This window comes from Bombina bombina, chromosome 9 (assembly GCF_027579735.1).
Source record: "Bombina bombina isolate aBomBom1 chromosome 9, aBomBom1.pri, whole genome shotgun sequence".
NCBI classification, from domain to species: Eukaryota; Metazoa; Chordata; class Amphibia; order Anura; family Bombinatoridae; genus Bombina; species Bombina bombina.
Window position 1 is genome coordinate 40,785,035 of NC_069507.1, and position 72,089 is coordinate 40,857,123.

The 72,089-nt window shown below is 37.7% G+C and overlaps 2 protein-coding genes across 2 annotated transcripts; both read left to right on the forward strand.

The window, feature by feature from the left end:
• Positions 1-32,968: 32,968 nt before the first annotated feature.
• LOC128639481 (uncharacterized) lies at positions 32,969-36,795 on the forward strand. Its single transcript, XM_053691622.1, has 3 exons — positions 32,969-33,075; positions 35,784-35,846; positions 36,449-36,795. The coding sequence occupies exons 1-3, from the start codon at positions 33,018-33,020 to the stop codon at positions 36,625-36,627; spliced, it is 300 nt and encodes a 99-aa protein (XP_053547597.1). The 5' UTR covers positions 32,969-33,017; the 3' UTR covers positions 36,628-36,795.
• Positions 36,796-64,734: 27,939 nt separating this feature from the next.
• Positions 64,735-68,805, forward strand: LOC128640370 (uncharacterized). The gene is made up of 3 exons (XM_053692866.1): positions 64,735-64,849; positions 67,893-67,955; positions 68,549-68,805. The coding sequence occupies exons 1-3, from the start codon at positions 64,792-64,794 to the stop codon at positions 68,803-68,805; spliced, it is 378 nt and encodes a 125-aa protein (XP_053548841.1). The 5' UTR covers positions 64,735-64,791.
• Positions 68,806-72,089: the final 3,284 nt, after the last annotated feature.

Consider the following 72,089-nt stretch of genomic DNA (forward strand, 5'->3'; position numbering starts at 1 on the left):
CCCTCACTATCCTAACAATAAAAAATTTATTAATCCCTAAACCACCGCTCCCGGACCCCGCCGCCACCTAATAAAGTTATTAACCCCTAAACCGCTGCTCCTGGACCCCGCTGCCAGCTATATTAAATCTATAACCCCCTAATGTGAGCCCCTACCCCGCCGCCATCTACCTTACCTACCCCCTAAAGTGAGCCCCTTACACCGCCGCCATCTACCTTACCTACCCCCTAAAGTGAGCCCCTTATACCGCCGCCATCTACCTTACCTACCCCTAAAGTGAGCTCCTACCCCGCCGCCATCTATTTTAAAATTATTAACCCCTAATTTAATCCCCCTACACCGCCGCTACCTATATTAAACACATTAACCCCTAATCAAATCCCCCTACACCTCCGCCACCTATATTAAACACATTAACCCCTAATCTAATCCCCCTATACCGCCGCCAGCTATATTAAATAGATTAACCCCTAATCTAATCCCCCTACACCGCCGCCAGCTATATTAACTATATTAACCCTAATTATATTAGGGTTAATATAGTTAATATAGTTATTATATTATATATATTAACTATATTAACCCTAATTATATTAGGGTTAATATAGTTAATATCGTTATTATATTATATATATATTAAGTATAATAACCCTATCTAACTCTAACATCCCTAACTAAATTCTTATTAAAATAAATCTAATTAATATTAATATTATTAATTAAGATATTCCTACTTAAATCTAAATACTTACCTAATTAATAATTACATTGTAGCTATTTTAGGGTTTATATTTATTTTACAGGTAACTTGGTATTTATTTTAACTAGGTACAATAGCTATTAAATAGTTAATAACGATTTAATAGCTACCTAGTTAAAATAATTACCAATTTACCTGTAAAATAAATCCTAACCTAAGTTACAAATACACCTACACTATCAATAAATTAAATAAACTACAAATATGTAAACTAAAATACAATTAAATAAACTAAACTAAATTACAAAAAAAACAAACACTAAATTACAAAAAATAAAAAAAGATTACAAGATTTTTAAGCTAATTACACCTATTCTAAGCCCCCTAATAAAATAATAAAGCCCCCCAAAATAAAAAAAAATTCCCTACCTATTCTAAATTTAAAAAGTTAACAGCTCTTTTACCTTACCAGCCCTTAAAAGGGCCTTTTGCGGGGCATGCCCCAAAGAAAACAGCTCTTTTGCCTGTAAAAAAAACACAATACCACCCCCCAACATTACAACCCACCACCCACATACCCCTATTCTAAACCCACCCAAACCCCCCTTAAAAAAACCTAACACTACCCCCCTGAAGATCTCCCTACCTTGTCTTCACCCAGCCGGGCAGAACTCTTCATCCGATCCGGGCGATGTCTTCAATCAAGCGGTAGAGAAGTCTTCTTCCATCCGAGCGATGTCTTCAAGCAAGCGGCAGAGAAGTCTTCTTCCATCCGGGCGATGTCTTCAAGCAAGCGGCAGAGAAGTCTTCTTCCATCCGGGCGATGTCTTCAAGCAAGCGGCAGAGAAGTCTTCTTCCATCCGGCGATGTCTTCAAGCAAAGCGGCATCTTCAATCTTCTTTGTTCGCTCCTCCGCCTCGGAGCATCCATCCGGCACGACGACTGAACGAGGAATGAGGTACCTTTAAATGACGTCATCCAAGATGGCGTCCGTCGAATTCCGATTGGCTGATAGGATTCTATCAGCCAATCGGAATTAAGGTAGAAAAATCTGATTGGCTGATTGAATCAGCCAATCAGATTCAAGTTCAATCCGATTGGCTGATTGAATCAGCCAATCAGATTCAAGTTCAATCCGATTGGCTGATTGGCTGATTGATTGCCCGGATCGGATGAAGAGTTCTGCCCGGCTGGGTGAATACAAGGTAGGGAGATCTTCAGGGGGTAGTGTTAGGTTTTTTAAGGGGGTTTTGGGTGGGTTTAGAATAGGGGTATGTGGGTGGTGGGTTGTAATGTTGGGGAGTGGTATTGTGTTTTTTTTTACAGGCAAAAGAGCTGTTTTCTTTGGGGCATGCCCCGCAAAAGGCCCTTTTAAGGGCTGGTAAGGTAAAAGAGCTGTTAACTTTTTAAATTTAGAATAGGTAGGGAAATTTTTTTTATTTTGGGGGGCTTTATTATTTTATTAGGGGACTTAGAATAGGTGTAATTAGCTTAAAAATCTTGTAATCTTTTTTTATTTTTTGTAATTTAGTGTTTGTTTTTTGTAATTTAGTTTATTTAATTGTATTTTAGTTTACATATTTGTACTAGTTTATTTAATTTATTGATAGTGTAGTGTTAGGTGTATTTGTAACTTAGGTTAGGATTTATATTACAGGTAAATTGGTAATTATTTTAACTAGGTAGCTATTAAATAGTTATTAACTATTTAATAGCTATTGTACCTAGTTAAAATAAATACCAAGTTACCTGTAAAATAAATATAAACCCTAAAATAGCTACAATGTAATTATTAATTACATTGTAGCTATCTTAGGGTTTATTTTATAGGTAAGTATTTAGATTTAAATAGGAATATTTTAATTAATAATATTAATATTAATTAGATTTATTTTAATAAGAATTTAGTTAGGGATGTTAGAGTTAGATAGGGTTATTATACTTAATATATATATAATATAATAACGATATTAACTATATTAACCCTAATATAATTAGGGTTAATATAGTTAATATAGATAATATAATAACTATATTAACTATATTAACCCTAATATAATTAGGGTTAATATAGTTAATATAGCTGGCGGTGGTGTAGGGGGATTAGATTAGGGGTTAATCTATTTAATATAGCTGGCGGCGGTGTAGGGGGATTAGATTAGGGGTTAATTAATTTAATATAGCTGGCGGCGGGGTAGGGGGATTAAATTAGGGGTTAATGTAATTAATATAGCTGGCGGCGGAGTAGGGGGATTAAATTAGGGGTTAATAATTTTAATATAGCTGGCGGCGGGGTAGGAGCTCACATTAGGGGGTAGTTAATGTAGGTGGCGGCGGTGTAAGGGGCTCACATTAGGGGGTAGATAATGTAGATGGCGGCGGTGTAAGGGGCTCACATTAGGGGGTAGGTAATGTAGATGGCGGCGGTGTAAGGGGCTCACATTAGGGGGTAGGTAATGTAGATGCGGCGGTGTAGGGGGATCACATTAGGGGGTTATACTTTAATGTAGGTGGTGGCGGGGTCCTGGAGCGGCGGTTTAGGGGTTAAATAATTTATTAGGGATTGCGGCGGGGGATCGCGGTTGACAGGTAGATAGACATTGCGCATGCGTTAGGTGTTAGGTTTTATTTGGCAGGTAGTTTAGGGAGTTACGGGGCTCTAATAGACAGCGTAAGGCTTACTATGGCTGCATTTTGTGACGAGGTGAAAATGGAGTCCTTACGCTGTATATTGGATACCAAACTGTGCGGGTTTGGGATACCTGCCTATGGCCCAAAAAACTACGGGTGAAGGCAGAAATATACGAGCGTAACTTCTAGGTTATGCCGTATATAGAATACCAAACCCGCGCAAAATTCGGCGTCGCCGGCTTTTGCGGGCGACGCTGCATATCGGATCGGGCCCATAGGTGTTAGTTTTTTTTCTAACACTCTCTCTCCATTGATGTCTATGGGGGAAAGCATGCATGAGCACGTATTCTCAGCCCTTGGTTTTTGTGTGGTATGGAGCTTAACGCAACCATATCGCATGCACAAGGAGGCTTTTCAGAAACTAGTAATGGCAGCGCTATGAGGTGTGAAATAAGGCAACTTTTGTTGCGTTCATTTTGCACCCTGTTAAGCGCAAAACTTGTAATCTCGGTGAGTTTAATTAATACTGAAAATTCACTTAAACTATCTACATCAGGAATAGCCAACTGACCAGCAGTATAAAAAATGTGGACATTGTTAGGAAATATATTGTTATTTGTGTTTTTTTTAATAACCATACAATTTACATGTGGCCCTTAAGGTTCCTAAAATATTGATCTGTGAAACTCATATGTGAGGAAGTTGGCCATCCCTGATCTAAATGATGACTTTTCCACATGCAAACATTGTAAAGAGGTTTATGAATCATGTGGTGGGGGACCAATGTGTATATGTTATGCCATGGCACACAAGCTAGATCTCCCTGTAGTACTGAAAAAGAGAACCAGGCACACAATAATGCAGTATAATAAGAACAGTGTTTATTATAAACGTATTCCCTTAACATAGTTCAGTAATCAGCTTTTAAAGCAAGGCAGTGATTAAACTATAATCTCATTACTTATCTTCGGGTTTTGACTAAGGCATTAATGTCTGCGTACAAGAGTAGACAAGCAGAGGAGTGCAGTTACAGTCAGTGTCATCATTAGGTGGGACACACGGAACAAATTTCACAGATGCTAATGTCCGAGACCTTTCTCTAAGATGTTACCCAAATGTCTCCTACCCCCCTCTAGCAATTCTAATAAGTATAGTTTAGCCGGTGTGTCTAATTTTATTTAGAAATGTATAAATATACAAATCTCAGCGCTCCCTGAAAACAGGAGAATATTTTATATATATATTCTTATATTTAGTAGTTAATCAAAAATCATTAATACTAAATATGATAGATCTAAACAGGAAATCAACGTCATATAACCTTAATTTTTAAAAATCTTAAAACATGTTTGCCTCTTAAAAACAATAATAGTAAAAGTAGTGAGAACCATACATTATTTCACTATTTAGTTACCATACGTGTAAAGAGTCCAACTACTGATGGATAGCTAATTCCAAAATGATTCTCAGTTCAAAGTAGGCAACAGTCCTTTTTCTCCTTTGATCGGTTGCTGCTCAGTGTGTAATCCGGGTATCCTGGACCCGGCAGACGAAACAAGCTGAAAAACACAATGAACAAACAGCGCCCACCGACTCAAGGTAACTCTAAAAACAATTTATTTGTGCGCATAAAAACAAAGATTTACACTTACAAGATTGCAGTGTTTACATAACCTTTCATAAAAGTGACAGCGGTTGTCCGATATTTCCCATAAGCTGACTCAGAGTATGAAGTCTTGGATCTCCGTCTGTATTTGTAGCTCTTAGTTACAGCTACTCTCTCTCAGCAGCGGTCTTTGTAACCAAATCTCGGCAGCTCATATAGCTGGATCCTGACCTTTTTTTCCCAGCTGGTACTCGGTAACCTGAAAGCCGCCACTATTTTTAACCCTCAACGTACCCTACGCGTTTCATTTGCAACGAGCAAACTTCTTCAGGGGTGTTAGACTTTTTGCTTTGCTATAGTTTGTTAAAAAGTGTCAGAATTTAAAGTCCTTAGACCGGATATGACCTGTCAGAAAGACCGGCTCTCATACAGGTATATAATCTTACTAGGTCCTAGTGCTCCATTGTTCCACCTTATCAACTCTTGTTACAACATTTCCCTAAATATCCAACAACAAACAATATATATCTTATAAAAGAATAAACATATGCTTACATTACCCGATGGATATATTGTTATTATTTAGTTAAATGTCAAATATAGAAGACACTTCTATACTCTGATTATTTAAAATGATGTTAATGGCACACCGGTATATAAAATATATCATTGAGGACACAATTGATTTTGCATTCTATTACATTTTTTACTCCCTACAATTTCAGACTCAGAATGAAATATTACCTGTCAAGTAATCTAACCTGCTTACTTTTAAATTAACTCATTCAAAATAGAAAATTATTATTTTAATATTGCTCTTCTGTCATTTATGAGAAGGCAGCCAGATCTAAATCGATGTTTAGTCCCATTGGATGGAGACTTTTAAGTTCAGTAATCCAAAAAGTCTCCTTCCTCCTTAATTTGGTGAGACGATTTGTTCCCTCCACCTTATGGGGGACCCAATCTATCACTTTAATTTTTAAACCTTCCGGCTTACTTGAGTGAGAGTCCCTAAAATGGTCTACTACACTATGCTTCACAGTACCTTTTGTGATATTATTAGTGTGTTCCCAAAACCTTGTTTTTATTTTTCTTTTGGTTCTTCCTAAATAGGTTTTATTACAAGGGCAAATAATTGGTAGACCACATAAGTTGACTCACACGTACACCTATATTTCATATTGTAGCTTATGTCACCCATTGCATTTAAGAAAGAATCATATTGCACAACATACGGACACATGCTACAATCATTTTTTCTACTTTTAAACATACCCTGTTTAGGGGTTAGCCAATTTGATTTTGGAGCTGTTACCTGAACATCCTTTAATTTTGATGGTGCTAGAAAGTGTTTTAAATCCTTGTTCTTTCTAAACACCATTTTAGGCTTTTCTCCCAATAATGGGTTTAAAATTGGATCCTGTTTTAAAATGTTCCTACGGATCTGATTTGATCCCTCAAAATATGTTGTAATGAAAAATGGTTCATTTTCAGAAACTATGTTCTTTTGTAGTGGCATGTTGTTTCTTTCAGATTTTGGGACTAATAGTTGTTTGCGAGGTATTGAATCTGTTTTATTTCTCGCTTTCACAAGCCATTCCTCTTTATAACCCTTATCCCTAAACTTGTTTGACAGGATATCAGCTTCTTTTACATAGTCACACTCTTCTGTGCAATTTCTTTTTAGGCGTTGGTATTGCCCTAGTGGTACATTTTGAATCCACCTCATTAAATGACCACTGTTTGCACTCAGAAAATTGTTTCTGTCTGTTTCTTTCCTGAAATTTCTTACACTTATTCTATTTAGATTTTCAATATAAAGAGTAAGATCTAAAAAATTGATACTATCTTCAGATATTACATTAGTAAATTTCAGATTAAATGTATTATTATTTAGATGTTCAACAAATTCTAAAGCTCCCTGAGTGTCCCCCTCCCAGATAAACAATAGATCGTCTATAAATCTATAATATTTTTTTATATGTCTCAAATAAGGATTATTAGACCATATATGTTGTTCCTCAAATTCCCCCATATAGATGTTAGAATATGAGGGGGCCATGGTAGTACCCATGGCCGTTCCCTCTATTTGCTTATAAAATTGGTTCTCAAATAGGAAACAATTGTGGTCTAGAATAAACTGAATTCCTTTTAGGATGAATGCAATATGCTTCTCCATCATATTACTCTTTGCTCAGTGTGAGGCTACAGCTTTAATACCTTTTTAATGGGGGATTGAGGTATACAATGCTGAAACATCACAAGAAATCCACAAGGACCCAGGACCCCACGGGGTACCCTCAAATTTATTTATAACATCCATTGTGTCTCTAACATAAGTTTTAATATTCTTCACAATGGGTTGTAAAAAACCATCAATATATTTAGAAAGATGGTCTGTCACAGAATCCCATCATCTCAGGAATTGATTCTGTGACAGACCATCTTTCTAAATATATTGATACTGAAATATATATACTGATCAGAACAACCAATAGAATGCGAGGTCAATCCGATTGGCTGATTGGATCAGCCAATCGGATTGAACTTCATTTAAAGGAACCGTCATTCGCCGTTTAGTCGTTGGGATCTATGGATGCTCCGCGTCGGATGTCTTCAAGATAGAGCCGCTCCTCGTCGAATGGAAGATGCCGCCTGGATGAAGACTTCTGCCCATCTGGAGGACCTCTTCTGGCCTGATTGGATGAAGACTTCGGACCGTCTGGAGGACCTCTTCTTGTCGGATTGGATGAAGACTTCGGCCCGGTTGGGTGAAGACGGCTCAAGGTAGGGTGATTTTCAGGGGGTTAGTGTTAGGTTTTATTAAGGGGGGATTGGGTGGGTTTTAGAGTAGGGTTAGGTGTGTGGGTGGTGGGTTTTAATGTTGGGGGAGTTGTATTCCTTTTTTTACAGGTAAAAGAGCTGATTACTTTGGGGAAATGCCCTGCAAAAGGCCCTTTTAAGGGCTATTTGTAATTTAGTCTAGGGTAGGGAATTTTATTATTTTTGGGGGATTTTTTATTTTATTAGGGGGCTTAGATTAGGTGTAATTAGTTTAAAATTCCTGTAATTTATTTTTTATTTTCTGTAATTTAGTGTTTGGTTATTTTTGTAATTTGGTTAATTTTATTTAATTGTAGGTAATTATATTTAATTAATTTAATTTATTTAATTGTAGTGTAGTGTTAGGTGTAATTGTAACTTAGGTTAGGATTTATTTTACAGGTAATTTTGTATTTATTTTAGCTAGCTAGTTATTAAATAGTTAATAACTATTTAATAACTATTGTACCTAGTTAAAATAAATACAAACTTGCCTGTAAAATAAAAATAAATCCTAAAACAGCTACAATGTAACTATTAGTTATATTGTAGCTATCTTAGGGTTTATTTTATAGGTAAGTATTTAGTTTTAAATAGGAATAATTTAGTTAATAATAGTAATATTTATTTAGATGTATTTAAATGATATTTAAGTTAGGGGGGTGTTAGGGTTAGGGTTAGACTTAGGTTTAGGGGTTAATAAGTTTAATATAGTTGTGGCGGTGTAGAGGGGGGCAGATTAGGGGTTAAACATTTTATTTAGTTGGGGCGGGGTCCGGGAGCGGCGGTTTAGGGGTTAAACATTTTATTAGAGTGGCGACGGGGTCCGGGAGCGGCGGTTTAGGGGTTAATAAGTATAATGTAGGTGGCGGCGGTGTAGGGGGGCAGATTAGGGGTGTTTAGACTCGGGGTACATGTTAGGGTGTTATGTGCAGATATTTCCCATAGGAATTAATGGGATATCGGGCAGCAGCGAACATTAGCTTTCGCTGCTTTCAGACTCCCATTGATTCCTATGGGATCCGCCACCTCCAGGGCGGCGGATTGAAAACCAGGTACAAACTTATTTAGAGATAAAGGGTTGGGGGGAGTAGATTTGTGAAAATTTTGCCAGATTTTACCTGAATTGACGTTTTACATATAATATTCAGATATTGAGATTATTGATTCTGCAAAGAAGCAAAACCTGGAGTGGATTACTCACTAGGAAACCTAACAACAACTAGACAAACTAGTTGTAACTGAGAGTACAACAAAGTTATAAAGAGAGAGTAAATCCACTAGTGTCTAATAACACTATCACATCTACTAATATCATAAGGTTTTCCAAAGAAAATAGTGTTGAAAAATTGGTTCCCATTCATTCATACATTATAGTTTATTAGGCTAAGGAACTCACACTCATACAAGTAGCAAAAGCTGTGAATTAAAACCACTTGAACTCTGTGATTAGCATAATAGCCTTAAAGTTAATATGTCACTATTAGATATCCTCAATCCAAAAGATTTAAAGTTAACTAAGCCCTTACAATCCGAGGGCTGTTTTACTTTTACATATGCAATAAACGATATGAGGATATAGTATTAGCTATTTGGTACTTAATATATCACAAGAGTAAGCAAAGTTAAAAACGGACGATAGGAGAGACAAAGCTGCCCCTATCGGACCCCTGACGCGCGTTTCACGAACGCTTCCTCTGAGGAAGCATTCGTGAAACGCGCGTCAGGGGTCCGATAGGGGCAGCTTTGTCTCTCCTATCGTCCGTTTTTAACTTTGCTTACTCTTGTGATATATTAAGTACCAAATAGCTAATACTATATCCTCATATCGTTTATTGCATATGTAAAAGTAAAACAGCCCTCGGATTGTAAGGGCTTAGTTAACTTTAAATCTTTTGGATTGAGGATATCTAATAGTGACATATTAACTTTAAGGCTATTATGCTAATCACAGAGTTCAAGTGGTTTTAATTCACAGCTTTTGCTACTTGTATGAGTGTGAGTTCCTTAGCCTAATAAACTATAATGTATGAATGAATGGGAACCAATTTTTCAACACTATTTTCTTTGGAAAACCTTATGATATTAGTAGATGTGATAGTGTTATTAGACACTAGTGGATTTACTCTCTCTTTATAACTTTGTTGTACTCTCAGTTACAACTAGTTTGTCTAGTTGTTGAAAACCAGGTACGCTGGGCCGGAATAATGGCGAGCGTACCTGGTTGTTCTTTGATAACTTCCAAAAGTAGTCAGATTATGCCGACCTTGCGTTCGGAACATCTGTAGTGACGTAAGCATCGATCTGTGTCGGACTGAGTCCGGCGGATTATAGGTTACGTCACTATATTCTACTTTTGCCGGTCTGTAGGGCTTGATAACTACAGCGAATCAGCCTCACCACAAATATGCTGCGGACTTCCAGAGTATTTGCGGTTGACGGCTTGATAACTAGAGGCCAGTGTGTGTGTGTATACACCAAAGCAGGCACAAACACAGGAATTATCCAAAATAGCCTTTATGGAATCCAAAAAACAAAACAAGGGCTATTTTGGATAATTCCTGGGTTTGTGCTTGCTTTGGGGTATCTCTGATTGCTAGAGCCACGCGGGAGAATTATCTGGATTCTATATACTTTGATGCAAGCAGAGCACCGGGTGGTTGGATAGATGGTGTGTGCCGTTCCCTACATTCTTTATATATATATATATGTATATATATATATATATATATATATATATATATATATATATATATATACATAACAATATTAATTGTGAAGGAGGGTGGAAGTCTTGGTGAGTTTCCACACTTTTTTTTGTAGGACTTGACCAGTGGCGTCGCTACAGGGGGGCGAGGGGGGCATTTTGAGTGAGTCGTGTGATCGATGAGAATGAATGACTGTCTGAGGGTAATTGATTGCGCAGTGGCAGCGCGCCTCCCCTACTGTGACCCGCCTTCACACTTGGAAGTAGAACCCCCACCCACCACAACACGTGCCTTGTGCCGGCTCTACACGCAGCACCATGCATGCTGCTGGCACTATTCGCTCTCCAGACCAGTTCCAGCCAGGTCACGTAACGTTCCTTCAGGCTCATCAGCACAAGGAACATGACCGAGAAGTGGACTCAGTGTGGAGAGGAAGAGGGAGGAGCCGAGTCAGGCCAGCAAGTGCTGCTGTGTGCAGAAGTGCGAGCGAAGGAGCAGCACCAGCAGTCATTGGTCTTGGTTGTCTGCAGTGTCTGGCAGTGGGCCAGTGGCACAGAAAGACTGGTCCGTGATATTATAGTGAAGATCATCATCTGATTCTGGGGTAAGGTAAGAGCAAATACATGATGATGATTCACTGTTTAATCTAGAGAGACTGCAGGGGCGGACCTATTGGAGGTGAATTGTTACATTCCCGGATTCCCTCTCCTAGTTCTCAATTAGGTCACCGTCTGCTTGCTGGGTTATTAACACCTTCCTGTCTCTCATGCTCCCCTGTCAGCAGCTTCTCAGCACTGCGTTACAACCTACAACCGCCATGTGTACAGCAAGTAACTAACTCCACCCACTACTTTAAACTAGTAGCTGACTTTCCCTGTGCTCTATACACTGACTGCAGCAGCATCTTACAACACCCTGTCACAGAGTTAGGCAATTCTCAGGCGGGAGACTTAAATCAGAGTAGCAGCTGAGCCTGTGCAGTCCGGGCATGTTCAGTACATTCAGAGAAGCAAGCTAGTGAAAAGCTGCTGATCGCTGCCAATTGACCCCTGGGTAGATAGATAGGTGATAGATAGATAGATAGATAGATTCCTAGGTTAGAGAACCTGGAATCTTCCATTTCTTGAATATATCTGGTTAGGGAGATAAATAATTATTCCTCAGTCTCCAATCAAGACAAATACATATATGATACATTGCAAAAGTAAACAATGAAAATCATCATTTAAAAATCCGAAAAATTAAGCCATTCACACAGAAATACGCAGGAAAATTGTATTCTTAAGATGCATCAAAAAAAGTGTTCACCAAAAATTGTATTTTATCACAAACTTAAATCTTTTTATGTAAATTACACAGGAATAAATGGTATTAAATATGCAAAGCATAAATCATAATTTAAGTACACTGGATGTGCACAAACACGTAGAAAACCGTACCTATAAGTACAAAATACAAAGCATAATTATTGCTTTTTCATAAAATGGGCTGAACATGGGCGTTACATGAGAGTGTGTGAAATTGTCTCTGAAATCAAAGTGTAATTGTGTACCCAATTGTTTAATGTCCATTCAAGTTTCACTAGAGATGTATAACTTCAACTGGATATATTAAAAGTTATATAATAACCAACGTGTTTCTCAACTGCATGAAAAAAAAACCCATATAATGCAGTTGATGTTCCATCAAGCTACTTACTACAATGTCAAATGTATTACATATTCTTTCAAATGAGTTTCATGGTCTTCTATATTATGGGGTTGAGAAATGTGATATTAAGCCACATGATTTTGTCTTATGTGCTTTTGTAATAATAATACAAATTACATTATTTTGTATGTGAAGAATATAAGAATGTAAAATATAGGTATCGCGCTTTGAGTTTTGTGCTTTAGGTCTAACGTGGTGTCGGGTTTGCGCACATGAATAATTGCTAACCTCAACACACAGTTCCCATAGACCGCAATGTAAAGGCACTTTTCAGTGCCGTTTTTTTCTAACACTCCCCTCCCACCAACTTTACCCCCAAAATAATGCCTAGTGCAGTTATTTTATTTAAAAAAATTGAAATAAAAAATTAAAAAAATGAAAATGGTACCATTTATATTTTTTAATAAAACACGCTACACTGTATTTTGGGGGCATTTGGGACGTATTTGTAAAATTAAACAGATATTTGATCTCTGGTTAATTTTGTAAGTGTTTAATTGCTACTGCGAGCTCATGGTAGCAATAAACAGCCACTTGTAATGGCTGGTTATTTATCGCTCGCCCACATACGGCAAATTTTCCCGTTTGCATGCGGGCGATAAATTAGAAGCTCCACTTGTAATCTAGCTCTTTATAAGTAATCAATGCAAGAATTTAGGTAATTCCAAAGGGTTAACAAACTTTTTCTTGCAACTGTAAATCATCTATTAGTTCAACGCATGCACAAGGGTAATAAAATATGAATCTAAGGTAGATATCAATTGATAGCTTGTGCATATTCTAGATCAACCTACTTGGAATTTGTATTGCTATGTATTTCTTTGGCTACTGCTGATACAATTCCTATGTAAACAAGTATCTGACATATACAAGGAAGCAATTATCATGTTTTATGTGTAGACTGGCATGTGGTACAGCCCTGTTTTACCTGGGAGAGCAAAATAACAAGGGTTTTATTTATCATATTATCAAACAAAAACATGGACAAGATATTAATAATAATTATATGGAAAGCCTTTAAAAGGCCAATTAAAGGGACATACTACTCATATGCTAAATCACTTGAAACTGATGCAGTATAACTAAAAAGCTGACAGGAAAATATCACCTGAGCATCTCTATGTAAAAAAGGAAGATATTTTACCTCACAATTTCCTCAGCTCACCAGAGTAAGTTCTGTGTAAAAAGTTATACTCAGCTGCTGCTCAACTGCAGGTACAAAAAAAAATAAAAAATGAAGAAATGAACAGCAGCCAATCAGCATCAACAGTGCTGAGGTCATGAACTCTTTTACTGTGATCTCATGATATTTCACTTAACTCTCATGAGATTTCATTGTAAACTTCCTTAAGCTGAATAGGGAAATAAGATGAGAGTGCACGTAAGCTCACTCCCGTAGCTGTCCCGGGACAGACATACTGATTTGCTGCTTAGAAGTCCTTTACAATGGGATGTGGCTACTGAGGAACTTTTGAGGTAAAATATCTTTCTTTTCTACATAGTGAAGTTCAGGTGATATTTCCTAGTCAGCTTTTTACAGCTATACTGCATCACATTCAAGTGTTTAAACATTTGGGTATTATGGCTCTTTAACTGCTGGGTACAACTACAGTAGTAGGGTCACTACTCACCCTGCTTCTGTGCTAGAAGCTCCCCTCAAAACCACAGTCCTAATTTAACCCCTTACTGGTCTTGGTTGGTGAAGTTGAACATCTTAATACTGGGAACCCCCATCATAGATCTTAGGTATTCTTGCCCTTGGTAACAGAAGCATGCACATTCACAGATCAGTGATGCTGCCGGGGTCCTAACAAAATTAGCTACCTTGTTGAGATTTGCTATCTCCATGTGCGCATGCGCACAATTACGTAATCGCACTACACAGATGTTTCAAAAGAAGGTCTAGAATGCGATTACATAATTACAAGCATGTACACATCGTTAGATTGCAAATTTCAACGGTTGAGAAAATTGAATCCTGTATTCCTCATAAATGGGGTGACGTAGTACATGAGTGAATGCGCAGTTATATGGTAGCAAATTTCAACAAACAGATGAATCTGGTCAGTGAAAAATAACTCACATTTTTCTTAACTTTTATACTTATATAGTTATAAATATATAACAGTATGTTAAAAAAAATGCAGGTTATATTTGGATCATTAGATTAATCTGTTCTGCATTACACACGTTCTTTAGAAACATGTGGTGTGCGATTACATAATTGTGCGCACATGGAGGTAACAAATCTCGATGAGATAGCAAAAATCAACAGAACACCAGGTTTTTGACAGCTGTATTCAGTGGTGCTGCTGGGGGGGCGACAAGGGGAACAAGCCCCCCATCTTAATGGCTGGCCCCCATGTGCTTTACAAAACACTCTGCCCAGGCCTGGCCCAGCTCCACTGACCCAGCTCACGGTCCACCCAATCCACCCTCCCGGTGTGGCCCCCACCTGCAAACACACAGTGGGCTTCCTGGAAACAACATTTGCTGTATTGTGCATGATAGGAGGTTTGTCTGCTGTCCATCCTGTAATCGCTACCATCAGGGGTGTGGCGGTTTAGGGGTTCATAGTGTAGTGGGTTACTTTGCGATGTGGGAGGCTGGCGATTTATGGACTTTTAGCATAGTGGGGACTTTGCGGTTGGCTATGTGGTGGCTAAGGGGTTATTAGATTAGGGGGTCTTATGGCAATTTGGGTTTGTGCATGGGTAGGGTGTTTTTCTCTTTTTTTTTTCTCCATTGACTTCTATGGGGTAATAGGTTATTGTGCTCGCAATAGTGTAAGTTCGGCTTTTTGCATGTGTTGGGTTAGTGCTGGAGTGATACATTTTTACTTTCAATTCGTAACACCAGTGCAACCCAACACACTCTCTTTACTTCTAGCGCAGTTAGCACTCTAGCAAAAGGGCTAATAAGTGCTCCACTTGCAATCTATCCCTAAATGTTTAGTAATTATATGTATGATACATTATCTGACTATCAATTAAATATTTAGGAGAACACATACCATTACCTAATGCTTCATTCATATGATGGATGCATAAGCTGATGTGAAATGTAGATTGATTTATGATGGCAATTATGCAACATCCTATATATTACATATAATTATGTTCAATCACAGAAATACCAAGCTGACAAAATAATTCCTCCCATTTATGCATATTTATGCAAGGGCTTTAAAGGCCACTAACGTCAAAATTTAACTTTCATGATTCACATAGAGCATGTGATTTAAAACAGCTTTCCAGTTTACTTCTATTATAAAATTTGCTTTGACCTCTTGATATCCTTTGTTGAAGAGTAAAGCTAGATAGGCTGAAAGGAGCTCAGGAGAGTGCACGTGTCTTTAGAAGTCTACAACAGCACTGTTGTATCTATGTGTAATATTGCTATAAACAATGTTGCAAACACTGCAGCTAGATGGCTAGAGACACGTGCACACTCCTGAGCTCACCTAGGAATACTCTTTAATAAAGGATTCAAAGAGAACTAAGCAAAATTGATAACAGAAGTAAATTGATAAGTTGTTTAAAATGTCATGCTCTATCTAATCAATTAAAGTTTAATTTTGACTTGAGTGTCCCTTTTAAATCATACTAAATAAATGCTAGATGGAATGATGTAATCAAAACAAAGATTTACCTAAGAACAATATGTTGAGATTTTGAAATTATGTTTTTGGGGGTGATTTATCAAGGGCCGGAAACAGCAGTTATGAAACAGCGGTCTTAAGACCGCTGCTCCTTAACTGGTCCTCCGCGTCTGAGCGCCAAACAGCAATCAACACCATCAGATACGATCAGGTTAATTTACCCCCCTGCTAGCGGATTGGCTGCAAATCTGCAGGAGGCGGCATTGCACAAGCAGTTCACCAGAATTGCTTGTGCAATGTTAAATGCTGACAGCGTATCATGTCGGACAAACATTGATAAATTGCCCCCTTAGTGTCTATAGAGCAATAGGAGCAGCCATGTTGTCACCTTCTGAGTCCCATAAGCGTCAGTTATAAATGGGTCACTAGAGTATGCAACCAATAACAGTGTTAAGAATATTGCAAGGGACTTTTTTACTACATAAAATGAAACATTTTATGTCCCTCTAGAGTAATATTTTCTAGTAGATTTGTAATACATTGCCTAGCATTGACTTGTGTACCTCTGGGGCAAACAATGGTCTGTACTACTATATAAGCACTTAAACACCTTATAAATACAATATTTGCAGTAAATTAACATACCAGTAAAGTGTTAACACTTTCTGAATACATTCACATCTTGTTTACTGCAACTGTTTTTCAATAGCCAAACTCCATTCTGCACGCCATACAAAGAGGAGTTAATGTGGTTAGAGGAAGCACTGGTGTTTTGTTAGCAAAAGTGTTTTGAAATATCTTATCTTCTCTCTTGAAGCCAATTAGGGATAGATATGTAGCAGGGTTAGGTTTCTGAAATCCACAGTGTGCACTTCCAATTCTTGTAAATTGAAAAACCACTACAGGATAGGGCAAATACATAATTTACCAAGCAAAATGCAAGGATATTTCAATCCATAAAAAAAACTTTTTTTTTTTTAAAGGGACAAGAAACACATTTCTTCTTTGATGGTTCAGATAGAATATGTTTTTTTAAACAACTTTTAAATTTACTTCTATTATTTAATTTGTTTTGTTCTCTTTTTATACTTTGTTGAAAATTATACCCAAGTAGATTCAGGAGCTGCTGATTGGTGGCTGCACATATATTCCAAATGGCTCACTCAATGCGTTAGCTAGCTCCCAGTAGTGCATTGCTGCTTTATAAAAAAAAAAAAAAAAAGGATATTAAGAGAATTAAGCAAATTAGATTTGTTTAAAATTTGTTTAAAATTGTATTCTCTATCTGAATCATGAAAGAAAAAAATTGGGTTTCTTGTTCCTTTAAGCAGCCCCCACCAATGCTATGCACAGAACAAATTCAACAGTTGTATTCCAATTCATAACAGTAGGTTCTTCAATGTTATATTCTTTTGGTTTATCCTCATTTCATATAATATTTTCATATAATAATATAATAATGTGAGAGAAAGTTAAACACTGTTCAAATCACACTTTTAAGTTTGTACAGAATTAAAAAACAATCCATTCAAACAAGGCTCTTGGAAAACCTGAAAAAAAACTTCTTCCTAATAGGTTTGTGCATTTAGGGAATATCACTCCTGGCCAGCAGGAGGAGGCAAAGAGCACCACAGTTAAACTGTTAAGTATCACTCCCTTACCCACAACCCCCAGTCATTCGTAGGGATGGGCAAATGTTTCTAAAAATTCAAAATTTAAAACGAATTTTGATAAATTCGTTCGTTCAAATCGAATTTCGAATGTTATATAACATTCTAACATTCTATTTTCGAATTTTCGTTTTCGAGTTTTTCAATAAAATTCGAAAATATTCGTTTGACTAATAGAATGTTTAGATATGTAATTCATTGAATTTCGAAATGTAATATTAGAATTTGAATGTGACATTTGAATTTAAATGTGACATTCAAATTTGAAAAAGTAATTCTAGTCTACAACTGTGTTTAATAAATGTAGCATTGTAGACTAGAAATATTATGTCACAATCGAATTTGAAGTAGTATTTCTAGTATAATACTGTGTTTTTTAAATGTAATATTCGAATTTGAATGTCACATTCAAATTCGAAATAGTATTTCTAGTTTGCAACTGTGTTTAATAAATGTAATATTCAAATTCAAATGTGATATTCGATTTGAATGTGACATTCAATTCAAATGTGACATTCAAATTCGAAATAGTATTTCTAGTCTAATACTGTGTTTTATAAATGTAATATTCAAATTCCAATGTGACATTCGATTCGAATGTGATATTCGATACGAATGTGACATTCAAAATAGTGTTTCTAGTCTACAATTGTGTTTTATAAATGTAATATTCGAATTTGAATGTGACATTCGAATGAAACATTCGAATTTGAATGTGACATTCAAATTCGAATCTGACATTCGAAAACTGTAAATAACATTCGGAAATCGAATTTTTAAGAATATTCGTTCTTATCAACATTATATTATGTAAATCGAATTTCTACAATAACATTCGTTCTAACATTCAAATTCGGATATAAACACATTCGCCCATCCCTAGTCATTCGACCAAAGGGAAATGGAGAAAAAGGAGTAAACAAGAGTTGCCTGAGGTTATAGTCAAAAGAACAAATGTCTTAAAATAAAGGGTGGGGCCATGGACTCACCATATCCGGAAATAAATAATTTTATCAGGTAAGCATAAATTTTGTTTTTCTTTCCTAAGATATGGTGAGTCCACAGCTTAAGTAATTACTGTTGGGAACCAATACCCAAGCTATAGGACACAGATAAATAGGGAGGGAAAAGACAGGCAGTCCGAAACAGAATGCACCACCGCTTGAAGAACCTTTCTTCCAAAAGAAGCCGCAGCCGAGGCAAAAATATCACATTTGTAAAATTTGAAAAAAGTATGTAGAGAAGACCAAGTTACAGCCTTGCAAATTTGTTCCACAGAAGCTTCATTTTTGAAAGCCCAAGAAGAGGAAACAGCTCTTGTGGAATGAGCCGTAATTCTCTCGGGAGGCTGCTGTCCAGCAGTCTCATAAGCCAAATGAATTATACTTCGTAACCAAAAAGAAAGAGTAGTAGCAGTGGCTTTCTGACCATTACTTTCCCAGAGAAACAGACAAAGAGGTTAGAGGACTGGCAAATATCCTTAGTCACCTGTAAGTAGAATTTAAGAGCAAGTACAACATCCAATTGTGTAACAAACGTTCTTTGGAAGAAGATGGATTAGGACACAGAGGGTACAACAATTTCCTGATTGATATTTCTATTAGAAACAACCTTAGGAAGGAAACCTAACTTAGTACAAAGAACCGCCTTATCGGCATGAAAAATAAGATAAGGGGAATCACACTGCAGAGCTGAGAGTTCCAAGACTCTTCGAGCAGAAGAGATAGCCACAAGAAACAAAACCTTCCAAGAAAACAACTTAATGTTTATGGAATACAACGGCTCAAACGGAGCCAGCTGTAAAACTTTAAGAACAAGGTTAAGGCTCCAAGGAGGAGCAACAGACTTAAAGACAGGCCTGATTTTGACCAAGGCCTGACAAAAAGATTGCATATCTGGCACATCCGCCAAACGTTTATGCAGTAAAACTGATAAAGCAGAAATCTGACCCTTCAGGATACTGACTGACAATCCCTTCTCCAGGCCTTCCTAAAAAAAAGATAAAATTCTAGGAATTCTAATTCTACTCCAAGAGTAGCCCTTGGATTCACACCAATAAAGATATTTAAGCCATATCTTATGGTAAATCTTTATAGTAACAAGCTTGCAAGCCTGAATCATGGTCTCAATGACCGACTCAGAAAACCACGCTTAGACAGAAATAAGCGTTCAATCGCCAAGCAGTCAGCTTCAGAGAAATGAGATTTGGATGAAGGAAGGGACCCTGAATCAGGATGTCCTTCCTCAGAGGTAGTCTCCAAGGTGGGAGAGATGACATCTCCACTAGGTCTGTAAACCAGATCCTGCGAGGCCACACAGGGGCTATTAGAATCACTGACACCCTCTCCTGTTTGATATGAGCAATGACTCGTGGATGGAGAGCAAACAGAGGATACAGGTATGGCAACCTGAAAACCCAAGGAACCGCTAGAGCATTTATCAGAATGGCCTGCGGATCTCTTGACCTTGAACCATACCTTGGAAGCTTGGCATTCTGATGGGACACCATCAGATCTAACTCCTGTACCCCCCATTTGAAGACTAAGCTGGAAAACACCTCCGGATGGAGTTTCCACTCCCCAGGATGAAAAGACTGTCTGCTCAGAAAATCCGCTTCCCAGTTGTCTACTTCTGGAATGTGTATGTCAGATAGACAGCAATTGTGGGTCTCTGCCCACTGAAGAATCCGAGTAACCTCCTTTATGGCTAAGGAACTCCGAGTTCCTTCCTGGTGATTGATGTAAGCCACAGTGGAAAGCCATGTACAAGAAAAACAGATTTTTTTGTTGAATTATCATTGCTGTATTTAGCAGATTTAAATGTCATACACCTAGATTACAAGTTTTGCGCTAAACAGGGTGTGAAACTAACGCCAAAATATTTTTGTTATTGCACACTTCATAGCACTGCCATTATGAGTTACTGAAAAGCCTCCTTGTGCTGTGCGTTATGGTGCGTTAAGCTCCATACAGCACAAAAGCCAAGGGCTGAGTTTATGTGCTCATGCACACTTTCCCTTATAGACATCAATTGGGAGAAAGTGTTAAAAAAAAAACACCTGTGATTGCGGAATGGAGATCGCCGTAATGCAACCCCATTGATGTCTATGGGGAAAAGAAAGTTACGTTTAAACCTAATACCCTAACATAAACCCCTAATCTAAACACCCCTAATCTGCTGCCCCCCGACATCGCCAACATTAATAAAAGTTATTAACCCCTATTCCGCCGCTCCCCGACATCGCCGACACTAATAAAAGTTATTAACCCCTATTCTGCTGCTCCCCAAAATCGCCGACACTAATGAAAGTTATTAACCCCTAATCCACGCTCCCCGACATCGCCAACACTAAATATAATTATTAACCCCTATTCCGCCGCTCCCCGGCATCGCCGACACTAATAAAAATTATTAACCCCTAATCCGCCGCTCCCCGACACTAACTATAATTATTAACCCCTATTCGACACTAATAAAAGTTAAAGGGGCATCTTTTAGTAGCTCTCATCTTATTGGCTGTTTTGAACAGCCAATAGGATTTCAGAAGCTCTCATCCTATTGGCTGATTTGAATTTAAAGAATCAAATCAGCCAATAGGAATGCAAGGTATGCCATTTTGAAACGGCTACCTTGCATTCAACTTCAGTGTATGGCGGTGACCGTATGAAGAGGACGCTCCATGCAGGATGTCATCGCCGGTACGGGTTAGGTCCGCGCCGCCGGGATGAAGATAGAAGACGCCCCCGCGATGGATAAAGATGCCGCTGCCTGGATGAAGACTTCTTGCCGCCTGGATGGAGATGGATGTCCGGACTTCAGGAACCGTGAGTAGAAATTCTGGGGTTAGGGTTAGGTATTTTTTTAATTTTTTGGGGTGGGTTTTTTCAGATTAGGGCTTTGGGCAAATTGTAAAAGAGCTGAATGTCCTTTTAAGGACCGTGAAAATTGCTGAATGCCCTTTAAAGGACAATACCCATTCAAATGCCCCTTTAGGGGCAATGGGTAGCATAAGTTTTTTTTAGAGTTTTTTATTTTGGGGGGTTGGTTGGGTGGTGGGTTTTACTGTTGGAGGGACTTTGTATTTTTTGCCAGGTAAAAGAGCTGTTTAACTTAGGGCAATGCCCTACAAAAGGCCCTTTTAAGGGCTATTTGTAGTTTATAGTAGGTTAGGGGGTGTTTTTATTTCCGGGGCTTTTTTATTTTTATAGGGCTATTTTATTAGGTGTAATTGTTTTTATTTTTGATAATTTAGTTTATTAAATTTTTGCAATCAGAGTTTTTAATTTTTCGTAATTTAGTGTTTATTATTTTTTGTAATTTTAGATTTTTAATTTTTTTCATGTTGTTAGGTTTTTTTAATTTTTTTTATGTAGATTTTTTAATAGTTATGTTAGGTTAATTTATAGTTTAAGTTTTTATTTATTTAAATATAGTTATATTGTCATTTTAATTTAAAGTTAGGGGATGTTAGGTTTAGGGGTTAATAGTTTAATTTAGTGTTTTGCGATGTGGGGGGCTGGCTGTTTAGGGGTTAAAGGTTTAGTTTAGTAGTTACGATGTGGGGGGCTGGTGGTTTAGGGGTTTATAGGTTTATTTAGTGGCGGCGATGTGGGGGGCCGGAGGTTTTGGGGTTAATAGGTTTATTTAGTGTTGGCGATTTAGGGAATAATATATTTAAATAGTGTTGGCGATGTGGGTTTATGGCATATTAGGGGTTAATAACTTTATTTAATAGTGGCGATGTGGGTGGGTGGGTGGATGGCAGATTAGGGGTTAATTAGTTTAATATAGTATTTGTGATACGGGAGGGCAACGGTTTAGGGGTTAATAGGTAGTTTATGGGTGTTTTGTAGTGTACTTTGTAACATTTTAGTTATGAGTTTTGAGAAACATTTTTATTTTGCAAAATCCATAACTACTGGTCTCAGTTGGCGGTATGGTTTGTGTTGGTATAGGCTGTAACGCAAGCTTTTTAGTCTGAATGCACAACCTGTAATACGGGCGTTATGAAAATCCCACACTCAAACATCATTTTTTTGAATGCGGAATGGACGTTGCGTTACAGGCTAAAATGCTTGCGATATAGCTATACCGTCGCAACTCGTCGATAGAGATTAAAGTAAAAATAAAAACAAATTAAATACAATTTTTTTTCATAATAGAATGTATTGGATATTTAATTGCCATATTTTCTGCTGATTTGCAATAAATTAAAAGGAATGTTAAGCTGCACCATAATGTACCTTCATATCTGAGAAGAATTTTCAGTGATTATATTGTTTTGCTAATCAATCACAAACTAATACCCATAGATAGGATTTCACCTTGAATTGATGTTTGTATACGTGCAGTTTAAAGAAAGAGAATGTGATATCTCTGCACTCTTCTGCCACCTTGAGGTGGTTTACAGCTTCAGCGTATTTAATTAAATATAAAACAGGTATTTAAACAAACATAATTCTCACAGAGAGTCTCCTCTGTGATAAGCACAATTGGGCTAAATGAGGATTCTCCTGAGTTGTAACTCGCCATAGAACAAGCTACTGAGATGTTTGTTCCTGGTAGAGTGCTTCTCTCTGTATGCATTTGTATTTAAGCACATATTTTTCTTTCTAATCTACATCTAATAGAGATATATATATATATATATATATATATATATATATATATATATATAGAAGGTGTAGTAACACTCCAGCTTCAAATAGCTCCGTTGAGCTCTCCTTGCCCCGGGTGCACTTCAAGAGTATAGATAAAGCAGCAAAGAGGAAGTCACTCACAGGGTCTTACAAAAAGATAAAGTATTTATTTTGACGTTTCGGGTGTTACCCCTTTCTCAAAAAACAGCACAGTGTGAAACAGTATACTCACCCCCCTTAAATACCCCTGCACAGCAAACAATCAGTGTGGTAAACACCCTGGCACCTGGAAGTAAAACCACGTCACATGACACAAGGTCAAGCCCCGTTGGCATAGCAACCAGACACTCAGTAGTGTAAACAAGTGAAAGTTAAAAACATAGTGAAAGTTAAAAACATAGGCAAAACAGATTTTTGGGAGCAATATATAAATACAGACATGGGTTTAAACAAAAATGTTAACAACCAAACAAGCAGTAGTATATTATAATGCAGATAGCGTTAATCACCAGGGTGACCGTAATCCCACACCATAAATACACATAGCCATATACAGTCTCAACCATATCCTATCTTAAAGTACAGGTAATGAACTACTGGACAATTTGCGGAGCCCAGGTATAGAACTACCGATAGCGGTAGCAGGGGGGACTTAAGAAGACCGCTATCGATAGTTCTATACCTGGGCTCCGGTGGTTTAGGGGTTAATAGTGTAGAGGGGTAGTTTGTGATGTGGACGTGTGTTGGTTTATAGGATAATAGTGTAGAGGAGTAGATTACGGGGGGGTTGTAGCAGTTTAGGGGTTAATAATGTACTTGGATAGTTTGTAATGTGGGGGTGTGCCAATTTAGGGGTTAATAGTGTAGAAGGGTAGTTTGGGATGGGGATTATGGAGGTTTAAGGGTTAACAGTGAAGTGGGGTAGTTTGTAATGTGGGGGTGTTGCGGTTTAGGGTTAATAGAGTACTTTAGTGCAATTTTTCCCCTGGACAAACTCAGGTGTTGCAGTTTAGGGGTTAATCGTTTAGAACAGGGGTGTCAAACCGGGGGCCCCTCTGCCTAATTTTGTGCGGCCCACACCACCTCCATGAAAAATAATAATTATAATATGCTTATTACTTAAAGAGCGAGTGTGCTTACTGTTAGGGATGTGAATACGGTAAAACCCCTCAGTCTTTAACAAGTAACATACGGCTAGATTACGAGTTTTGTGTTATGAGGGGTGCGGTACTAACTTGAAAGTTATTGTCACGGCTCACTTCCCTACAGCGCTGGTATTACAGGTTTACAAAAACCCAGCGTTAACAAGCAAGAAGTGAGCGTAAAGCAAAATTGAGCTCCATACCGCACTCCAATACCAGCACTGCTGAAAGCTGCGGTGAGCTGGTTTTACGTGCTCGTGCACGATTTCCCCATAGACATCAATGGGGAGAGCCGGCTGAAAAGAAGTCTAACACCTGCAAAAAAGCAGCGTAAAGCTCCGTAACGCAGCCCCATTGATTCCTATGGGGAAACTAAATTTATGTTTACACCTAACACCCTAACATGAACCCCGAGTCTAAACACCCCTAATCTTACACTTATTAACTCTTAATTTGCCGCCCCTGACATCGCCGACACCTACATTATATTTATTAACCTCTAATCTGTCGCCCGACATTGCAGACACCTACAAAATGTTATTATTCCCTAATCTCCCGCCCCCAATGTCGCCGCAATCTACCTACACTTAATAACCCCTAATCTGCCACCCCCAACGTTGCCGCCACTATACTAAATTTATTAACCCCTAAACCTAAGTCTAATCCTAACCCTAACACCCCCTAACTTAAATATAATTAAAATAAATCTAAATAAAAATTACTATCATTACCTAAATAATTCCTATTTAAAACTAAATACTTACCTATAAAATAAACTCTAAGCTAGCAACAATATAACTAATAGTTACATTGTAGTTTAGGGTTTATTTTTATTTTACAGGTAAGTTTGTATTTATTTTAACTAGGTAGAATAGTTATTAAATAGTTATTAACTATTTAATAACTACCTATCTAAAATAAATACAAATTAACCTGTAAAATAAAACTGAGTTACACTAACACCTAACCTTACACTACAATTACATAAATTACATTTATTAAATACAATTACCTAAATTACAAAAAACAAACAAACACTAAATTGCAGAAAATAAAAAAAGAAATTATAAGATATTTAAACTAATTACACTCAGAGGCATATTTATGAAAGGTCTTGCAGACCTGATCTGACAGTGCAGATCAGGTCCGCAAGACCTCGCTGAATGCGGAGAACAATACCCTCTCCGTATTCAGCATTACACCAGCAGCTCACAAGAGCTGCTGGTGCAATGCTGCCCCCTGCAGACTCGCGGCCAATCGGCCACCAGCAGGGAGGTGTCAATCAACCCGATCGTTGGGGTCGGCAGATTAGGGGTTAATAAATGTAGGAAAGAAAATGGAAGTAACTTAAATTTGTCAGAAAAAAATCTACTACTCATTTGGCATTTCATTTGTTATTGCATTGTCTTTTTATTATGTATGTGTAGATCATGCAACTCTATTGTATTTAATGCTCCATTAAAAAAAAAGCACTGTAATGCAAAAATGAAATGTCCTTGCTTACTTGAGTGTTGTCTTTAGAAAGGAGTATTAACTTTTCTACAAAATTAACCATTAAATTCTATGGTATGTTTGCAGCTAAATTAAACTTTCTAAAGGATTGTAATCAAACTCTTTGGGCCAAATTACGAGTGGCGCACCAACGTTCGTGCACAAGCGATAAGGAGTTTATCGTGGGTGTTTACGAGTGTCAGGTTTACCGCTGGTATTACGAGTTGAAAGTAAACGTGTTTGCTTGAGGGCAATAACAGTTTATGCTAGAATGATTACCGCGTCCTCAGAGCTCTGTTTAACTGTTTCACAAAACTAAAAAGTATCAGAAAACACATAAAAAATGCATTACAAAGTACACTTACACTCATAACAACACCATCTAATAACATTATTATTAAAAAATGTAATATTCTAAGTTCGGCTTTTTGCGTTCAAACGAAAACATTTTACATTCAACTCATAATACGAGCGCAACCCGACGAGCAAAAAAAGCTTACTTCTAGCGCAGTTAATGCTCAAGTTGGAGCTTTAAATAGCGCTCCACTTGTAATCTGGCCCTTTGTGTTTAATGCCTGCATAATCCCCCAGTGTTACAGCTGCTAAGCAGAATACAACTTGTGATTGTTGCAGCTGCTAAGCAGAATACAACTTGTGATTGTTGCAGCTGCTAAGCAGAATACAACTTGTGATTGTTTCAGCTGCTAAGCAGAATACAACTTGTGATTGTTGCAGCTGCTAAGCATAATAAAACTTGCGATTGTTGCAGCTGCTAAGCAGAATACAACTTGTGATTGTTGCAGCTGCTAAGCAGAATACAACTTGTGATTGTTGCAGCTGCTAAGCAGAATACAACTTGTGATTGTTGCAGCTGCTAAGCAGAATACAACCTGTGATTGTTGCAGCTGCTAAGCAGAATACAACTTGTGTTTGTTGCAGCTGCTAAGCATAATACAAATTGTGTTTGTTGCAGCTGCTAAGCAGAATACAACCTGTGATTGTTGCAGCTGCTAAGCAGAATACAACTTGTGATTGTTTCAGCTGCTAAGCAGAATACAACTTGTGATTGTTGCAGCTGCTAAGCATAATAAAACTTGCGATTGTTGCAGCTGCTAAGCAGAATACAACTTGTGATTGTTGCAGCTGCTAAGCAGAATACAACTTGTGATTGTTGCAGCTGCTAAGCAGAATACAACCTGTGATTGTTGCAGCTGCTAAGCAGAATACAACTTGTGATTGTTGCAGCTGCTAAGCAGAATACAACTTGTGATTGTTTCAGCTGCTAAGCAGAATACAACTTGTGATTGTTGCAGCTGCTAAGCATAATAAAACTTGTGATTGTTGCAGCTGCTAAGCAGAATACAACTTGTGATTGTTGCAGCTGCTAAGCAGAATACAACTTGTGATTGTTGCAGCTGCTAAGCAGAATACAACTTGTGATTGTTGCAGCTGCTAAGCAGAATACAACCTGTGATTGTTGCAGCTGCTAAGCAGAATACAACTTGCGATTGTTGCAGCTGCTAAGCAGAATACAACTTGTGATTGTTGCAGCTGCTAAGCAGAATACAACCTGTGATTGTTGCAGCTGCTAAGCAGAATACAACTTGTGATTGTTGCAGCTGCTAAGCAGAATACAACTTGTGATTGTTGCAGCTGCTAAGCAGAATACAACTTGTGATTGTTGCAGCTGCTAAGCAGAATACAACCTGTGATTGTTGCAGCTGCTAAGCAGAATACAACTTGTGATTGTTGCAGCTGCTAAGCAGAATACAACTTGTGATTGTTGCAGCTGCTAAGCAGAATACAACTTGTGATTGTTGCAGCTGCTAAGCAGAATACAACTTGTGATTGTTGCAGCTGCTAAGCAGAATACAACTTGTGATTGTTGCAGCTGCTAAGCAGAATACAACCTGTGATTGTTGCAGCTGCTAAGCAGAATACAACTTGTGTTTGTTGCAGCTGCTAAGTAGAATACAACTTGTGTTTGCTGCAGCTGCTAAGCATAATACAAATTGTGTTTGTTGCAGCTGCTAAGCAGAATACAACTTATGTTTGTTGCAGCTGCTAAGCAGAATACAACTTGTGATTGTTGCAGCTGCTAAGCAGAATACAACTTGTGATTGGCTGGGTGTGTTACTGCTGCCCCTGATTGAAAGAGTGTGCTACTGCTGCCCCTGATTGATTCTCTAGCAGAATTTGCCTATGTATTAAACCTATCTGTGAGGTCTAAAGTTATTTAATAGACAAATTCCACAGATAATGACTGAAAAACTATTAAAAATGTGATCTTGCAATAAAACTATGAGCTCCATGTAATAAGCAGTGGCAGCTGCTCCGGAGCCCTTGCGGGGCAGGTTTGCACATGCTTCTTACTCTCTTACCCATCTCTGATGGGGCGAATAGAAATCACCCCAAACTCGCTCGTTCTAGATGATTGAGAGACTCTTCGCTCACGCGATTGGTTGTATGAGAGAATGGGAGGGCTTTACACACTCACTTTAGCATGTATTGATACATACGGGCAGCGGACAAACAGGACCCACTGCCGTATGCCGTGAAGGCGAGCGGACAACTTCTCCAGTTGAGAAGCTTGTCTGCTCGCCTTTTAGTACATGGAGCCCTATGTAAGAAGACAAAAGCATTTTGATCATATGAAACAAACTCTTACCAAACATTCCTTATTTGGAGGTACCAGCCCAGTCTTGTTGTTAGTGAAGCAGACAGGGCTTGGCACTTCCATGCACTTGCCACTGTTGCAATACACTGCCTGGCATTGCGTAATGTCCTTCTTGGACAGACAGTGGGTTATACTACTATGTATTTCTATGTATTTCAGAATCATAATCAAATTATAATTACAAATCTTTTTTGTAGTTGTGCATTAGAGTACTTGTCACTGTGTTTGCTGCAATTGTCTTTAAATAGTCAAACTCACCTGTGGCTTGCTTTAGTTGGCAGAGAAAATGTATTCTTGTTTCTCTTGCAGACAATGCCTTAGTAGAAATGGAATTGCTTGACAATATGTTATTACCTATACTGAGGTCAATTAGGGACAGATATGTACCAAGGCTTAGCTTGTGAAGGTTTCATTGTGCACTTCCAATTCTCAAAACTAAACCTTTTTTTAAAAAAATAAGAGCATTTGAAAAGGGCATTGTCACATACAATAATTCGATCTGCTAATTGTGACTTGCTATACCTTAAAATTCAATATCTCATGAATGGAAAAATGTTAAATGGTCTATTTTCTTTACAATCAATTCAAATATACCAGTAAATAACTCATTCAAGCACCGTGCATTTACTTCAGTGAACACCCTAGATCAGTAGCTCTCAAATGTTTTTAGACTGTGCCAAACTTTGCAATGCAGAGTCTTGTATAATTAATTGTAATTCTTGTGTAATTAACTGTAGATTTATAGGATTTTACAGTATTTTTTTTTTTAGATTAAAACTGATGAAAAATTTGACAGCAATAAATGTGTATGGATTGTGTATAAAAACTGCAGAAATGGAAACCCTCCACTCTGTATTGTGTGCGCTAACACAAAGGGCACTATAGAGAGGTGAAAAAGCCAGCAATATAACTGATCTGTGAGTATTCACCACTTCTGACACAGGTGCACAAATACATGTGATCCAAGATGTCACCATTCAGCAGGAGAACGCGGAGTAGAGATTTGTATCTAGCAGTTTCGTTAGCTGCTGAATGCCCGGGCCATTCAGTTCTTTTTGGAGCCGTATTTCTTCTTGTGAAAGTGCAGCTCCCTAACATCTGTGCAAATCCAGATCTGAATGTGTTGCCATTTCACAAGAAGAAACCCGGCTCTGAAAAGAGCTGAATATCCTGAGCGGCTGCCTTTTTCCACCTTCAGCAGCTAATGAAACTGCCGTATGCACATCCCTAACGAGGAGCTTAAAGGGACACTGAACCCAAATTTGTTCATTTGTAATTCAGAAAGAGCATGCAATTTTAAGCAACTTTCTAATTTACTCCTATTATCAATTTTTCTTCGTTCTCTTGCTATCATTTTTTAAAAAAATAAGGCATCTAAGCTTTTTTTTGGTTTCAGTACTCTGGACAGCACTTTTTTATTGGTGGATGAATTTATCCACCAATCAGCACGGACAACCCAGGTTGTTCACCAAAAATGGGCCGGCATCTAAACTTACATTCTTGCATTTCAAATAAAGATACCAAGAGAATGAAGATAATTTGATAATAGGAGTAAATTCGAAATTTGCTTGAAATTTCATGCTCAATCTGAATCACGAAATTAAATTTTTGGGTACAGTGTCCCTTTAACCAACCAGCACCTGTAAAGGGTTAAAATAAAATAAAAAAGTCTCTCTAGATGAGGAGAAATAATAGTACTGTGACTAGTAACCATTCTACTGTGTTCAGCAGTTTACAGTCCCTTTCATTTGTGAATTCACTACAAGCCAAAGCCTTTAATGGGCTATGTGGGATCTGTGTGCAAATTATTATTTTTTAGCTCCATTGAGCAGGAGACAAATATAACTTTCTACAGCCATAGAGCTTGCTTCCATTGAGCCGTTAAAAATGTAGCCATAAGCTACCGAAACAGCCGACAGCTAAAAGTAATTTATGGCTCTATTTTAGTACCAGGTTTCCACTGAAAAAGTTACCGCTTAGCGAGTGGTTGCTCTTTTTGTGTAGGTGTAAGTTAGTGTTGTGTTAACGCTTCCACCCGATGCCCAATTTCTAAAACATTAATAGGTTACTATGGTAACCCGACCTTGCACTACACTCGATCGCATATACGGCACCGCATACTAGTGCGGCACTGTATATTTTACCTGTCGCTAGCTGTTAAAATAAAATCAAACACCTAATGCATGCGCAATATCTACCTCACAACCGCAAACCCCCACCGCAATAACTAATGTATTAACCCCTAATCCACAATGCCCCCACAACGCAAACTATCTATTAAATCTATTAACCCCTAATCCACAGTGCCCCCACATCGCAATGTATCTATTAAATCTATTAACCCCTAATCCGCCAACCCCCACAACACAAAGTATCTATTTAATCTATTAACCCATAATCCGCCACCCCTAACAAATCTATTAAGCCCTAAACCGCCAATAACCCACATTGCAATTAACTAATCACTAAGCCCCCTAACTAATCACTAAGCCCCCTAACATAACACCCCCTAAACTAACCCCATTACATAAATTAAAATAATCCTAAATTAAAATAAATAAACCTAACATTACTTTAAAAATAAAAAACAAAGTTTAAATTAAGCTAAAATTACAGAAAATAAAAAGTCTAACATTACGTAAAATAATAAACACGATTATCAAAAATAAAAAAATTAAACCCAATCCCTATGAAAATAAAAAGACCCCTAAAATAACCCCCCCTAATCTAATACTAAACTACCAATAGCCCTTAAAAGGGCATTTTGTAGGGCATTGCCCTAAGTTAAACAGCTCTTTTCCTTAAAAAAATACTAAGTCCCCCCTCTAACAGTAAAACCCCCCACCCACTAAACCCCCCAAAATAAAAAAAACTAACATTAAAAGGGGCATTTGTATGGGCCTTGCCCTTTAAAGGGCATTCAGCGCTTTTACTGCCCTTTAAAGGGCATTCAGCGCTTTTACTGCCCTTAAAAGGGCATTAAACTCTTTTAAGATTGCCTAAAATACCTAATCTAAAAAATAAAAAATGTAAAAAAATGTAAAAAAAGGCCTAACCTAAAAAAGGCCTAACTCTAACCCCCAGATAGGTAGGGGGCACTTGGTATTTTTTAAAGAAAAAGAGCTGTTTTACTTAGGGCAATGCCCTACAAAATGCTCTTTTAAGAGCTATTGGTAGTTTAGTATTAGATTAGGGGGTGTTTTTATTTGGGGGGGAGCTTTTTATTTTCATAGGGTTTAATTTTTTTATTTTTGATAATCTTGTTTATTGTTTTATGTAATGTTAGACTTTTTTTATTTTTTGTAATTTTAGCTTAATTTAAACTTAGTTGTTTTAATCTTAAAGTAATGTTATGTTTTTATTTTAATTGTAATTTAGGATTATTTTAATTTAAGTAATGGGGTTTATTTAGGGGGTGTTAGGTTAGGGGGCTTAGTGATTAGTTAGGAGGCTTAGTGATTAGTTAATTGCGATGTGGGTTATTGGCGGTTTAGGGGTGTATAGATTTATTAGGTTAATTGCAATGTGGGTTATTGGCAGATTAGGGGTTAATAGTTTAAATAGCTAGATTGCGTTGTGGGGGGTGGCAGATTAGGGGTTAATAGATTTAATAGATACTTTGAAATGTGGGGACACTGCGGATTAGGGGTTAATAGATTTAATAGCTAGTTTGCGTTGTGGGGCATTGCGGTTTAGTGGTTAATAGATAGAGGGGTTATGAACTGTCAGCTTAGATTTCAATGGGAAAAGGGTCTCAAATAGCACGTTTTTCCTGTTTTACACCTAGTTGAGCTGGGTGTTATTTTTGTTAGTGTATCGGCCGCCTCCGACAGTGTAGTAACGGTTTGCATGGGCATTGGAAACCGGCTATAATTGAAAGATTAGCGGCTTCCTATACTTTGTATGGGACACGATAATGTTTTCGGCAGCCAGAGTCCGGTTGCCAAAATTGTGGTATAACAGGCGGTTGGAAGCAGTCGATAAACGATATTGCTTCCAACAGCATATTTATCGGTTTGCGAGTGCACGCAAACCTAATTACGGCTCATTGGAAGCGAGCCCCTAGTTGGTAACTGACTTATTGTATTATTTATTTATATATTTTTTACACAGCCAGATTAATGACTTTCAAAACAATCAGAACTTGGCCAAAGCTAGTAAGGATCAACAATACAAAGATGCTCTAAGTTGTTAGTACAGAGTCATCCCTTGAGCACAGCTAATTACTGTTATTTCATTCCATCCTATACTACAAAAGCTGTGCAGTTTCATTTCAGTGCAATAGATGTACATGCAAATGAGTTCTGATTAATTAAAAGAGCCGTATTGAAAATTACTCATGCAGGAATATAGAATTAGGACATTAATGATATATATATTTTATTTTATTTTATTTTAAAAGGTAACACCCTGACCTTAAGGTATGCAACCAATTTCATATCTAAACATACAATTATAGCAGGTCAGGCTGGTACCTCATTGGTTGACTCATAAAAATGGAACAATTAATAATTAGCCATCAACAGTGTGTTCTGTATATAAGAACATTTCCATCACTGTTTGTATATCTCTCGGTTTAATCTTCTTTTCCTAAGCAGATTTCACCCAAAGGAACAACCATGTCTGGAACTAAAGGTGGCGGATATTCCCAGCAGCAGGTCAACAAATGCACAGACCGTAAGTAACTTATATTGTGTCGTCTGGCAGGTATAGCGCAGCTACCCACTGATGTGTTGTTATATGTCACTGTTTACTGCGCTTTGGCTCTTGATTCTTTAAAGGGACATGAAAACCAATTTTTATTCTTTCATGATTCAGATAGAGTATGCCATTTTCATCAAGTTTCTAATTTACTTCTATTATCAAATTTTAGTTGTCCTCTTGGTATCTTTTGCTGAAATGCAGGTACATGAGCTCAGGAGCGTGCATGTGTCTGGAGCACTATATAGCAGCAGTTTTGCAATAATGTTATCCATTTGCAAGAGCACTATATGGCAGCACTATTTTCCGCCATGTAGTGCTCCAGACACCTATGTATCTCTTTAACAAAGAATAGCAGGGGAACGAAGGACATTGATAATTGAAGTAAATTGGAAACTACAAAATAGTTTATTTTTGGGTTTCATATCCCTTTAAGTGGTTGTATGTGATGTGCATTAAACAGAATATTTTTTATTCAACTAATATCTGAATTTCTTCCAGTTAAAATACATCTATATCTATTCAGACAGCTCTTGATAACGTGAAAGCGTCAAACAGAAATCATTTTATACTTTATATAACACAAATATTCTATTATTGCTATTTATCCGTTATCTTTTATTTGTTGTATGTTTGCCTGACTATGTGTCCTGTGCCATCTCTATTTCATCACTGAAAAGCCTTCTGTAGGTATTAGATATAATGTATATGTAACTATTGGCACTAATCTCAGACAACAATGTACCTAGTGTCAGTGCTAGGGGGGACATCATAGGCTTATGTGGCACAACGGCAGCAAACTTGCTCAAGTAGATTAGAACATGTACTTTTATGTCCCTCCTCAAAGAGTCTAAACACATAAATAAAGTACTTCTCAATAGTTTAAAGTATTTCAGATCACATGCAGATCAGGACTAGGGCAGTGCTAATTTTGACTGCAAATTTCGATTTGGTCTTAGTTCTAGGGGCCAAATTATCAAGCTCCGAATGGAGCTTGATGCCTCATGTTTCTGGTGAGCCTTCAGGATCGCCAGAAACACAAGTTATGAAGCAGCGGTCTAAAGACCGCTGCTCCATAACCTGTCTGCTTGCTCTGAGGCGGCGGACAGACTTTGCCGGAAATCAACCCAATCCGATCCGATCAGGTTGATTAACACCCCTTCTGCAGGGGGCGGTATTGCACCAACAGTTCACACGTTCTTAAATAGGCCCCTTAGCCTTTTGACTAAAATGCCATTTTAGTTTTAGTCGTATTTTAGTCATCTGAATTGTTTTATTTTTAGTCTAGTTTTAGTCTAAAGACCGCTGCTCCATAACCTGTCTGCCTGCTCTGAGGCGGCGGACAGAAATCAACCGATCAAATACGATCGGGATGATTGACACCCCCTGCTAGCGGCCGATTGGCCGCAAATCTGCAGGGGGCGGAATTGCACAAGCAGTTCTGGTGAACTGCTGGTGCGATGATAAATGCCTTATGGTACATCGTATCATGTCCGCTTGCACTTTAATAAATATGCCCCATAGTCTTTTGACTAAAATGCCATTTTAGTTTTAGTCATCAGAATTTCTTTAGTTTTATGCTCATTTTAGTCTACAGAATTATCACTGGACTAGGGATTAGCAGGTCATTAGTGCTTCTGATTTGCTCACCAATCACTGGACTAGGGATTAGCAGGTCATTAGTGCTTCTGATTTGCTCACCAATCACTGGACTAGGGATTAGCAGGTCATTAGTGCTTCTGATTTGCTCACCAATCACTGGACTAGGGATTAGCAGGTCATTAGTGCTTCTGATTTGCTCACCAATCACTGGACTAGGGATTAGCAGGTCATTAGTGCTTCTGATTTGCTCACCAATCACTGGACTAGGGATTAGCAGGTCATTAGTGCTTCTGATTTGCTCACCAACCTTGTTTTTTTTTCTTTTTTCGACAATGTTTTCAATTACCGAGCAGGTCTTTAATTATTTTACAATGTTAGTCAGGGTCCCTTACTACAAAATAAAATGCTCTAATGAATCAGAGCATGTTAGTTGTAGATGCCTTATTAATATCCTTTTATTAAAAATGTTTGTTGGCAGTGAATCTTATTTACATGGTCAAAATGGCTCTCATGTAGCTTGCGCTTAAAATGTTCTAATCCAATTATATCACTAAGGCCTCTATTTAACAAGGTCTGGCGGACCTGATCCAACAGTGAGGATCAGGTCCGCCAGACCTCGCTGAATACGGAGAGCAATACGCTTTCCGTATTCAGCATTGCACCAGCAGCTCACAAGAGCTGCTGGTGCAACGTCGCCCCCTGCAGACTCGCAGCCAATTGACCGCCAGCAGGGAGGTGTCAATCAACCTGATCGTACTCGATCTGGTTGAATTGCGGCGATGTCTGTCCGCCTGCTCAGAGCAGGCGGAAAGGTTATGGAGCAGCGGTCTTTGTGACCGCTGCTTCATAACTGCTGTTTCTGGCGAGTCTGAAGACTCGCCAGAAACACGGGCCCACAAGCTCCGTATGGAGCTTGTTAAATGGGACCCAAAGTCTTTAACTGATAATCATAGCGAACAGTCTAGGATCAAATTAAATGTGTAAAAATATTGTATTTGGTATTTAGCCCTAAACTTGATATGTTTATTATTTTGTTAACGTTACCATGAAAGCATACTATAATCTTATTTTATTCATTTCAGCTTGTGCACCAGTGCAAAAGTGTGTTGACCCATGCCAAGTCCAAGCCACTGTACAATGCAAAGGTATGTGACTTGCACCCAAGAAGACCTCTAGAGTTTATAGTGTATAGTATATCTGTGCTTGGCCCTAGCTTTATTGCTATCACTTCCATACAGTATATGATAGATGTATTTGTTACAGTTTGTCTAAATGACCATATACATAGTACAGATCAGTAAAATAAATTATTATACTTTTTATTAATCTAAAAATGTTTTATCATAGCTATTCATCATATAAAGATGTGTTTTACTTTATTCTCTTATACCCTTTGAAAGTCCTGATTTCACCTCATCAAGGCAATGGTTTTTACATATCATTTTGATCTTTTGTTCTTACTAAAAAATAGATATTACAAGACAAAGCAACACTCAAAGAAGTAAAATAATTTAACCTTTAAATGAGTTCCACAAAACAGTTGTGATTTAACCTAAATGTACACCACTATTTATATAAAATGGTAATAAAAAACATGTGAAGTAATTGCTGAACTGTAATATGAAAGTGCAAATGTTTATACTAGAATAAAAGGTTTTGGTGCAAACTGTATAATCAAAGTTCAATTTCCATAATCATTAGTTGAAAACCCCTATACTTAATGATAACGTGTTTATTTCTGCCTTAGTGCCTGACCCTTGTGCACCTGTTGACCCCTGCCAGCAACAGGGAGGAGGATACCAGTCTCAAGGTCATGGAAGTCATGGTAGCGGCGGATACCAGTCACAAGGTCATGGAAGTCATGGTAGCGGCGGATACCAGTCACAAAGCCAAGGTGCGGGATACGGAGGCAGTTGCAAGAAGTAAATTGACAAAGCTGTCCGCCGCTGTGATATTCTGAAAACAAGTTCAGAAGCTGAAACGAAACCTGAATCTATCAATCTTATCTATTACCTATCTATATGTGCATATGACATTATTTAAAATCCCTTTTCATGTTCTACTTCAGAAAATAAAATTATTGCTTTGATTAAATTCTGGTGTTGTGCATCATTGTTTACTTATACATAGGAATTATAAAGGAAAAATATTTATTGGTGAAGCATTAAACATTAAAGAACCAGTAAATACTGTAGATTTGCATAATCAACAAATATATGATGAAAAGACAACGCAATAGCACAATCTGAGCTGTCTGCCATTACAAAAAATGGTGTTGAGGAAGGTGGGGGGGGGTGGTAGAGCTGTTTGGGAGGGATCAGGGAGGTACGAGATGTCAGGTGGGAGGGTAATCTTTACACTAGAAGACTATTACCTTTACCAGCCAACTAATTAACCCCTTCACTGCCGGGAATTTCATACGTGTGGTGTGCAGCTGCAATTAGCAGTCTTCTAATTACCAAAAAACAATGGCAAAGCCATGCATATCTGTTATTTCTGATCAGAGGGGATCCCGGAGAAGATTTTACATTCATTTGTGTTATGATTGTAAAAGCGTTATGTAAATAATTTTAGTGAGAAGTACAAAGTTTGTGAAAACGTTTATGATTTTTATAACATTATTGCATTTGGCAGTGAAATGGTGGCAGGAAATATATCAAAATGGGCCTAGATAAATAGCTTGGTGTGACTATTTAAATAAAAATGTATAAGGCTAGATTGGAGTGGAGCGCTATCATTAGTTCGAGGAGCCTAAATGGGATTGCGGTGTTCTTTACGCTCAAATCCATATTAGTGGTGCGCTGTTAAAATTACTACAATTTTGTTAGCGCAGACTTGCAGTAATTTTCGATCCCCATATTTTCTATGGGCAGCGTTGAGCGTTAATGTCCTCTTGTCTCAAACGCAATCGCATTTACCACTCAATTTTTTTATGCAACCTTACAGGTCATGCAAAGAGTTTGTCCGGAGGAAACTACACTATTAACCCCTATACCACCATACTCCCACTGCAAAGTATCCCACTAACATCTAAACCCCCTAATCTAACACCCCCTTAGTTACCCCCCCAAAAAAAAACTAATCTTAACTTTACAAAAAAAAAACAACAACACCTACCATTACTTAAAAAAAAAAACAATCTAACATTACTAAAAAAATCTACCATTACTTTTTTTGTAAAGGAAAGGTTAGGTTTTATTTCTTTTTCAGGTTAAGTTTTTTGTTTTGTTTTTTGTTTTTTAGGAAGTTAGTTTTTTTTGTTAAAGTAAGTTTAGTCTGTTTAGTCTGTTTAAGCGCTCAATCGATAAATATTTACCTTCAACTTGTAATATGAGCGCTACCCGACTAGCAAACAGCAGAAGTCTAGCGGCATGCGTGTGCGGGAGTGGTAATTAACCATCCACTCGTAAATTTAGCCCATAGTTTTGACAGGTAAATATAAAAACTAACATTTTATGTCTGTTTAGATGGAGTGATATGAGAAATGTACTTTTTTTTTCTCTGAAATTCCTGGTAGCGAAGGAGGTAAAGGACATTATACACTTTGCATAAATGTTTTGTAGATGATCTATTTATATAGCCCATACAGGTTTTTTTAAATGTATAGTTTTGCTTATTTTTAAATAACATTGCTCTGATTTCCAGAATCCTAACCAAGCCCCAAAGTTTTAGGAGAATACTGGCATATACCTACTCCAGCTTGCTTCTGTTTGTGTAAAGGGTCTTTTCATATGCAAAGGAAGGGGGAGTGCCTGATATTTCCCACTTGCAGTCGGTGTTTTAGCTACCTATTAACAGAGCTAAACTGGAAACTTCTAAGTAACACCTAGATTACGAGTTTTGCATTCATGTTTTAACACTGAAAAAATTGCCATTTCAGCGTTAAAATAGCAATGCAGCCATTACGAGTCTTGTTGGTATAGCTATACCACAAGCATTTTAGTCTGTAATGCAATGTCAGTCCTGCACTCAAAAAAATGAAGTTTTTGTGTGGGATTTCCATAGCCCTGCCATTACAAGTTTTGCGGTGAGGCTAAAAAGCTTGCGTTACACCCTATATCGACACAATACGTTCTGCAATCTGAGACCAGTAGTTAAGAGTTTTGCGCAAAAAAACTGTTCTACAAAACTCATAACTAAACTGTTACAAAGTACACTAACACCCATAAACTACTTATTAACCCTTGAACCGAGGCCCTCCCGCATCGCAAACACTATATTAAAGTTATTAACCCCTAATCTGCCACTCCCGACATCGTCGCCACTAATAAAAGTTATTAACCTCTATTCCGCCTATCCCCGAGATCGGCACCACTATAATAAAGTTATTAACCCCTATTCCCCCATACCCCAACATCGCCCACACTATAATAAAGATATTAACCCCTATTCCGCCACTCCCCGACATCGCCGCCACTAAATAAAGTTATTAACCCATAAACCTCTGGCCTCCCCCATCGCTACCACAAAATAAACCTATTAACCCCTAAAGCGACAGCACCCCACATTGCAAAAAACTAAATTAAACTATTAACCCCTAAACCTAACAACCCCCTTACTTTAAATTAAAATTACAAGATCCCTATCTTAAGGTTTAAACGTAATTATTTTTTTTCCAATAGACATCAATGGAGTTGCGTTACGGAGCTTTTCATTCCGCGATCGCAGGTGTTAGTTTTTTTTCTAACACTTTCTCCCCATTGATGTCTATAGGGAAAGCGTGCACAAGCACGTCAAAGCAGTGCTTGGATTTGGTGCGGTTTGGAGCTCATCGCAACCATATCGCATGCACAAGGCGGCTTTTCAAAAACTCGTAATGGCAGCGCTATGGAGGGATCGTTTTACATCCTCTATAGTGCAAAACTTGTAATGTAGGTGTAAGTTTTTAAACGGTTTTATACTGGATTTTTATATAAGTATCTGTGCATATTATTCTTTATAGTATTGTATATTACATACAGTTATATGAAAATTTGTGTATACTGCCCCTTTAAGAGAGAAAATTACTAGAGAGATAAGAGGGTGAGGGAGAGGAAAAAACTAGTTCAGAGAAAAGTAGATAACATTATTAAAGGGACACTATACCCAAACATTTTCTTTCATGATTAAGGTAGAGAATATAACTTTAAACAGCATTACAATTTACTTCTATTACCTAATTTGCTTCATTCTTTAGATATACTTTAATGAAGAAATAGCAATGCACACCGTGAACCAATCACAGGAGGCATCTATGTGCAGCTACCAATCAGCAGCTACTAAGCATATCTAGATATGCTTTTCAGCAAAGAATATCAAGAGAATGAAGCAAAATAGATAATAGAAGTAAATTAAAAAGTTGTTTATAATTGTATGCTCTGTCTAAATCATGAAAGAAAAAAATTGGGTTTCATGTCCCTTTAGCTGAAGCTTCACTGGAAGAAAGTGGAGCAAGTACAATTTTCAGAAGTATTATACAGCAAAGAGCAGCAAAGAAAAAAAAAGTAAATTGCAATAATTTTCTGCATTAATTATGAAAATTATGCATCGAAAGATTTTGAGTTTAATGTCCCTTTAACTAACCAGGGCCTAGATTTAGAGTTTGGCGGTAGCCGTCAAAACCAGCGTTAGAGGCTCCTAATGCTGGTTTTAGGCTACCGCCGGTATTTGGAGTCAGTCAGGAAAGGGTCTAACGCTCACTTTGCAGCCGCGACTTTTCCATACCGCAGATCCCCTTACGTCAATTGCGTATCCTATCTTTTCAATGGGATCTTTCTAACTCCGGTAGGGTATTTAGAGTCGTGGCTAAAGTGAGCGTTAGAAATCTAACGACAAAACTCCAGCAGCAGAAAAAAGTCAGTAGTTAAGAGCTTTCTGGGCTAACGCCGGTTTATAAAGCTCTTAACTACTGTGCTCTAAAGTACACTAACACCCATAAACTACCTATGTACCCCTAAACCGAGGTCCCCCCACATCACCGCCACTCGATTAATTTTTTTTAACCCCTAATCTGCCGACCGCCACCTACGTTATACTTATGTACCCCTAATCTGCTGCCCCTAACACCGCCGACCCCTATATTATATTTATTGCCCCCCACAACGTCGCCGCCAGCTACCTACAATAATTAACCCCTAATCTGCCGACCACAAAGCGCCGCCACCTACATTATAGCTATGTACCCCTAATCTGCTGCCCCTAACACCGCCGACCCCTATATTATATTTATTAACCCCTAATCTGCCCCCCTCAACGTCGCCTCCACCTGCCTACACTTATTAACCCCTAATCTGCCGAGCGGATCTCACCGCTACTATAATAAAGTTATTAACCCCTAATCCGCCTCACTCCCGCCTCAATAACCCTAAAATAAATAGTATTAACCCCTAATCTGCCCTCCCTAACATCACCGACACCTAACTTCAAGTATTAACCCCTAATCTGCCGACCGAATCTCGCCGCTACTGTAATAAATGGATTAACCCCTAAAGCTAAGTCTAACCCTAACACTAACACCCCCCTAAGTTAAATATAATTTAAATCTAACGAAATAAATTAACTCTTATTAAATAAATTATTCCTATTTAAAGCTAAATACTTACCTGTAAAATAAACCCTAATATAGCTACAATATAAATTATAATTATATTATAGCTATTTTAGGATTAATATTTATTTTACATGCAACTTTGTAATTATTTTAACCAGGTACAATAGCTATTAAATAGTTAATAACTATTTAATAGTTACCTAGTTAAAATAATTACAAAATTACCTGTAAAATAAATCCTAACCTAAGTTACAATTAAACCTAACACTACACTATCAATAAATTAATTAAATAAAATACCTACAATTACCTACAATTAAACCTAACACTACACTATCAATAAATTAATTAAATACAATACCTACAATTACCTACAATTAAACCTAACACTACACTATCAATAAATTAATTAAATACAATACCTACAATTATCTACAATTAAACCTAACACTACACTATCAATAAATTAATTAAATACAATTCCTACAAATAAATACAATGAAATAAACTAACTAAAGTACAAAAAATAAAAAAGAACTAAGTTACAAAAAATAAAAAAATATTTACAAACATTAGAAAAATAATACAACAATTTTAAACTAATTACACCTACTCTAAGCCCCCTAATAAAATAACAAAGCCCCCCAAAATAAAAAAATGCCCTACCCTATTCTAAATTAAAAAAATTCAAAGCTTTTTTACCTTACCAGCCCTGAACAGGGCCCTTTGCAGGGCATGCCCCAAAGAATTCAGCTCTTTTGCCTGTAAAAAAAAACACATACAATACCCCCCCCCAACATTACAACCCACCACCCACATACCCCTAATCTAACCCAAACCCCCCTTAAATAAACCTAACACTAAGCCCCTGAAGATCTTCCTACCTTATCTTCACCATACCAGGTTCACCGATCGGTCCTCGGAAGTCTTGATCCAAGCCTCGGAAGTGTTGATCCAAGCCCAAGCGGGGGGCTGAAGAGTGACGTCCATCCTCGGGCTGAAGTCTGGATCCAAGCGGCGACTGAAGAAATCCATCATCGGGCTGAAGTCGGAAGTCCATCATCGGGATGAAGTCTTCTATCAAGCAGCATCTTCAATCTTCTTTCTTCCGGAGCCATCATCTTCCAGCCGACACGGAACATCCTCTTCTCCCGACGCCTACTCGCCGAATGATGGTTCCTTTAAATGACGTCATCCAAGATGGCGTCCGTCGAATTCCGATTGGCTGATAGGATTCTATCAGCCAATCTGAATTAAGGTAGGAAAATACTGATTGGCTGATGGAATCAGCCAATCAGATTGAGCTCGCATTCTATTGGCTGTAGAATGCGAGCTCAATCTGATTGGCTGATTCCATCAGCCAATCAGAATTTTCCTACCTTAATTCCGATTGGCTGATAGAATCCTATCAGCCAATCGGAATTCGACGGACGCTATCTTGGATGACGTCATTTAAAGGAACCGTCATTCGGCGAGTAGGCGTCGGGAGAAGAGGATGTTCCGCGTCGGCTGGAAGATGATGGCTCCGGAAGAAAGAAGATTGAAGATGCTGCTTGATAGAAGACTTCATCCCGATGATGGACTTCCGACTTCAGCCCGATGATGGAGTTCTTCAGTCGCCGCTTGGATCCAGACTTCAGCCCGAGGATGGACGTCACTCTTCAGCCCCCCGCTTGGGCTTGGATCAACACTTCCGAGGCTTGGATCAAGACTTCCGAGGACCGATTGGTGAACCTGGTAGGGTGAAGATGAGGTAGGAAGATCTTCAGGGGCTTAGTGTTAGGTTTATTTAAGGGGGGGTTTGGGTTAGATTAGGGGTATGTGGGTGGTGGGTTGTAATGTTGGGGGGGGGTATTGTATGTGGTTTTTTTACAGGCAAAAGAGCTGAATTCTTTGGGGCATGCCCCGCAAAGGGCCCTGTTCAGGGCTGGTAAGGTAAAAGAGCTTTGAACTTTTTTAATTTAGAATAGGGTAGGGCATTTTTTATTTTGGGGGGCTTTGTTATTTTATTAGGGGGCTTAGAGTAGGTGTAATTAGTTTAAAATTGTTGTAATATTTTTCTGATGTTTGTAAATATTTTTTTATTTTTTGTAACTTAGTTCTTTTTTATTTTTTGTACTTTAGTTAGTTTATTTCATTGCATTTATTTGTAGAAATTGTATTTAATTAATGTATTGATAGTGTAGTGTTAGGTTTAATTGTAGGTAATTGTAGGTATTTTATTTAATTAATTTATTGATAGTGTAGTGTTAGGTTTAATTGTAACTTAGGTTAGGATTTATTTTACAGGTAATTTTGTAATTATTTTAACTATTTTAGCTATTAAATAGTTCTTAACTATTTAATAGCTATTGTACCTGGTTAAAATAAATACAAAGTTGCCTGTAAAATAAATATAAATCCTAAAATAGCTATAATATTATTATAATTTATATTGTAGCTATATTAGGATTTATTTTACAGGTAAGTATTTAGCTTTAAATAGGAATAATTTATTTAATAAGAGTTAATTAATTTCGTTAGATTTAAATTATATTTAATTTAGGGGGGTGTTAGTGTTAGGGTTAGACTTAGCTTTAGGGGTTAATACATTTATTAGAATAGCGGTGAGCTCCAGTCGGCAGATTAGGGGTTAATGTTTGAAGTTAGGTGTCGGCGATGTTAAGGAGGGCAGATTAGGGGTTAATACTATTTATTATAGGGTTAGTGAGGGGTTAATAACTTTATTATAATAGCGGTGCGGTCCTCTCGGCAGATTAGGGGTTAATAAGTGTAGGCATTCTATTGGCTGATCGGAACAGCCAATAGAATGCAAGCTCAATCTGATTGGCTGATCGGATCAGCCAATCGGATTGAACTTGATTCTGATTGGCTGATTCCATCAGCCAATCAGAATTTTCCTACCTTAATTCCGATTGGCTGATAGAATCCTATCAGCCAATCAGAATTCGAGGGACGCCATCTTGGATAACGTCCCTTAAAGGAACCGTCATTCGTCGGGAAGTCGTCGGTGAAGATGGATGGATCCGCGCTGAAGGTCTTGAAGATCAGCCGGTCGTCATCGGATTGAAGAACATAGAAGATGCGGCTTGGATGAAGATGTTTGCCGGTCCGGATGTCCTCTTCTGCCCGCTTGGATCAAGACTTCAGCCGGAGGATGGACGTCACTCTTTAGCCCCCGCCTGGGCTTGGATGAAGACATCGGAGGCTCTTCTGGATCGATCGGTGATACCTGGCATGGTGAAGACAAGGTAGGAAGATCTTCAGGGGGGTAGTGTTAGGTTTATTTAAGGAGGGTTTGGGTTAGATTAGGGGTATGTGGGTGGTGGGTTTTAATGTTGGGGGGGCATTGTATGTGTTTTTTTACAGGCAAAAGAGCTGAATTCTTTGGGGCATGCCCCACAAAAGGTCCTTTTAAGGGCTGGTAAGGTAAAAGAGCTTTGAACTTTTTTAATTTAGAATAGGGTAGGGCATTTTTTTATTTTGGGGGGCTTTGTTATTTTATTAGGGGGTATAGAGTAGGTGTAATTAGTTTAAAATTGTTGAAATATTTTTCTAATGTTTGTAAATATTTTTTTATTTTTTGTAACTTAGTTCTTTTTTATTTTTTGTACTTTAGTTAGTTTATTTAAATGTATTTATTTGTAGGTATTGTATTTAATTAATTTATTGATAGTGTAGTGTTAGGTTTAATTGTAGGTAATTGTAGGTATTTAATTTAATTTATTTATTGATAGTGTAGTGTTAGGTTTAATTGTAACTTAGGTTAGGATTTATTTTACAGGTAATTTTGTAATTATTTTAACTAGGTAGCTATTAAATAGTTATTAACTATTTAATAGCTATTGTACCTGGTTAAAAAAATTACAAAGTTGCCTGTAAAATAAATATTAATCCTAAAATAGCTACAATATAATTTTAATTTATATTGTAGCTATATTAGGATTTATTTTACAGGTAAGTATTTAGCTTTAAATAGGAATAATTTATTTAATAAGAGTTAATTTATTTTGTTATATAAAAATTATATTTAACTAAGGGGGGTGTTAGGGTTAGGGTTAGAATTAGCTTTAGGGGTTAAAAAATGTATTAGAGTAGCGGTGAGCTCCGGTCGGCAGATTAGGGGTTAATGCTTGAAGTTAGGTGTCGGCGATGTTAGGGAGGGCAGATTAGGGGTTAATACTATTTATTATAGAGTTATTGAGGAGGGAGTGAGGCGGATTAGGGGTTAATAACTTTATTATAGTAGCGGTGCGGTCTGTCGGCAGATTAGGGGTCAATAAGTGTAGGTAGGTGGCGGCGACGTTGGGGGGGGCAGATTAGGGGTTAATAAATATAATATAGGTGTCGGCGGTATTAGGGGCAGCAGATTAGGGGTACATAGGGATAACGTAGCTGGCGGCGGTGTACGGAGCGGCAGATTAGGGGTTAAAAAATTTAATAGAGTTGCGGCGATGTGGGGGGACCTCGGTTTAGGGGTACATAGGTAGTTTATGGGTGTTAGTGTACTTTAGAGCACAGTAGTTAAGAGCTTTATAAACCTGCGTTAGCCCAGAAAGCTCTTAACTCCTGTTTTTTTTCTGCGGCTGGAGTTTTGTCGTTAGATTTCTAACGCTCACTTCAGCCACGACTCTAAATACCGGCGTTAGAAAGATCCCATTGAAAAGATAGTATACGCAAATGGCGTAGGGGGATCTGTGGTATGGAAAAGTCGCGGCTGTAAAGTGAGCGTTAGACCCTTTCCTGACTGACTCCAAATACCAGAGGGCGGTAAAAACCAGCGTTAGGAGCCTCTAACGCTGGTTTTGACGGCTACCGCCAAACTCTAAATCTATCCGTTTGTAAACATATTTTTTTATATGCACACTCTCTGAGGCTCCAGCTTCTACTGAGCATGTGCACAAGTTTACAGCAAATATGTATATGATTTTTGTGATTGGCTGATGGCCGTCACATGAAGCAGGGGAAAGAAAATGGAAGTAACTGACATTTGTCAGAAAAAAATCTACTACTCATTTGACATTCAAACTAAGGGCACCCTGTAAAAAGCAGCGAGAGCTGCTCTGGATCCCTTTGTGGGGCAGGTTTGCACATGTCACTAGACCACTGCTTCTTGCCACCTCAGGAGGTGGTGAAGAGAAATCACTGAGAGCTTGCTCGCTCTCTGTGATTGACAGTCCCTTCCCTTGCACGATTGGTCTCAGAAATGAAGGGGTGGGCATTACACCCTCATTGGAGTGTGTAATGATACAAACGGGTCAGCGGATCAACAGATCCACCGACCGTATGCCGCAAAGGCAGACGGACAGCTTTGCAAGTTGAGAAGCTGTCCGCCCGCCTTTTTTATACATAGGGCCCTAAGTGTTATTGCATTGCCTTTTTATTATGTAGTTGTTGATCACGCAACTCTACTTTATTTAATGCTCCATTAAAAAAAAAAACAAACATTGTAATGCAAAAATGAAATGCCCTAGCTTACTTGTCGCCTTTAGAAAAGATTATTCACTTTTCTACAAAATGAACCATTAAAATATATGGGATGTTTGCAGCTGAATCAAACTTTCTAAAGGATTGTAATCAAACTCTTTGGGCCAGATTATGAGTGGGGCAGCAACATTCGTGCACGAGCGATAAGGGGTTTATCAAAGGTCTGTACAAGAGTCAGATTTAGAGCTGGTATTACAAGTTGAAAGTAAACGTGAACGTTTGAGCGCAATCAAGATTTACGGTAGAACGATTACCGTGTCCTCAGAGTTCTTGTTAATTGCTTCATGAAACTAAAAAAGTGTCACAAAACAAATAAAAAATACATTACAAAGTGCAGTTACACTCATAATAACACTGTCTATTAAAAATTATTTAAAAAAATAAATTGTAATATTCTAAGTTTGGCATTTTGTGCTCATTGGGTTAGGGAGCAAACGAAAACATTTTACTTTCAACTAGCGCAACCCTACGAGCAAAAAAAGCTCATCCGTGAGTGTTAAATAACACACCAATTGTAATCTGGCACTTTGTGTTTAATGCCTGCATAGCCCCCCAGTGTGCCAGTTGCTAATCAGAATAGAATGTTTGATTGGTTGGGTGTGCTACTGCTGCCCCTGATCACTAGCAGAATTTGCCTATATATTTAAACTATTTGTGAGGTCTGCAGTTATTAATGCAAAAATATATGTTAAACAGTTAGGGCATATCATGTTTTAATTGGATTGTCCCTTTAATAGACATTTATTGACTGAGAAAAATGTGATCTTGAAATGAAACTATGAGCTCCATGTACTAAGCAGTGTAAGCAGCTCCGGAGCCCTTGCTGCGCAGGTTTGCACATGCTTCTTACACTTTTCCCCATCTCTGACATTGCGAATAGAAATCCGCCTGAACTTGCTTACTCGGCTGGTTGCACGAGAGAAGGGGAGGGCTTAACACACTCACTTGAGCTTTAAATGATACATACCGCGAAGGCGAGCGGACAACTTCTTAAGTTGAGAAGCTTGTCCACTCGCCTTTTAATACATGGAGCCCTATTTAAGGAGACAAAAGCATTTTTATTATATGAACCAAACTCTTCCCTTATCTAGAGGTGCCAATACAGGCTATGGGGGCGATTTATAATCGGTCTGTCAGTCATGATCCACTCAGCGGGTCATGTCCGACAGACATCGATGAATGCCGACAGCATACGCTGTTGGCATTTATCATTGCACAATCGATTCTTATGAACTACTTGTGCAATGCCGCCCACTGCAGATTAGTGGCCAATCATCTGCAAGCAGGGGGTGTCAATCAGCCCAATCGTATGAGATCGGGCGGATTGATGTTCTCAGCCTCAGAGCAGGCGGACCAGTTAAGAAGCAGCGGTTCATAACTGCTGTTTCCGGCAAGCCTGAAGGATTGCGCGGAAACAGGGACATCAGGGGCCCTTGATAAATCGACCCCTTGGTGTTAGTAAAGCAGACACGGCTTGGCACTGTCATGTTCTTGCCACTGTTGGAATACACTGCATGTCATTGCTTTATGTCCCTCTTGGACAGACAGTGGTTATATTTCTAAGTATTTCCTAATCATAATCACGTTATTATTACAAATGTATTTTGTAGTTGTGCATTACAGTCGCTTGCTTTAATTGGCAGTGCAAATGTAAACGTGTTGGTATTGCAGACAATAGCATCATCCACATTTTTTAAATAAAACTAGCATTGCTTGACAATATGTTATCTTATTACCTTCAAAGAGGTCTATTAGGACAGATATCTACCAAGGTTTGGAGTGTAAAGTTTTCAGTGTGTACTTCCAATTCTCAAAACTAGAATATCCTGGTTTTTCAAACTTTGTCACATACAATACAATAATTCCATCTGCTAATGGTGACTTGCTATACATTGAAATTTAATTTCTCAAGAATTTAAAAAATATAAACAGTATATTTTATTTATAATCAATTCAAATGGTACATAACTCACTCAAGCACAGTGCATTTACTTCAGTGAAGACGCTAGATCAGTAGCTCTCAAATGTTTTCAGACTGTGCCAAACTTTGCAATGCGAATTTCGGTTGAAGCACATCTCTGGAGTCTTGTATAATTAACTGTAATTCCTGTGTAATTAACTGTAAATTTATAGGATTTTACAGTATTTTTTAGATTAAAACTGCTGAACAAAATTGACAGCGATGAATGTGTATGAATTGTGTATAAAAATGCACAAATCCCTCTACTCTGTATTGTGTTCACTAACACAAAGGGCCCTATACAGATGTAAAAAAGCCAGTAATATAACTGATCTGTGAGTATTCACCACTTCTGACACAGGTGCACAAATACATGTGATCCAAGATAACAGCATTCAGCAGGGGAACGCGGAGTAGAGATTTGTATCTAGCAGTTTGGTTAGCCGCTGAATGTTCACGGCATTTGGCTCTTTTTTCTTCTTGTGAAAGTGCAGCTCACTAACATCTGTGCAATCCAGATCTGAATGTGTTACCATTTCAAAAGAAGATCCCCGGCTCAGAAAAGAGCTGAATATACTGAGAGGCTGCCTTTTTCCGCCTTCAGCAGCTAATGAAACTGCCGAATAAACATCCTTAATGAGGAGCTTAATCAACCAGACCTTTAAAGGGTTAAAATAAAATAAAAAATGTCTCTATAGAGGAGGAGGAATAATAGTACTGTGAGTAGTAACCATTTGTGGAGCTTGTAAACCGAGCGCTAGTATAGGCGCCTAAAGCTCTCTACCAAATAGTCCCCTAGCAGACTTGAAAGAAATACAATAAAAGGTGTGGAAGGGAGCGCTAAAAGCTAAAAGGCTATTGGTCTATGTAAACAATTTAATACATGTACATCTAATACAATAAAATCATGCAAAAGACAATAAACAATTCTAAGCAATCATAAAAACATAAGTGCAATGGCTAAAAGCTGCATGGATCCATGGTAATATCTAAAAATCAATAACAAGTGATAAGAAATTATATCTCATATAAATCAACAGTAATAAAAGTGGTAGTTATAAACAGATATGATTATAGACTAAGGGAGTAAGCGACAATCACAGGTGTTGTAGAAGCTCAATAAACATCAAAGCATAGGGATGTAAAATACAATGTGTTAAAAAATCAATGTGTTAAAAAAATCAATAAACATCAATGCATCAAACTCCTGAAATGTAAGGTGCAATTTTTGCTATGGTGTCCAAAACTAGAAATGCAGTGTCCAAAAATAGAAACAAAAAGCAATAAGTGTCCAAAAATTGATGTGTCCAAAAACAAAATTGAATGTGTCCAAAAAATGATAATCTCCAATCGGTGTTATAGAATGATCAATGCAAAAATAATACAATGGTGAAAAACAAATTGAAAAAATTGGCTGAAGAAGTGAAAGAAATGGTTGTGATATGTTGATGTGAAATGTTGCAAAAAATCCACAAGATTAGTTCCAAAACAAAAAATGTGTTGTTGACTCCTCTAGAAGTGTGTCCGGGTGAAGAGAAAAATATATAAACTGCTCAAAGAGAAAAAAATGAAAATATAAAAAATTAAAAATTAAAAAACAAAAAATATTCGATAAAAACACTGTCCAGGACCTGTGGAAAAAATGGAAAAAACAATAGTGCAATAAAGTTTTTACACTTTTAAATCAGTCGAAATAAGCTCACCAGTATGTCAATCAGTCAACCAGATTGAGCTTGCATTCTATTGGCTGATCGGAACAGCCAATAGAATGCAAGCTCAATCTTCATCCAAGCGGGAGCTCTTCAGCTCCCGCTTGGATGAAGACTTCAGCCGGATCATGGACCTCATCAGCTCCCGCTTGGATCAAGACTTCAGCCGGATCATGGACATCTTCAGCCCCCGCTTGGGCTTGGATGAAGACGTTGGAGCCAGGACGGATCAGTGAACCCGGTGTGGTGAAGACAAGGTAGGGAGATCTTCAGGGGGGTAGTGTTAGGTTTATTTAAGGGGGGTTTGGGTTAGATTAGGGGTATGTGGGTGGTGGGTTGTAATGTTGGGGGGGTATTGTATGTTTTTTTTTTTACAGGAAAAAGAGCAGTTTTCTTTGGGGCATGCCCCGCAAAAGGCCCTTTTAAGGGCTGGTAAGGTAAAAGAGCTTTGAACTTTTTTAATTTAGAATAGGGTAGGGCATTTTTTTATTTTGGGGGTCTTTGTTATTTTATTAGGGGGTTTAGAGTAGGTGTAATTAGCTTATTTTCTAATGTCTGTAAATATTTTTTTTATTTTTTGTAACTTAGTTCTTTTTTATTTTTTGTAACTTAGTTCTTTTTTTTTTTTTTTGTAACTTAGTTCTTTTTTATTTTTTGTACTGTAGTTAGTTTATTTAATTGTATTTATTTGTTGGTATTGTATTTAATTAATTTATTGATAGTGTAGTGTAGGGTTTAATTGTAGATAATTGTAGGTATTTTATTTAATTAATTTATTGATAGTGTAGTGTTAGGTTTAATTGTAACTTAGGTTAGGATTTATTTTACAGGTAATTTTGTAATTATTTTAACTAAGTAGCTATTAAATAGTAAATAACTATTTAATAGCTATTGTATCTGGTTAAAATAATTACAAAGTTGCATGTAAAATAAATATTAATCCTAAAATAGCTACAATGTAATTATAATTTATATTGTAGCTATATTAGGGTTTATTTTACAGGTAAGTATTTAGTTTTAAATAGGAATAATTTATTTAATAAGAGTTAATTTATTTCGTTAGATTTAAATTATATTTAACTTAGGGGGGTGTTAGTGTTAGGGTTAGACTTAGCTTTAAGGGTTAATACATTTAATAGAGTAGCGGTGAGGTCCGGTCGGCATATTAGGGGTTAATACTTGAAGTTAGGTGTCGGCGATGTTAGGGAGGGTAGATTAGGGGTTAATACTATTTATTATAGGGTTGGTGAGGTGGGAGTGAGGGGGATTAGGGGTTAATAACTTTATTATAGTAGCGGTGAGGTCCGGTCGGCAGATTAGGGGTTAATAATTGTAGGTAGGTGGAGGTGACGTTGGGGGTGGCAGATTAGGGGTTAATAAATATAATATAGGGGTCGGCGGTGTAAGGGGCAGCAGATTAGGGGTTCATAGGGATAACGTAGGTTGCGGCGGTGTACGGAGCTGCAGATTAGGGGTTAAAAAAATATGCAGGTGTCAGCGATAGCGGGGGCGGCAGATTAGGGGTTAATAAGTGTAAGGTTAGGGGTGTTTAGACTCGGGGTACATGTTAGGGTGTTAGGTGCAGACTTAGAAAGTGTTTCCCCATAGGAAACAATGGGGCTGCATTAGGAGCTGAACGCTGCTTTTTTGCAGGTGTTAGGTTTTTTTTCAGCTCAAAATGCCCCATTGTTTTCTATTGGGGATTCGTGCATGAGCACGTTTTTGAAGCTGGCCGCGTCCGTAAGCACCGCTGGTATTGAGAGTTGCAGTGGTGGTAAATATGCTATACGCTCCCTTTTTGGAGCCTAACGCAGCCCTTCTGTGAACTCTAAATACCAGCGGTATTTAAAAGGTGCGGGGAAAAAAAGCCAGCGTTAGCTACGCGGGTCGTTACCAACAAAACTCTAAATCTAGCCGATTGTTTTTTAGCAGTAACCATTTGGCTGTGTTCAGCAGTTTACAGACAAGCAAAAGCCTTTAATGGGCTATATGGGATCTGCGTACAAATAAAATGTGTTTAACTCTATTGAGCAGGAGATGAATATAGCTTTCTACAGCTATAGTAGGAGAGCGATGTATTGTATTATTTATTTATATTTTTTTTACACAGCTGGATTAATTATACAACAATCAGAACTTGGCCAAAGCTTGCAAACATTTTCTATGTTGTTAGTACAGAATCATCGCACAGCTAATTACTGTATATTGAATTCCATCCTATACTACAAAAGCTTTGCAGTTTCATTCCAGTGCAATAGATGTATATGCAGTCAAAATGAAAATTACTCATGCAGGAATATAAAATTAAGACATCAATTATATATATTTTATTTTATTTTATTTTAAAAGGTAACACCCTGACCTTAAGGTATGCAACCAATTTCATATCTAAACATACAATTATAGCAGGTCAGGCTGGTACCTCATTGGTTGACTCATAAAAATTGAACAATTAATAATTAGCCATCAACAGTGTGTTCTGTATATAAGAACATTTCCATCACTGTTTGTATATCTCTCGGTTTAATCTTCTTTTCCTAAGCAGATTTCACCCAAAGGAACAACCATGTCTGGAACTAAAGGTGGCGGATATTCCCAGCAGCAGGTCAACAAATGCACAGACCGTAAGTAACTTATATTGTGTCGTCTGGCAGGTATAGCGCAGCTACCCACTGATGTGTTGTTATATGTCACTGTTTACTGCGCTTTGGCTCTTGATTCTTTAAAGGGACATGAAAACCAATTTTTATTCTTTCATGATTCAGATAGAGTATGCCATTTTCAACAAGTTTCTAATTTACTCATATTATCAAATTTTATTTGTCCTCTTGGTATCTTTTGCTGAAATGCAGGTACATGAGCTCAGGAGCGTGCATGTGTCTGGAGCACTATATAGCAGCAGTTTTGCAATAATGTTATCCATTTGCAAGAGCACTATATGGCAGCACTATTTTCCGCCATGTAGTGCTCCAGACACCTATGTATCTCTTTAACAAAGAATAGCAGGGGAACGAAGGACATTGATAATTGAAGTAAATTGGAAACTACAAAATAGTTTATTTTTGGGTTTCATATCCCTTTAAGTGGTTGTATGTGATGTGCATTAAACAGAATATTTTTTATTCAACTAATATCTGAATTTCTTCCAGTTAAAATACATCTATATCTATTCAGACAGCTCTTGATAACGTGAAAGCGTCAAACGGAAATCATTTTATACTTTATATAACACAAATATTCTAGTATTGCTATTTATCCGTTATCTTTTATTTGTTGTATGTTTGCCTGACTATGTGTCCTGTGCCATCTCTATTTCATCACTGAAAAGCCTTCTGTAGGTATTAGATATAATGTATATGTAACTATTGGCACTAATCTCAGACAACAATGTACCTAGTGTCAGTGCTGGGGGGGACATCATAGGCTTATGTGGCACAACGGCAGCAAACTCAGAGCAGGCGGAAAGGTTATGGAGCAGCGGTCTTTGTGACCGCTGCTTCATAACTGCTGTTTCTGGCGAGTCTGAAGACTCGCCAGAAACACGGGCCCACAAGCTCTGTACGGAGCTTGTTAAATGGGCCCCAAAGTCTTTAACTGATAATCATAGCGAACAGTCTAGGATCAAATTAAATGTGTAAAAATATTGTATTGGGTATTTAGCCCTGAACTTGATATGTTTATTATTTTGTTAACGTTACCATGAAAGCATACTATAATCTTATTTTATTCATTTCAGCTTGTGCACCAGTGCAAAAGTGTGTTGACCCATGCCAAGTCCAAGCCACTGTACAATGCAAAGGTATGTGACTTGCACCCAAGAAGACCTCTAGAGTTTATAGTATATAGTATATCTGTGCTTGGCCCTAGCTTTATTGCTATCACTTCCATACAGTATATGATAGATGTATTTGTTACAGTTTGTCTAAATGACCATATACATAGTACAGATCAGTAAAATAAATTATTATACTTTTTATTAATCTAAAAATGTTTCACCTCATCAAGGCAATGGTTTTTACATATCATTTTGATCTTTTGTTCTTTCTTAAAAATAGATATTACAAGACAAAGCAACACTCAAAGAAGTAAAATAATTGAACCTTTCAATGAGTTCCACAAAACAGTTGTGATTTAAACTAAATGTACACCACTATTTATATAGAATGGTAATAAAAAACATGTGAAGTAATTGCTGAACTGTAATATGAAAGTGCAAATGTTTATACTAGAATACATATTACTGCTGCCTTCATTCAGTCCCAGGTACCCAGTGGCAGCATGATGTCTAATGCTCAGACTGCCTTGTGCTCACAACTTTCAAGAGCATTTATGTAGGGTCTGGTGGCATTAAAAGGGCTTGATTTCACCTTTGAGAGCTCACTATAGAGAAAGGAAGCTGCACAGCAAAGTTAGTGTTAATTTTAATGTACAGTATCTTCGATTTTATTTTTCTGGTTGCTTGAGTTCTGGTTAACTGAGAGTTTACTGTAAAAGGTTTTGGTGCAAACTGTATAATCCAAGTTCAATTTCCATAGTCATTAGTTGAAACCCCCCTATACTTAATGATAACGTGTTTATTTCTGCCTTAGTGCCTGACCCTTGTGCACCTGTTGACCCCTGCCAGCAACAGGGAGGAGGATACCAGTCTCAAGGTCATGGAAGTCATGGTAGCGGCGGATACCAGTCACAAAGCCAAGGTGGGGGATACGGAGGCAGTTGCAAGAAGTAAATTGACAAAGCTGTCCGCCGCTGTGATATTCTGAAAACAAGTTCAGAAGCTGAAACGAAACCTGAATCTATCAATCTTATCTATTACCTATCTATATGTGCATATGACATTATTTAAAATCCCTTTTGATGTTCTACTTCACAAAATAAAATCATTGCTTTGATTAAATTCTCGTGTTGTGCATCATTGTTTACTTATACATAGGAATTATAATGGAAAAATATTTATTGGTGAAGCATTAAACATTAAAGAACCAGTAAATACTGTAGATTTGTATAATCAACAAATATATGATGAAAAGACAACGCAATAGCACAATCTGAACTGTCTGCCATTACAAAAAATGGTGTTGAGGAAGGTGGGGGGGTGGTGGTAGAGCTGTTTGGGAGGGATCAGGGAGGTACGAGATGTCAGGTGGGAGGGTAATCTTTACACTAGCAGACTATTACCTTTACCAGCCAACTAATTAACCCCTTCACTGCCGGGAATTTCAGACGTGTGGTGTGCAGCTGCAATTAGCAGTCTTCTAATTGCCAAAAAACAATGGCAAAGCCATGCATGTCTGTTATTTCTGATCAGAGGGGATCCCGGAGAAGATTTTACATTCATTTGTGTTATGATTGCAAAAGCGTTATGTAAATAATTTTAGTGAGAAGTACAAAGTTTGTGAAAACGTTTATGATTTTTATAACATTATTGTATTTGGCGGTGAAATGGTGGCAGGAAATATATCAAAATGGGCCTAGATAAATAGCTTGGTGTGACTATTTAAATAAAAATGTATAAGGCTAGATTGGAGTGGAGCGCTATCATTAGTTCGAGGAGCCTAAATGGGATTGCGGTGTTCTTTACGCTCGAATCCATATTAGTGGTGCGCTGTTAAAATTACTAAAATTTTGTTAGCGCAGACTCGCAGTAATTTACGATCCCCATATTTTCTATGGGCAGCGTTGAGCGTTAATGTCCTCTTGTCTCAAATGCAATCGCATTTACCACTCAATTTTTTTTATGCAACCTTACAGTTACAGAGTTTGCCCGGAGGAAACTACACTATTAACCCCTATACCACCATACTCCCACTGCAAAGTATCCCACTAACATCTAAACCCCCTAATCTAACACCCCTTTAGTTACCCCCCCAACAAAAAAAACTAATCTTAACTTTACAAAAAAAAAAACAACACCTACCATTATTTATTTCTTTTTCAGTTTTTTTTGTTTTGTTTTTTGTTTTTTAGGAAGTTAGTTTTTTTTTGTTAAAGTAAGTTTAGTCTGTTTAGTCTGTTTAAGTGCTCAATCGATAAATATTTACCTTCAACTTGTAATATGAGCGCTACCCGACTAGCAAACAGCAGAAGTCAAGCGGCATGCGTGTGCGGGAGTGGTAATTAACCATCCACTCGTAATTTAGCCCATAGTTTTGACAGATAAATATAAAAACTAACATTTTATGTCTGTTTAGATGGAGTGATATGAGAAATGTACTTTTTATTTTCTCTGAAATTCCTGGTAGCGAAGGAGGTAAAGGACATTATACACTTTGCATAAATGTTTTGTAGATGATCTATTTATATAGCCCATACAGGTTTTTTTAAATGTATAGTTTTGCTTATTTTAAAATAACATTGCTCTGATTTCCAGAATCCTAACCAAGCCCCAAAGTTTTAGGAGAATACCAACGTATACCTACTCCAGCTTGCTTCTGTTTGTGTAAAGGGTCTTTTCATATGCAAAGGAAGGGGGAGTGTCTGTTATTTCCCACTTGCAGTCGGTGTTTTAGCTACCTATTAAGAGAGCTAAACTGGGAACTTCTAAGTAACACCTAGATTACGAGTTTTGCATTCATGTTTTAACACTGAAAACATTGCCATTTCAACGTTAAAACAGCAATGCAGCCATTACGAGTCTTGTCGGTATAGCTATACCACAAGCATTTTAGTCTGTAATGCAATGTCAGTCCCGCACTCAAAAAAAATGAAGTTTTTGTGTGGGATTTCCATAGCGCTGCCATTACAAGTTTTGCGGTGAGGCTAAAAAGCTTGCGTTACACCCTATATCCACACAATCCGTTCCGCAATCTGAGACCAGTAGTTAAGAGTTTTGCGCAAAAAAACTGTTACACAAAACTCTTAACTAAACTGTTACAAAGTACACTAACACCCATAAACTACTTATTAACCCTTAAACCGAGGCCCTCCCGTATCGCAAACACTATATTAAAGTTATTAACCCCTAATCTGCCACTCCCGACATCGCAGCCACTAATAAAAGTTATTAACCTCTATTCCGCCTATCCCCGACATCGCCGCCACTAAATAAAGTTATTAACCTATAAACCTCTGGCCTCCCACATCACTACCACAAAATAAACCTATTAACCCCTAAAGCGACAGCCCCCCAGATTGCAAAAAACTAAATTAAACTATTAACCCCTAAACCTAACAACCCCCTTACTTTAAATTAAAATTACAAGATCCCTATCTTAAGGTTTAAACGTAATTATTTTTTTCCAAGAGACATCAATGGAAGTTTTTTTTCTAACACTTTCTCCCCATTGATGTCTATAGGGAAAGCGTGCACAAGAACGTCAAAGCAGCGCTTGGATTTTGTGCGGTATGGAGCTCATCGCAACCATATTGCATGCACAAGGCGGCTTTTCAAAAACTCGTAATGGCAGCGCTATGGAGGGATCGTTTTACTCCCTCTATAGTGCAAAACTTGTAATGTAGGTGTAAGTTTTTAAACGGTTTTATACTGGATTTTTATATAAGTATCTGTGCATATTATTCTTTATAGTATTGTATATTACATACAGTTATATGAAAATTGGTGTATACTGTCCCTTTAAGAGAGAAAATGACTAGAGAGATAAGAGGGTGAGGGAGAGGAAAAAACTAGTTCAGAGAAAAGTAGATAACATTATTAACCGAAGCTTCCCTGGAAGAAAGTGGAGCAAGCACAATTTTCAGATGTATTTTACAGCAAAGAGCAGCAAAGAAAAAAAAGTAAATTGCAATAATGTTCTGCTTTAATTATGAAAATTATGCATTGAAAGATTTTGAGTTTAATGTCCCTTTAACTAACCAGGTGATTATAAACAAATTTGAATGCATTATCACCTTATTCGCTGTGGCTGTTTTATTAACCAAATACACCACTTATGATATATGAAGGAACCAATCTGGACTTATCACTGTCATCTTGTTAGCAGAACCTGCATTGTTTTGCAACTTCCTATATGATAATATCTGCTGGGGCCAATTAGGGATGGATATGTAGCATGGTTATGCTTGTTGACACTGCTATGTTCTCAAAATGTGAAAATCCCATTTGTTAAAATACAGAATACAGGAAAGGGTGCAAAATAATAAAAATATTGCTTTTTTATTATTATGAATGATTCAACATTTTATATTACAATGTCAACGTATTTAATGCCTCTTTAAGTGCATTCCTTACAGTATAATGTGCTGTACGTGTATTTATAGATTATAGCTTCATAAAAACACATAATAAAGACAGCCACCATTTTTACACAACCTAAAGGTACACTACAGTCAAAATTAAACTTTCATGATTCAGACAGAGCATGTCATTAATACAAAATAAATCTACCTCCACTATCAAAATATGTAAACATCTTTTTTATATGCACACTCTCTGAGGCTCCAGCTTCTACTGAGCATGTGCACAAGTTCACAGCAAATATGTATATGATTTTTGTGATTGGCTGATGGCCGTCACATGAAGCAGGGGAAAGAAAATGGAAGTAACTGACATTTGTCAGAAAAAAATCTACTACTCATTTGACATTCAAACTAAGGGCACCCTGTAAAAAGCAGCGAGAGCTGCTCTGGATCCCTTTGTGGGGCAGGTTTGCACATGTCACTAGACCACTGCTTCTTGCCACTTCAGAGGTGGTGAAAAGAAATCACTGAGAGCTTGCTCGCTCTCTGTGATTGACAGTCCCTTCACTTGCACGATTGGTCTCAGGAATGAAGGGGCGGGCATTACACCCTCATCGGAGTGTGTAATGATACAAACGGGTCAGCGGATCAACAGATCCACCGACCGTATGCCGCAATAGCAGACGGACAGCTTTGCAAGTTGAGAAGCTGTCCGCCCGCCTTTTTTATACATAGGGCCCTAAGTGTTATTGCATTGCCTTTTTATTATGTAGTCGTTGATCACGCAACTCTACTTTATTTAATGCTCCATTAAAAAAAAAAAAAAAACCATTGTAATGCAAAAATGAAATGCCCTAGCTTACTTGTCGCCTTTAGAAAAGATTATTCACTTTTCTACAAAATGAACCATTAAAATATATGGGATGTTTGCAGCTGAATCAAACTTTCTAAAGGATTGTAATCAAACTATTTGGGCCAGATTATGAGTGGGGCAACAACGTTCGTGCGCGAGCGATAGGGGGTTTATTAAGGGTCTGTACAAGAGTCAGGTTTAGAGCTTGTATTACGAGTTGAAAGTAAACGTGAACGTTTGAGCGCAATCAAGATTTACGGTAGAACGATTACCGTGTCCTCAGAGTTCTTGTTAATTGCTTCATGAAACTAAAAAAGTGTCACAAAACAAATAAAAAATACATTACAGCAAACCACTGTCCTTACACTATTCCCTCATGGAAGGTGCTGCCCCAGTTGACAAAGCCCAACATATCCTGAAATGGGAACGGAAGCTAGACTTTACGAAATCCCCTCTGGAGTGGCAACGCACGCTCCTATTTACAAAGAAAACCCTTCATTGCATTACTGTCCTTGAAACCTACATTAAGGTGCTCACACACTGGTACTACGTCCCAGCTAGACTTGCGAAAATCTTTCCAGGGGCCTCCCCCACCTGTTAGAGAGACTGCTCGAATATAGGAGATATGATCCACATTTGGTGGAGCTGCCCCAGACTCAAACCTCTCTGGAACAAATGTTTCTCTACATTGACCAGTTTAGGTATCAACTTACCCAGAACTCCCGAGACGGCTCTGTTTCACTTAGGCATATGTAAACTATCCAAACATTATGGGGCACTCTGTATTTACCTTCTGTCAGCTGTTAAACTTAATATAGCAAGATCTTGGAAAAGATCCCTTCCCCCAGCTTGGTCAGATATTATATCCACTATGGCATATATGTACTCTATGGAAAAGAGTATCTATTATGCCTTGGGTAGGACTGATTTCTTCGAACTGATCTGGTCTGATTGGAAAAACAGGTTCGATACTCTCTGGCTTCCCACCTTTGACACCTAGATGGCAGTACACCCCTAACCACCCCTAATCTGAACTAACCCCCCTTTTGAAGTCATCTTAGCGTATCTTCCTACCCTTTTCCCCTGTCCTCTCCCCCTCCCCCCCCACCCTCTTGACGATAGCCTATGTCCTCACAGGACACTGACTCCCTTTTCATTGAAATTTACTTTATGTCTGTAATGATTACGTAAATGATATGATATTTGATGTATTTGTACTGGATGTACGATTGTCTCGTACAGTTGTTGTATCTATTACACTTTTATTTCAACAAAAATCAATAAAAATTACAAAAAAAAAAAAATCAAAAAAAAAAAAAAAAAATACATTACAAAGTGCAGTTACACTCATAATAACACTGTCTAATAAAAATTATTTAAAAAAATAAATTGTAATATTCTAAGTTTGGCTTTTTGTGCTCATTGGGTTAGCGAGCAAACGAAAACATTTTACTTTCAACTAGCGCAACCCTACGAGCAAAAAAAGCTTACTTCTAGCGCAGTTAACGCTCATCCGTGAGTGTTAAATAACACACCAATTGTAATCTGGCACTTTGTGTTTAATACCTGCATAGCCCCCCAGTGTGCCAGCTGCTAATCAGATGGGTGTGCTACTGCTGCCCCTGATCACTAGCAGAATTTGCCTATATATTTAAACTATTTGTGAGGTCTGCAGTTATTAATGCAAAAATATATGCTAAACAGTTAGGGCATATCATGTTTTAATTGGATTGTCCCTTTAATAGACATTTATTGACTGAGAAAAATGTGATCTTGAAATAAAACTATGAGCTCCATGTACTAAGCAGTGTAAGCAGCTCCGGAGCCCTTGCGGGGAAGGTTTGCACATGCTTCTTACACTTTTCCCAATCTCTGACATTGCGAATAGAAATCCGCCTGAACTTGCTTACTCGGCTGGTTGCACGAGAGAAGGGGAGGGCTTAACACACTCACTTGAGCTTTAAATGATACATACAGCAAAGGCGAGCGGACAACTTCTTAAGTTGAGAAGCTTGTCCACTCGTCTTTTAATACATGGAGCCCTATGTAAGGAGACAAAAGCATTTTTATTATATGAACCAAACTCTTCCCTTATCTAGAGGTGCCAATCCAGGCTATGGGGGCGATTTATAATCGGTCTGTCAGTCATGATCCACTCAGCGGGTCATGTCCGACAGACATCGATGAATGCCAACAGCATACGCTGTTGGCATTTATCATTGCACAATCAGTTCTTATGAACTACTTGTGCAATGCCGCCCACCGCAGATTAGCGGCCAATCATCTGCAAGCGGGGGTGTCAATCAGCCCAATCGTATGAGATCGGGCAGATTGATGTTCTCAGCCTCAGAGCAGGCGGACCAGTTAAGAAGCAGCAGTTCATAACTGCTGTTTCCGGCAAGCCTGAAGGCTCGCGCGGAAACAGGGACATCAGGGGCCCTTGATAAATCGACCCCTTGGTGTTAGTAAAGCAGACACGGCTTGGCACTGTCATGTTCTTGCCACTGTTGGAATACACTGCGTGTCATTGCTTTATGTCCCTCTTGGACAGACAGTGGTTATATTTCTAAGTATTTCCTAATCATAATCACGTTATTATTACAAATGTATTTTGTAGTTGTGCATTACAGTCGCTTGCTTTAATTGGCAGTGCAAATGTAAACATGTTGGTATTGCAGACAATAGCATCATCCACATTTTTTAAATTAAACTAGCATTGCTTGACAATATGTTATCTTATTACCTTCAAAGAGGTCTATTAGGGACAGATATCTACCAAGGTTTGGAGTGTAAAGTTTTCAGTGTGTACTTCCAATTCTCAAAACTAGAATATCCTGGTTTTTCAAACTTTGTCACATACAATACAATAATTCCATCTGCTAATGGTGACTTGCTATACAATGAAATTTAATTTCTCAAGAATTTAAAAAATATAAACAGTCTATTTTATTTATAATCAATTCAAACGGTACATAACTCACTCAAGCACAGTGCATTTACTTCAGTGAAGACGCTAGATCAGTAGCTCTCAAATGTTTTCAGACTGTGCCAAACTTTGCAATGCGAATTTCGGTTGAAGCACATCTCTGGAGTCTTGTATAATTAACTGTAATTCCTGTGTAATTAACTGTAAATTTATAGGATTTTACAGTATTTTTTAGATTAAAACTGCTGAACAAAATTGACAGCGATGAATGTGTATGAATTGTGTATAAAAATCCACAAATCCCTCTACTCTGTATTGTGTTCACTAACACAAAGGGCCCTATACAGATGTGAAAAAGCCAGCAATATAACTGATCTGTGAGTATTCACCACTTCTGACACAGGTGCACAAATACATGTGATCCAAGATAACAGCATTCAGCAGGAGAACACGGAGTAGAGATTTGTATCTAGCAGTTTCGTTAGCCGCTGAATGTTCACGGCATTTGGCTCTTTTTTCTTCTTGTGAAAGTGCAGCTCACTAACATCTGTGCAATCCAGATCTGAATGTGTTACCATTTCACAAGAAGATCCCCGGCTCAGAAAAGAGCTGAATATACTGAGAGGCTGCCTTTTTCCACCTTCAGCAGCTAATGAAACTGCTGAATAAACATCCTTAATGAGGAGCTTAATCAACCAGACCTTTAAAGGGTTAAAATAAAATAAAAAATGTCTCTATAGAGGAGGAGGAATAATAGTACTGTGAGTAGTAACCATTTGTGGAGGGTGTAAACCGAGCGCTAGTATAGGCGCCTAAAGCTCTCTACCAAATAGTCCCCTAGCAGACTTGAAAGAAATACAATAAAAGGTGTGGAAGGGAGCGCTAAAAGCTAAAAGGCTATTGGTCTATGTAAACAATTTAATACATGTACATCTAATACAATAAAATCATGCAAAAGACAATAAACAATTCTAAGCAATCATAAAAACATAAGTGCAATGGCTAAAAGCTGCATGGATCCATGGTAATATCTAAAAATCAATAACAAGTGATAAGAAATTATATCTCATACAAATCAACAGTAATAAAAGCGGTAGTTATAAACAGATATGATTATAGACTAAGGGAGTAAGCGACAATCACAGGTGTTGTAGAAGCTCAATAAACATCAAAGCATAGGGATGTAAAATACAATGTGTTAAAAAATCAATGTGTTAAAAAAATCAATAAACATCAATGCATCAAACTCCTGAAATGTAAGGTGCAATTTTTGCTATGGTGTTCAAAACTAGAAATGCAGTGTCCAGAAATAGAAACAAAAAGCAATGTGTCCAAAAAATGATAATCTCCAATCGGTGTTATAGAATGATCAATGCAAAAATAATACAATGGTGAAAAACAAATTGAAAAAATTGGCTGAAGAAGTCAAAAGAAATGGTTGTGATATGTTGTTGTGAAATGTTGCAAAAAATCCACAAGAGAAAAAAATGAAAGTATAAAAAATGAAAAATGAAAAAACTAAATAAAAAATATATGATAAAAAACACTGTCCTGGACCTGTGGAAAAAATGGAAAAAACAATAGTGCAATAAAGTTTTTACACTTTTAAATCAGTCGAAATAAGCTCACCAGTATGTCAACGCGTTGACATACTGGTGAGCTTATTTCGATTGATTTAAAAGTGTAAAAACTTTATTGCACTATTGTTTTTTCCATTTTTTTCCCACAGGTCCAGGACAGTGTTTATTGTATTAGATGTACATGTATTAAATTGTTTACATAGACCAATAGCCTTTTAGCTTTTAGCGCTCCCTTCCACACCTTTTATTGTTTTTTAGTAGTAACCCTTTGGCTGTGTTCAGCAGTTTACAGACAAGCAAAAGCCTTTAATGGGCTATATGGGATCTGCGTACAAATAAAATTTGTTTAACTCTATTGAGCAGGAGATGAATATAGCTTTCTACAGCTATAGTAGGAGAGCGATGTATTGTATTATTTATTTATATTTTTTTTACACAGCTGGATTAATTATACAACAATCAGAACTTGGCCAAAGCTTGCAAGGATCAGCAAAGCAAACATTTTCTATGTTGTTAGTACAGAGTCATTGCACAGCTAATTACTGTATATTGAATTCCATCCTATACTACAACAGCTTTGCAGTTTCATTCCACTGCAATAGATGTATATGCAGTCAAAATGAAAATTACTCATGCAGGAATATAAAATTAAGACATCAATTATATATATTTTATTTTATTTTATTTTAAAAGGTAACACCCTGACCTTAAGGTATGCAACCAATTTCATACCTAAACATACAATTATAGCAGGTCAGGCTGGTACCTCATTGGTTGACTCATAAAAATGGAACAATTAATAATTAGCCATCAACAGTGTGTTCTGTATATAAGAACATTTCCATCACTGTTTGTATATCTCTCGGTTTGATCTTCTTTTCCTAAGCAGATTTCACCCAAAGGAACAACCATGTCTGGAACTAAAGGGGGCGGATATTCCCAGCAGCAGGTCAACAAATGCACAGACCGTAAGTAACTTATATTGTGTCGTCTGGCAGGTATAGCGCAGCTACCCACTGATGTGTTGTTATATGTCACTGTTTACTGCGCTTTGGCTCTTGATTCTTTAAAGGGACATGAAAGCCAATTTTTATTCTTTCATGATTCAGATAGAGTATGCCATTTTCAACAAGTTTCTAATTTACTTCTATTATCAAATTTTATTTGTCCTCTTGGTATCTTTTGCTGAAATGCAGGTACATGAGCTCAGGAGTGTGCATGTGTCTGGAGCACTATATAGCAGCAGTTTTGCAATAATGTTATCCATTTGCAAGAGCACTATATGGCAGCACTTTTTTCCGCCATGTAGTGCTCCAGACACCTATGTATCTCTTTAACAAAGAATAGCAGGGGAACGAAGGACATTGATAATTGAAGTAAATTGGAAACTACAAAATAGTTTATTTTTGGGTTTCATATCCCTTTAAGTGGTTGTATGTGATGTGCATTAAACAGAATATTTTTTATTCAACTAATATCTGAATTTCTTCCAGTTAAAATACATCTATATCTATTCAGACAGCTCTTGATAACGTGAAAGCGTCAAACAGAAATCATTTTATACTTTATATAACACAAATATTCTAGTATTACTATTTATCCGTTATCTTTTATTTGTTGTATGTTTGCCTGACTATGTGTCCTGTGCCATCTCTATTTCATCACTGAAAAGCCTTCTGTAGGTATTAGATATAATGTATATGTAACTATTGGCACTAATCTCAGACAACAATGTACCTAGTGTCAGTGCTAGGGGGGACATCATAGGCTTATGTGGCACAACGGCAGCAAACTTGCTCAAGTAGATTAGAACATGTACTTTTATGTCCCTCCTCAAAGAGTCTAAACACATAAATAAAGTACTGCTCAATAGTTTAAAGTATTTCAGATCACGAGCAGATCAGGACTAGGGCAGTGATAATTTTGACGGCAAATTTCGATTTAGTCATAGTTTTAGGGACCGAATTATCAAGCCCTGAATGGAGCTTGATGCCCCGTGTTTCTGGCGAGCCTTCAGGATCACCAGAAACACAAGTTATGAAGCAGCGGTCTAAAGACCGCTGCTCCAAAACCTGTCCGCCTGCTCTGAGGCAGCGGACAGACATTGCCGGAAATCAACCCGATCCAATACGATCGGGTTGATTGACACCCCTTGCTAGCGGCCGCAAATCTGCAGGTGCAATGATAAATGCCGAGAGCATATGCTGTTGGCATTTATCGATGTGCAGCGAATATTGCGGATCATGTCCGCTTGCACGTTCTTAAATAGGCCCCTTAGTCTTTTGACTAAAATGCCATTTTAGTTTTAGTCGTATTTTAGTCATCTGAATTGTTTTATTTTTAGTCTAGTTTTAGTCTACTAAAATCTAAGTGGTAAAGTTAAAGTGTAATGCATTATTTAAGCATTTCTCTATAATTTCCAAACTCATGTTATTATTTATGATATTAAGGTTTAAACATGCAATACAGACACAGATTTAGCCATTGTGATATATAACGTCTTTATTAAACTTGAAATTAAATAAAACAAATTTTCATAAACAAACTTAAGTGGAACTGTAAAATATAAAAAAACAAACTGTAAACTGTATTGGCTGTAACGCCATTGCCCATATTAATCAATATAAAAACTTTAACAATTCTCTGTTAAGAATTAAAACAAGTATCCAGTAACTCAACCAAACATAAAGTTTCTGCAGCTAGCACAGGCACAGCATAACAAACCCATACTCGTGGGTTATTCTTATTTCTATAGGAAGACTCAATTGATTGTTCACAGATTCAAAACATTTTCGGCAACTAAATTAACACTGCTCTAGAACCTCCAAACTTATTATATACTTTTTTTTTTTTTACAAAAGAGCAGTAATTAGATATGGATTGATTATAACACCTTGCAAAAAGTATTAATTTTGACAACAAATTTTAATTTAGCTTTAGTCATAGGGGCCAAATTATCAAGCTCCGATTGGAGCTTGATGCCCCTTGTTTGCAGCGAGCCTTCAGGCTCGCTGGCAACAGAAGTTATGAACCAGCGTTCTAAAGACCGCTGCTTTATAACTTGTCCGCCTGCACTGGGGCCGCGGACAGAAATCAACCCGATCGAATACGATCGGGCTGATTGACACCTCCTGCTAGCGGTCGATATGGCCGCGAATCTGCAGGGGGCAGTATTGCACAAGCAGTTCTGGTGAACTGCTGGTGCAATGATAAATGCCATATGGTAAATCGTCCATAAGGAGCTTGATAAATATGCCCCATAGTCTGTTGACTAAAATGCCATTTTAGTTTTAGTCATATTTTAGTCATCAGAATTTCTTTAGTTTTAGGCTCATTTTAGTCGACAAAATGATCACTGGACTAGGGATTAGCAGGTCATTAGTGCTTCTGATTTGCTCACCAATCACTGGACTAGGGATTAGCAGGTCATTAGTGCTTCTGATTTGCTCACCAATCACTGGACTAGGGATTAGCAGGTCATTAGTGCTTCTGATTTGCTCACCAAACTTGTTTTTTTTTGGTTTTTCAACAATGCTTTCAATTCCCGAGCAGGTCTTTAATTATTGTACAATGTTAGCCAGGGTCCCTTACTCCAAAATAAAATGCTCTGATTACAGAGTCATCGCACAGCTAATTATTGTATATTTAATTCCATCCTATACAACAAAAGCTGTGCAGTTTCATTCCAGTGCAATAGATGTATATGAAAGCCATAATGAAAATTACTCATGCAGGAATATACAATTAGGACATCAATTATATATATATATATATTTTTATATATATATTTATTATATATCGAAAATGGCTCTCATATAGCTTTTGCTTAAAATGTTCTAATCCAATTATATCACTAAGTCTACTCTTTAACTGATAATCATAGCGAACAGTCTAGGATTAAATTAAATGTGTCAAATATTGTATTGGGTATTTAGCCCTGAACTTGATATGTTTATTATTTTGTTAACGTTACCATGAAAGCATACTATAATCTTATTTTATTCATTTCAGCTTGTGCACCAGTGCAAACGTGTGTTGACCCATGTCAAGTTCAAGCCACTGTACAATGCAAAGGTATGTGACTTGCACCCAAGAAGACCTCTAGAGTTTATAGTATATAGTATATCTGTGCTTGGCCCTAGCTTTATTGCTATCACTTCCATACAGTATATGATAGATGTATTTGTCACAGTTTGTCTAAATGACCATATACATAGTACAGATCAGTAAAATAAATTATTATACTTTTTATTAATCTAAAAATGTTTTATCATAGCTATTCATCATCTAAATATGTGTTTTACTTTATTCTCTTATACCCTTTGAAAGTCCTGATTTCACCTCATCAAGGCAATGGTTTTTACATATCATTTTGATATTTTGTTCTTACTAAAAAATAGATATTACAAGACAAAGCAACACTCAATGAAGTAAAATAATTTAACCTTTAAATGAGTTCAACAAAACAGTTGTGATTTAACCTGAATGTACACCACTATTTATATAAAATGGTAATAAAAAACATAAACTGTAATATGAAAGTGCAAATGTTTATACTGTACTAGAATAAAAGGTTTTGGTGCAAACTGTATAATGAAAGTTCAATTTTCATAATCATTAGTTGAAAACCCCTATACTTAATGATAACGTGTTTATTTCTGCCTTAGTGCCTGATCCTTGTGCACCTGTTGACCCCTGCCAGCAACAGGGAGGAGGATACCAGTCTCAAGGTCATGGAAGTCATGGTAGCGGCGGATACCAGTCACAAGGTCATGGAAGTCATGGTAGCGGCGGATACCAGTCACAAGGTCATGGAAGTCATGGTAGCGGCGGATACCAGTCACAAGGTCATGGAAGTCATGGTAGCGGCGGATACCAGTCACAAAGCCAAGGTGGGGGATACGGAGGCAGTTGCAAGAAGTAAATTGACAAAGCTGTCCGCTGCTGTGATATTCTGAAAACAAGTTCAGAAGCTGAAACGAAACCTGAATCTATCAATCTTATCTATTACCTATCTATATGTGCATATGACGTTATTTAAAATCCCTTTTCATGTTCTACTTCAGAAAATAAAATCATTGCTTTGATTAAATAATTCTGGTGTTGTGCATCATTGTTTACCTATACATAGGAATTATAAAGGAAAAATATTTATTGGGGAAGCATTAAACATTAAAGGACCAGTAAATACTGTAGATTTGCATAATCAACAAATATATGATAAAAAAACAAAGCAATAGCACAATCTGAACTTCAAATGAGTAGTAGATTTTTTTTCTGAAAAATTAAAGTTATATCTATTTCTACTCCTCATATCATGTGACAGCCATTAGCAAATCACAAATGCATATATATTCTGTATATTCTGTGAATTCTTGCACATGCTCAGTAGAAGCTGGTGACTCAAAAATTGTAAATATAAAAAGACTGCACATTGGAAAGTTGTTTAAACTCGCATGCTCTATCTGAATCATGATGAAAGTATCATTTTGACTTAAGTGTCTCTTTAATTGAATCTCCCCCTCTCCAATCTATCATGAATGGCTCTATTAGACTTGCTTATCCACATAACATAACACTCTCTGCCAGTCCCTACCTTGATTCCTAATGCGCTTTAGAATACAGTTCAAAATATTGTCACAAATCTATATAGCTCTCAACAACAACACCAGGCAATGGCCTCTAGTTATGAAAGTCTGGCGGACCTGATCCGCCAGTGCGGATCAGGTCCGCCAAACTTCGCTGAATACGGCGAGCAATATGCTCGCTGTATTCATTATTGCACCAGCAGCTCACAAGAGCTACTGGTGCAACGCTGCCCCCTGCAGACTCGCGGCCAATAGGCCGCCAGCAGGGGGGTGTCAATCAACTCGATCGGGTTGTATTGTTGCGATGTCTGTCCGCCTGCTCAGAGCAGGTGGACAGGTTATGGAGCAGCGGTCTTTGTGACCGCTGCTTCATAACTGCTGTTTCTGGCGAGTCTGATCCATACGGAGCTTGATACATATGCCCCTATATCTCCAAATACTCCCTGAACTGCACTCTTTAATCAATTACTGACTTATGTCTATCCACTGCCATCATTACCACTTCCCTGTCAATCCTCCAAGACCTATTGCCCACAGCTCCTACTCTCTGGAACTCTCTACCATATTCCATCAGGCTGTCACTTACCTTGCAAAGCTTCAAGCACTCTTTGAATACCGGCATATTTAGAGTGGCTTACCACTTCTCCTTTAAAAGTTATTCTTCATCCAAACAGTCAAAATTAAACTTACACTACCACAACAGTCCATATGACAACCTAGTACTTTTTTTGCAGTACTTTAATAATAAATAACAGTTGTTATTGATTAAAAAAAGAATAATTGAAATTAGGGGAAATATTTGTACAGATGGTTAGGACAAAAGTACCAGCCCATAGAGCAAAGTTGTTCAGTTTCCTGGAGTGTATTTCTGGACAGAAATAGACATAAAAATGTTTTTAAATGCTCTAATTTATGTTAGAGAAATGTTGCCCTTTCTGGACCGGGTCAAATGTGAGCTGTGACATTCAGTATGCAATGGGATCCAGGTGAACTTCTAGGGCAGTGCTCAGGGTACTTTGTATCCCCAATAATTGTACAACCAATTCTTAAAGGGACCATTACTTTGTAAGTTCCTTGTTTACAGGACAGTCATGTTTCCTGTCCCCTATCAGGTTTCAGGGGTGTAATAGAACTCAAAATGCAGGAATTGAAACTCAGAACAAGGAAAATCTTTCTTGAAAGCTTTACTGTTTGATAAATAAAAGGAACAATAGGTAGTGATGATTGCAGAACACAAAAGACCTTTACAGTCCTTTACAGAAACAAAGTCCATAATACAGTGGTGTTTGATGAGAGTCATGCACGGGTATCAAGGTGAGCATACACAGATATCAAGGTAAGTATGCTTGGTCACTGGCGCAAAGTAAGCATATACGGGTATCACAGCAAAGATGCTTCTCTTAAAGGGACATAATACTCATATGCTAAATCACTTGAAACTGATGCAGTATAACTGTAAAAAGCTGACAGGAAAATATCACCTGAGCACCTCTATGTAAAAAAGGAAGATATTTTACCTCACAATTTCCTCAGCTCAGCAGAGTAAGTTCTGTGTAAAAAGTTATACTCAGCTGCTCCCAGCTGCAGGTAAAAATAAAAAAAAAATGAAGAAATGAACAGCAGCCAATCAACATCAGCAGTGCTGAGGTCATGAACTCTTACTGTGATCTCATGAGATTTGACTTAACTCTCATGAGATTTCATAGTAAGCTTCCTTTACCTGATTGGTGAAATAATATGAGAGTGCACGAGGCTCATCCCCTAAGCTGTCCTAGGACAGACACACTAAAATGCTGCTTAGAAGTCCTTTACAATTGGAGGTGGCTACTGAGGAACTTTTGAGGTAAAATATCTTTCTTTTTTACAAAGAGATGTTCAGGTGATATTTTCTAGTCAGCTTTTTACAGCTATGCTGCATCACTTTCAAGTGTTTAAACATTTGGGTATTATGGCCCTTTAAAGCAGCAAGGCAAGCATACGCAGGTATCACAGTGGTGATGCCTCTCTTAAAGCAGCAAGGCAAGCATACACAGGTATCACAGCAGAGATTCTTGTCTTCAGAAGCAAGGTAAGCATACACAGGTGTTACAGCAGAGATGCTTGTCTTCAGAAGCAAGGTAAGCATGCACAGGTATCAAAGTAGAGGTGCTTGGACTCAGCAGCAAGTTAAGGATACACAGGTATCACAGCAGAGGTGCTTGGTCTCAGCAACAAGGTAAGCATACACATGTATCACAGCAGAGGTGCTTAGTCTCAGTAGCAAGGTAATTATACACAGGTATAAAAGCAGAGGTGCTTGGTCTCAGCAGCAAGGTAAAAATACACAGGTATCACAGCAGAGGTGCTTGGTATTAGCAGCAAGGTAATCATACACTGGTATCACAGCAGAGATGCTTGGCTTCTTGGGTAAACAAAAATGAAAGCCCTCTTCTGGGCATAACCAAAGGAAATATAACGTGCTGAATACAAGCTGCAAGCAGCAGCAAAGTCAGTGTTGGCGACAAAGTAAACACATAGGGGCCTATTTACCATGCTGCAAATGCATCAGTTTCCATGCGAGCCTTCAGGCTCTCTGGATCGTAAGACTGCTGCTCTTTAACTCATCCTCCACCTCTGAGGT

Excerpts from the sequence above, each read along its gene's own strand:
- LOC128639481 (XM_053691622.1), top strand. The coding sequence starts at position 33,018 with ATGTCTGGAACTAAAGGTGGCGGATATTCCCAGCAGCAGGTCAACAAA. Across the intron at positions 33,076-35,783 it reads GGTCAACAAATGCACAGACC|CTTGTGCACCAGTGCAAAAG; the intron begins GTAAGTAACTTA and ends TATTCATTTCAG. Across the intron at positions 35,847-36,448 it reads AGCCACTGTACAATGCAAAG|TGCCTGACCCTTGTGCACCT; the intron begins GTATGTGACTTG and ends TTTCTGCCTTAG.
- LOC128640370 (XM_053692866.1), top strand. The coding sequence starts at position 64,792 with ATGTCTGGAACTAAAGGGGGCGGATATTCCCAGCAGCAGGTCAACAAA. Across the intron at positions 64,850-67,892 it reads GGTCAACAAATGCACAGACC|CTTGTGCACCAGTGCAAACG; the intron begins GTAAGTAACTTA and ends TATTCATTTCAG. Across the intron at positions 67,956-68,548 it reads AGCCACTGTACAATGCAAAG|TGCCTGATCCTTGTGCACCT; the intron begins GTATGTGACTTG and ends TTTCTGCCTTAG.